Source organism: Aphelocoma coerulescens, chromosome 1A, assembly GCF_041296385.1.
Source record: "Aphelocoma coerulescens isolate FSJ_1873_10779 chromosome 1A, UR_Acoe_1.0, whole genome shotgun sequence".
Taxonomy (NCBI): domain Eukaryota; kingdom Metazoa; phylum Chordata; class Aves; order Passeriformes; family Corvidae; genus Aphelocoma; species Aphelocoma coerulescens.
In genome coordinates this window covers 13397969-13470057 of record NC_091014.1, presented here as the reverse complement: position 1 = coordinate 13470057, position 72089 = coordinate 13397969, and the positions used below count along the sequence as shown (strand labels likewise).

At 38.3% G+C, this 72089-nt stretch overlaps 1 protein-coding gene across 1 annotated transcript; it reads right to left on the bottom strand.

Moving 5' to 3' along the window:
• Nucleotides 1-32524: 32524 nt before the first annotated feature.
• Nucleotides 32525-70024, bottom strand: FAM185A (family with sequence similarity 185 member A). Its single transcript, XM_069036019.1, has 8 exons — nucleotides 69557-70024; nucleotides 63733-63842; nucleotides 59691-59783; nucleotides 55215-55353; nucleotides 49951-49992; nucleotides 44502-44597; nucleotides 42083-42217; nucleotides 32525-32772 (listed from the first exon to the last, which is right to left on the bottom strand). Exons 1-8 carry the CDS (start codon nucleotides 69930-69932, stop codon nucleotides 32657-32659), a joined length of 1107 nt encoding a protein of 368 aa, XP_068892120.1. The 5' UTR covers nucleotides 69933-70024; the 3' UTR covers nucleotides 32525-32656.
• Between the last annotated feature and the right edge of the window lie 2065 nt (nucleotides 70025-72089).

Here is a 72089-nt window from a genome sequence, read left to right as displayed (position 1 = left end):
GTGTCTGAATGCATATTTCACACTGGAACTTTCTCATCCTCATGCCTGAGATTTATTATCCAGTTTTAAGTCAAAAACCAGTTCAAGTGAAAAAGAAATTAGAAACAATCTGTGCAGGGGTATTATTATTAACTGCTTCAGTATAATTTGGTTTGGCTTGCATGGAGGAAAACACTAGATTTCTGCTATTTGTAGTATCAAATGTCTATGTTAAGCAAACAGTGTTTTTCCAGATAGAGATTAAAAGTCCTTTAGACTGCACTTAACATTATACACTCCATACTGAATTCCAGCAAAGGGGATGCTATTTCTGTCAGGATTGCTGAGTTTAATCTGATTACCTGCTACCTACACTCTCTCCTTTTGAGAATGGGAATTTCACTTTATTTTAGGCATCTAAGATAGTGCCTAGAAAATTAACTTAATATATCTATATAGCAATTAGAGAGTGGGAGCAGTCTCCAGAGGTGATTCAGACCCATCTTGGGATCTTTGTTGCTCTTTGCTATACAGAGATCCCAGGATTCATAATTTTTCTGTTGCTGTGCTGCTTGAGAGCCAACAAGCAAGAGGCCTGTCGCAGGGTTAGGTAAACTCTTGCTGGAATGACTTGGTCATGCCGTGCTAAAACAATTGGTGCTCCTTGACCAGCAGAAAGTATAGATTTCCCAATACCTCCCTTGGGCAGCTGCTTAGGTGATATTCACCATTAAGCTGCTCCCTTTCATATGTACTGAAGATTTTGGGCCGAGGAAACAACGGCAGGAGTATTTTGTCCCACGTTGCATATACCAATATGGTATGGAGTACAAAACTACAATCTGGACAACTGAATTTCATGTTCTGTCCTGAGAACTAGCACACATCTTTCCCCACTGATATTTTATCTTCTGGTAATCACTACCAGTAGAAAAGATGATTGATTGCCTTTGCCATAGTAGCCTACGCTGCACCTGCTTGTTTTGCAATCATTTGGGGTGGACAAATTCAACCTATCCATGCTGATGGTGAGGTCTGCAGTACTATCTGCAGATCCTCACTGATGTGTTACCTACATCAATCACATTCCCAAAGTCACTGTGTCCTTTTGTCCAACAGACATGTCTCAGCTGGAGGTGGTGTGGCAGCCTAGAATGCACCAACAGGATCTACATGCTCTGACCAGTTAGTGATTATGAGATGGTTCTTTCTGTGCAATCCCTCTCTGCAGCCTCCCCTGCAACCTCACAAGATTCTGCTCTTTTTTCTTCATCTGTTTCTTAGAGTATAGCTGTTCCTGGAGGAGCCTGATCCAGGGTAACACAGCTGCACTATATCAGACCCCACCTTGAACACAGCTAGCTGTCAGAGGGATGGGACTTGATGGGAGTTATATCACCATGCATTACCAGTAAAATATTTTGATGGTAGGGTTTTCATTCATTTTGCAGGCTGTTACAGCCACACTGTAGAAAAAACAAATATGCCACACTTGTCCTGAACTCAAAACACACCAGATTATTTGCATCCATAGTGCTAAAAGTGCCAGTGGGTGTCATCAGCCACACCATATTCTGTCTGTCTGTCTGTGAGATCTGCACAAACACTTTAAGAACACATTTGGCAGACATGAAGCCAGTTCCCTTCTAGTGCTGGCATCCCTCTGCACAAGGGAAAATGTGCAAAGAGGGCCACAATCTCCTAAGAAGGAGAGAAAAGACATTTAACATAAAAATATTTAAAACAATTGACAAAGAATCTGTTTAAAAGGCCACTTCAGCCTGAAAATAAAGAGCAAGCCAACCTGGGCATAAGTTAAAAGATGAGGCATTATGCCAGAAAAGAATAGACAGTCTGCCTTGATTATAACTTAAAGTCAGTTACTCCATTAAAAAAACTTCATGTGCAGAAGGAATCCAAACGTTAAATTTGCAGAAAGAAGAGCCGGAAACCCAAGGTGTGAATCTCCCCACTCAGTGTAAGATGGAAGTAAAGCAGGCTTGATTCTAGTTTCCACTGATAAGTAGTAGTGGGGACCACTCAGGTGTGCTACAAATGCTGGAGGCTGGAAGTGCAAGAACTGGGAGCATCTCCTGGTTCATTGTTACCATACTGAGGCGTGATGTGTGATCAGCTGCTGCTCAGTTTCTGGTTAGTTTTTCTGGGATGATCTCCTGTCTGCTAGTGGTGTCCACTGTCAGACAACAAAGCCTGTGCCTTACACAGCTGCTCCCCTTAGGAAAGGTAGCTAAGCACATCTGGCTTCTGCAGCAGCTGGAGAGGTGGGGCACAGCAAGAATCCCTCCCAGTATATTTATAATACAAGTTTCTTTCTTTGGATTCTTCTCTCCATAGGCCTTATTTGGTACCCAGGAGGACATGCCAGACTACTTTCTGTGGATGTTTTGCAAATGAATTCCTGAGGCTGTAGTCTGAGCTGCACAGGGCTGGTGTGGGATCATGTAATCATTACGGCTGGAAAAGACCTCTAAGATCACCAAGTTCAACCATCAACTGTTTTATTACACAACTTCAAAACTCTGGAAAACAGTGAGCTCTCTACATGCAAATATGGGGGGGACTACTTCATGGGGAGGAATGGTTCACATCTATGTTTTCTGTAGAAGCTAAAAAGAAATTGTCGTTTACAAAGCATTTATATGTCAAAAGAAACACTTTGTATGCCTAAGAGTGAACTGACATATTTTGAATTTAAGCAGTTAAAGAATTGTCTCAGAGGAATGATAAAAGCAATAAACTGAATTGACAGATCCATCTGTCCATTTGTAATTTCACTAAATATTGCACTGTTAGAGTATGCAGAGTTGTTGTGGTCCTGCATGCAGGATTCTGTAGAAGAGTTCAATATTATTGTGATTGCAGAGGACCTTTCCTTGTACCCCCTCTGAATTTAACACATATTTTACTGTGGACCTGGAAAGAAACAATGAAGATAGTTTATTACATTCAGAGCTTGCTTCAAACTGAATTTCAACATCTACCATAGGTGAATAAATCATAAGGCTGGGAAAACAAAGGTAGAATAGTAAGACAGTAATATTCATTGCTACTTCCATAAATGGTGTCAGCTATAGAAAATGTTGAACCTGACTCTTGCTTGGTTAGAGGACACATTTTTTTAACAGATCCTTTGGATTATGCTGTTCAAATTTCAGAATAATATGTATCTCATGGATCTGTTCTTCTTTTAGCAAGATTAATGCGTTTCTTGTTTTAGTGAGCAGCTAGGTATGACAAGATGTTATAGTATTGAAAAGATGTCAAACTTTCCCTGTATTGTTTTTGTTGGGCTTACTAAGACATAAATATTTAATTTCTTGTGTAAATTTGAGCTGATGTCTTCAGAAATACTGCCAATGGCTGCAATTTGATTCAAGATTTGCTAATCAGCAGAATGTTAACTCTTATAGACAGATGTATTTAAGTTAGAAACTGAAAATAAACCTGTATTTTTTGAGAGACTTTCTGGTGTTGGAACTGAGCTATCCTCTCAAATGACTTTAAAGAAGTAAGAATCAATTTAAGAGGAAAAGTTCTCCCCAAAGCAATTTTTTTACAACTATTATCTAATTATGCTTGTAAGTCTTTCTCACTTGCAGTCACTTTCAGAAAATCTTGGTTGTCTTGTCTTCCTTTTTCATTGGTAAATCTGAATTATGATCTTCCAGTTTATAAATGAGAGCATTTCATTTTTTTCAGTTTTAGAACAAATACAGTATATGGGAACAGCATTCTGCTACTGATTTTGCCCATCAAAAAAAAAACCCTTCTGGGCTTCTGCAAAAGAGATTGTTAACTAGATCACTGTCTCAGGTGTCTGCCATAATTCATGTCTCCAGGTACTTCTTCCTTTTCCTTTTCCTCCCAAGCATAATAATTATATGGAGAATTTCAGTGGTTTATGTGCCACTTGCTCGCTGGAAATTACTGTTAAATGGATTATAACTATTTGTTTGAAATTGTAACATTTTGGTCTTATATGGAGAACATATGGTGATTATTTTTTTATATGACAGCATAAGGATATGAATGTTTTATTTCACCTTTTCTTTTCAAAGGCTCAGGTTGAGAAATGCCAACAGATAATGTCTGTTGTCTTGCTTGACTCTCCAAAATTTTCAGACACATCTTTGAAAGCCCTTGCTGAATGTAAACTTTTGAAGGTCAGCATTGAAGGTTACTATAATGATCAAATAATTGTTAGTATAATGTATTTTTTTAATTCATTCAGACAATTTGGAATAAATCTTTCAGCTGATTTCAGTGGGTATTTGGATCATGCCCTTAATGTATGTCAGATATGCAACTTGAACCTTAAATATTTCAACAGGGAATAACCAAATTACTGATCTAAGTTTCAAGTTGATGAGTAAATGCTGCCCATACATCAGGCACATTCATGTAGCTGATTGCCAGAAGATTACAGAAGCTGGTCTTAAGATGTCTTCATCATTGAAGCATATCCTTGTACTGAATATGGCAGACTGCACAAGGTACTAGATCACATCAGATTTCTGTAACCATTGCCAAGGGATTGTAGTAAAGTTAATTATACTTTTAATAAGTTCTGTTAACACATCTTTCGTTTTTGAAAAGAAATTCTTGTAATGTAAGTGTAGCTATCTTAATATTTTGAAAAATATTTTATATATATTGTATATGTATATGTATATTTTTGTTCCTGTATCATGTTTTTAAAAATCAGTTAATTATTACTCCAGTTCAAGCAAAAAAAATAACTGTAGATGTATTATCACTTAATAGCCATGGCATATTGTAGTGCTGGAATGTGGCTATGAAGAAAAAGAATATGATAACTGAAGACAATTCCATTGTCACAATTCTCTTGAAACTTGGATATTATTTAATTTTGTAAATATTGAAGTAATACTTTATAACTGCCTCATACTAAGATATAAATAAAACTGCTAATTTTTTACAATTACCAAGAAAACATTATATTGTATGTAATGAGGAAGAATATATTTTATGTAAAAACTTGTTTTCCTCTTAAGGTGTGTTATGTATAAGTAGAAGCAAAGACAAATTAAAGTAATTTCAAAGCTGCACATTTGATCCCTGTTTCGTGGCACAGTGATGGAATCAAGGATGAGAGAGAACAGAAGGCAAAGCCTACAAACATTCCAGAATTAGCAGACCTATTAAATAATACAAAGAAGTTGGAATTGCTTTTGATCCTAAAGTTTCTGACACCATGAGAAGTTTCAGGGATTCTGCTTTAAAGTGTAGCAAAAGCACTTCTTGTGCCTGTTGATGTATAAAAATCTGGTAATATTGCCTGAAGGAGCACTGAAAAGTGCTGGAGCAATACCATGTTGGTAGTTTAGCTGAGTAGGTGGGACAGCTGCCTGCATTTTCTGGTTTAACATTTATCAGGCTGGGTTTTCCAGTCTGTCAGCCAAATCATGGGCTGTGAACGTGTTTGCACGTGTCTACTGCTTCTACTGCTAAAGAATGGCTGAATTATCCTAACAAAACTTTTTAAGCACTAGTATAGGTATTGTAGAGCTCTGAACTTACTTTATTGCTTTTCCAGACACTTTCAAATGTTTCAGCATTAGCAAAGTTACAGATTTTAACACATCTAGATTCTGTGGTGGGTTGACCCTGGGCTCCAGGTACCCACCAAAGCTGCTCTACCACCTCAGCTGGACAGGACAGAGAAAACACAGCCAAGGGTTTGTGTGTCAAAATAAGGACAGGGAGAGATCGGTCACCAGTTACCATCGCAGGCAAACCAGACCTGACTTGGAGGAAGAAATTAATTTATTTCCAGTCAGATCAGATTAGGGTAATAAGAAATAAAACCAACCTTAAACACCTTCACCCCACCCCACCTTTCTTCCTGGGCTCAGCTTCATCCCTGAATTCTCTGCCTCCTCCCCTCAGTGGTACAGGGGGATGAGGGAATGGGGATTGCAAATCTACCAATTCAGAATTCTTAGATTATAGGAAGTGACTACATGTGAAAACTGAGGAAAGAAAATTATCAGATCATGATTATAAGAATTAGGAGATGTGAGTAAAAACGTGTCTGAAAATGGATACAGGCAATGTAGTGGCTCACCCCCCTGGCATATTATTCTAGTTTAAGAATGTTACCCCCATGTTTGATAAAGCAGCATATGGCCTGTGTTCTCACACAGTTGATCAGCTGTGTATTTACGGCTTGATTATTTAAAAAGTTATAATGTGGTCATTTCAGCCCTCAAGCTCAGTGTGGTTACAGAATAAATACTTTTTAAATTCAGTTTACTTTATTGCCAGGCTCAGCATTCCTTATGGACTTTATGAAAGTTAGTTATTCTGAAGTTACATTTCTTAAATGTAGCTGTCCTCTTGAATGGAAAACAACTGCACTGTGAAATAACACCAAAACTGCCACAGTGGTTGAATTATTGCAGAGTGACTTTATGAATTCTAGCTTCTTCTGTAGCTTGTGGTCACACAATGAGGCCCTGTTCAGGTTATCAGTTTATTAGTAGTGCTGGGACTTTGGGATTTGCAGTGATTTTCTGTGCTGAAACAAACTGTACAAGCCAAAATATGATTCTGTCCTACAGAATTCTGGGATTAATTTTTTATTCAGCAGGGAACACAAAAGAAATACTGGGAATGCATTGAAAAGCTGATTTTACAGTAATGTTAAACATACCAGAGATATGAACTGTATTGAAACACCCAAGCTGTAGTCAGGTCTCCAAATCTCTCAACTTGGCTGAAAGCTTTTCTATCTACTTCATTTTTACAACCTCTGTGTATAAGTTAGCCATGTGCAAGATATGCAATTGATTGAGTGAGACACACTGAGGAAGGACTCACGTTAACTCTTCATGCAGGGTACAGAGCAGCTACTGCACACAAATGCTACCAATGACTTTTGCTGCTGCTGTGCTAGAAGACCATTTTTTCTTAAAATTATTTCAGTCCCTTAAATTAAAAGGTATATTAGTACAACTGTTACTCTGAAATGTTTAAACATGTTCTGTTTTTTTCTAGATTTATTTTCCAGCCTCTGACTGTTGGAAAGGTGATCATTTCTGAGTGCTGGAACTAATGGAAGTTCTCATAATCTCCAACAGACTTTTGTCCAGAAAGTTCAGTTTCTCAGCCATTCCAAGGAGCATCATCTTTCTAATTGAGCTATTAATTATTCTGACTCTTCTGGGGGTTTAAAGGTCTATTTTAAAAATACCATCATTAATTTTTGTTTAGCTACAATGTTTGCTGCTGAACGCAAATTGTGTATTGACTTGTATGGAGTAGGAAAAGTAGTGAGTATAAATATTGCCTATATTTCTCTTTTAGGGTCAGTGATGGATGTGTAAGGCCATTTGTACAAGGTTCTTCAGGAGCTAAGCTATGAGAGCTGAGTGTTAGCTCCAACAGAGGCACTGCTCTCCACTGTGGTCTAGAAAACAATTGTTTGTGAAAGAACTACTAATGAGGTATCTTCAATATGTCAAACTGCTGAAACTGGAAAGCAAAAAAAAAAACCACTGAGGGGAGTCAAGTTAAAAATTGGCAGGTCCTGCCTTGTGAACGCTGTTTCTTTTACTTTTGGGACAAACTCTTTGCACTGAACACAGAAATCTAAGAGAATCCTTGTCGAGAAAATTTCCATAGAGACTATTCATTCGGTCACTGTCCAAACACAGTTCTGACCAAGAACCTCATTATTTGGATCTAACACAGACTTTATGAAAAAAAAAAAAAAAAAAAAAAAAAAAAAAAAAGTTGAAAAAAAATAGAATGCCTGTATCTTTTTTGTAGGCCAGGGTGTATTAAAAAATTAAGCTGAATAAACAGGGTTGGGGAATCCAAGAAGACTTCACTTAATGTGCTCATTTAAAATATCACAAAATTACATCTGAATGAAATGTATGCTGCCTTGAATTTAGTCCCACAATGTTACAACAAAAATGTTTTCTTTCTCTTTGCCTGCCACAGCTAGTCTTTTAAAATGCTGTGCTGCTTCTTACTCTAGTTTTCACATAGCACAACCCATGACCTCGGCAACAAGCCAAGCTTTTTTTGCTTATACTGTGTTGCTAAGGCTTTCAGTTTTCTCTCTCCCACAAGACAGATAAATTAACTCAGAAATTGACCATTTTAATTTTTGCAATTCCTGACTCCTAGTACTAGGAAAAAACGAGTGGGTTTTGCTGTTGTATTTAAGTATGTAAATTAATGCACATATAAAATAAATGCATTAAATATTAAATACATTTCCTAGTCTTAAAACGTTACTTGATAAAAGAAAATCTAGTCTGCTCTGTAACAAGCTACTATTTGTATGCTTTGGCTTCATATTATACATTTTATTAGCATATAGAGGAAGTCATACTAGGATCTCTTTCAACTTAGACTTTCTAAGTATTAGTTTGAAAATGCAACAGAGAACACCATGTTTCATGTGCAATAATCAACACCCCATATGCTGTGTTGATTAAAGAAATCTTGTAAGGCTCATGTGCTTTCCAGCAGTCTGTGCAGTGGATCTCTCTTGCTTTTCCTGTCTTGCTGTTTAGTGCTTAAAACTCAGAAGGTGCAATTTAAATTTGCGATACACAAGAGAATTTTCCTCTCTGTTTTTTCAAACTACAGCAGAATCATTCTGCCCATCAAAGCAGAGCAGAATTTATTGCAATAAGGATGATATATACTTATAGGAAGGATAGGGGAGAAAAGATACAGTAGAGTGATATTTTCTTATATACTTGTGTCTCAGGCATGACTGACAATCAAAATGGAAGTTCTTCCCCAGTGTTGGTGCCTTTCTCTTCTATTGCTTTGTACTCTTCCTAACAATGCCCAAAAAGTAAATGCTCCTTTTGCAATCTGTCTTTCATTCAGGGAATTTGTTGCATTTGGGTGAAATATATTGAACAAATATTAAAGAAATTAATTTAAAAAATTCTAAATCAACCCCCCCCCCCCAAATGGTAATTAAAATATAGTGCTAATAAAAAATTCATTTAAAGTCTAATGTTTGGAGAAGTTTATATATTTATCCTGAGTCTACTATTCAACTGAAAATTGTAAATTGAATAAAACTAATTATTGCATATGTTCAGATTTTGCATAGATATTTTGATATTGCATAGAACATTGTGCATTTTGCATGAATAAAACATGCCTAGGGAAAATTGTGAACACTAGCTAGAATAAGGGAAATAATTCATGTCATGTTTAAGTTGCGTGTGTGATAAATGTCTTGCTAAATAAGACCATTCATTAACAAAATCAAATATGCAATGAAAAGGAAGTGAACTTCAAGCATATGAGAAACTGGTGACATAATGAAGTTTCTGTACTTTTCTCATTTGGCCTTTGACTATATTGCTCTTACTCTCAGAAAATACACAACATTAAATTAAAAACCCACACAAGTACATTTTAAACATTAATTTTTTCACTCTGTTATTTTAGCATTCATCCTTTTGCATTCCAGAAAATATTTCCTTCTTTATTCAAAAAAAATTTTTTTAAACAACTCAAGCTTTTTAAGTCTCAATAACATTTTTTGATAGTGGGAAGAACGTCTGGTTTTGTCATTCCTGAAGTACTAGAAATTAGTTTCTTAAAATTATAAAAACTTAAAAGAATCTTAGAAATCAAAAGAATTGCAACTTGAAGACTACATTTCTTTAAAAAAAAAAGCAACAATGCAATGACAAAGATGTTGAGTTCTTTGAAAAAAGTTTAAAATCTTTGAGAAAGTTCCCTTTTTTCCTAGCTATCCTTCCATCCCTCATTGTTTTGCCTCACATTTTACTCCTCTAAATTTCTTGCAATAAGGACTATAGGATTTTAAATTGAGTATGGTGCATGTGCCCATGAATGTGGATATAATGTTACAAAAAATTTTAGATATTGTAAAATTATTTACAATATATGCAAGGGGTCTGAGCTTCTATTACCAAGATGGCAACATGAGCACTTACGACCAAAATCTGTCTGTCTCATGAAAGCAGAACTGGAACTGCTTCCATGAGTTAGAGAAGCAGTTTTAGTCACAAATTTTATTCTCACAGTCTCCATGTTTTTGTTAAAATGTCTTGAATTTTCCTCAATGTCTACATGAAAAAGCTCTGGCAGCTTTGCTCCAAGAGTGAGTGTGAGAGCCTGCAGCTGCCCAGCTTCCCTCATTCCAACACAAGCTGCTGATGCATATGGCCTGGACCACCCATATTCCTGGGACATTAGAAAAGTAATTAAGTGTAAAAGTGTCAGGATATTTGAAGAAAATGTCTTCAATCAAGCAGGATTTAGACAGAAAAGCATAGCAAAGAATAATAAAAGAAACTTAGTTGACTCCTGAGTTACATAAAGCATCCAGCAACAAAACCAGTAGATGCCCTGACAAAGGCTCAGGAAAGCTTAATATCAGCAATGAGTTACATGCAGTGTAATAATGAGGAAGAAAAAAAATAGCCTGAAACATAAAAAATAGGTAAAATACTTTAAAAATGGGAAGAACCCTGAAACGCTTTTGAAATCCACAATAAAAAGGATGTACAAAGTACACAGAGAAATATTGTCTGCTTCTGCACTTTCTTCTGCAATGACTGTCATGCACAAAATTTTCTCTTGTAATAATCTAAGGCCCCATTCTCTCTTCTGGCTGAATTGCTGCTGTGTGTGTAGTTACTATTTAAAGTTGAGGATGCTTTGTAATCACTGGGCACTCCACAGTAGAGGTTATATGAATATATAAACACTTAGCTCCATTTTCATTTTTATGTGTTAATGATCTTCACATCCTGACTGGTCCTGAAGACCAGGCTGCAACATAAATGTTTACTAATACTTCAATAATAAGCTTCTAAATAGGGGAAAAAAACCCCACCCAAACAAAAGGGGCATTCTGACTTTCCATAATTATCTAGAGGAATTTTTTAGCACTCTTAGTGGGATTCTGAATCTGCAGTGAATCGAATCCATAGCCTGGCTTTGCTTTTTGGTCTGTTAGAAAATTAGGCCAGTAGGACTGAGGAATAGCCTTGTAAAGGTTAAGAAAAATATATCATTGTGTCTAACAGATATAACCAGCTACAGACTGCAAATGAATTAGTTGCATTTGATTTCCAAAGGAAAGGATATGACAAATCACACACCTTCCCAAGACAGAGAAAATAAAAAGTTAAAGTATATTAAAGTGGGCTCCAAATTCCAGTTTGCTTAGGAGAATGGAGAAAGAGAGAATTTAATCTGGAGACTTAGAAATTTAATGCTGCATAAAAATAGGAAATACTAAACCAGAGTCATTGTGATCAGTGCCAGATGGGCCAGCACCTGGAGTCCCAATGCAAATCAACTGGAATTAAAAGTGCTTAGCAAAGCTGAAAATCGGGCTTGATATTTTTACAGGACACTTTGTTACAATGTAATCCCTGTCATCTGGACTGTCTCAAGAAACATTGGCAATCTTGTAAACTATGATCTGGTCTAAGCACAAATGGTGTTAGGTATAGAAATTAAATGTTATGGCATGAATTATACAGGGAGATTTCTGCACTGCAAGAGAAAAATGTCCCTACAGCTCCTGAAAACAGATCTGACCCACCTTTATACTAGCTCAGATATTAGAAACAGTACAGCTATGTTTGCATAAGAACTTACCCATTTTCCAGGAGGTTTTTACTATGTGAATCTGAACTTTGTTCTGCCACATATGTGTTGTTAATGACAAAATGAATCTGCATGGGAGGAATTGCCTTCTTCTCTTCTAGTGTTCAATCCATGACACTGGTGCCTGACTGTGGCTAATCTGTGCAGAAATCTGTGCATTTTAGAGGATAAACTGAGTCAATTAATAGTAAATGGTTCAGATATAGATGGTGGAAGACACCTCTTAAGAGCTGTCTTCCAGGACTGGAGTCACTTTGGGGTCAATCTGTTTGGTTTGGAGTATGAACAGGAAGCAACATCTGTATATCTCTGGAACACAAAGATACATTACAGATGCTGACCTTGAAGGTTGCAAAGAGATATGTGAACAGAAATCTCAGAAGTTGGAAATACCCTAGCACATGGTTATTGTTAGTGAGAGTACATTCATTGCAGTCTGCAGTAGAAAGGCAGGGATTTTCAGCATGAGACTATAAATAATGAAGAGTTGTTCTTTAGTATGTCACAGCCTCAGGTGGCTTTTGTCTCTAGCAAGTGAAGACTCTCACCAACTGGTACAGTCAATACTCATTTTCTCACCTACAGAAACTATGGTGAAATAATAAATGATGTTCTGCAAATGTCTGTTTGCCTTATGTTATAAGTAACTGAAAAAGAACAAAAATGTAAAAATTACTTGAAAAAAACAGCTGTTACAGATGATTAAGAAGTTTCTTTTTAAGTTGTTTTCAAAATGGAAATGATAATATATATGTTATAGAAGAGATGCTGGCCAAAGTCTTCCCTTTCTCCGTAGCAATGGAAGATTCATCCAAGATACAGGAATGATTTATTTACACTGAAGGGGAAATATGTTTTTGGAGAGTGGTTGATCTGAGAGTGGGTCATCCTAGTCTGTGTGTTGCATGGTATTTGTTTTGCCAGCATCTGTTTCCAGGAGTTCCAGTATGATAGCTCCAACCATATCTTCCATAAATGTCAGGAGGTTTAGTATAGAAGATGGAATTTTCTAGAAATAGGTCAATATCCTGGATGGGGATCCCTGACCTTATATATCAGGAAGTCTAATAAAATTAGTGATAATTGACTCCTTTGTATCTATGTTAGATACAGAAAAATAATAGCTAAAAATTTCATATAGATTAAACTTCCTGTATAGAGCTGTTTGAAGAGGTTTCTTTTTGGAAACATGAAAGTTTTGTAGTTTTTCTATGTAATAGACAATTCCAAATTATATTTCTTATCTTCCAAGTCTTCACTCTTTCCCTTCTTAAATCTGTAATTTTAAATGAAATGCCTCAATGTAGGTGTTGATTTTCATTGATAAAAAATAGTTGTTCTGTGATTCAATGTCACTTTAGTCATATAAAATTATTATAAATTAATTTTGAAGTCATAGCAGCATTAGCTGTGGTGTAGCAAAAAAGTCTTTATTATATTCTTTACTATTTCATTAGAAAGTGCACTAAAGTGGTGCCACTTTTAAGTAAAGAAAAACACAAGAAGAAATTATTTCCTTGAGATCATACCTATCAGACCATCAGTCTCTGATGTAAGGAATTCAAGTTCTGGCATAAACCCATTTTAGGTTTATGCACATGGCTATTTTATTGTCTTTAACAGGAGTGCTCTGGTCAACGAAAATTTGAAATCTGTAGATTTTCACTAAGCTGTTGAAAGTAATTCTCACTACATAACTGCGTCTGCTGAGAAAAATGCAAATTCTTCATGTTTTCATAAGTAGCCAGGATTGGAAATCTCTTTTGTTGTTCCATTTTTTGTTTCTATTCAGCTTGTGAGATTTCAGGAATCTGCAAAATTTGAACTCCAGCCACACTCTTCCAGCATTATCATTACAGTGTCCACATCTGGATTCCAGACACTATCTACGTGTGCTTATTTTTTTAGGATGATACTTTCTCTCTGCCTGCAATTAGGCAGTGCTGTTCACTGCATAATTTTAAATAATTTATTAACCATATAGAATAAAGTGATAACTTTGTTTTCCAGTAAAGTTTATTTTATTGATATGAAGTACAGAGATATTCTGCTGTGATTATCAAAAAGAATTTTACAAGATCAACAATTAATTCTCCTTTAGACTAGAGCATTTAGTATCAGAACATTGTTCAGTTTCCTGGTGTACAAGCAGTAAAATCACAAAGCATCTTTAGATCCTTTTGCACTCCTGAAATGGGAATTGACCAAAGTTTTCACCTCCTTATTGTCTTGAATATGGGCGTTGTTCATACACTTTTGAGTGTGACTGCACCATTTCAAATGTTGCCTTGTGCCATAGCTGTAGCCATAAAGCCCTTAATGGTAAGGCAGTACTTTTAAGATATTTGGTCTTAGCAAACAGTATGAGAAATAAACACTAGTAGGTAACTTTACAGCAGTAGAAAGAACCATCCATCTTGTTAGGAATTTATATCCAAATGAGAGCACTCTTTTTTTGTAACTGAGAATCGTCCCTAACTATATATAACAGAAATGATTAAATCATGTATTTTTAATGGTATCAATTTTGTGCCCATAAACAGTTGCAGATCATAAAGCTGCAGGTACAGCCAATACCATCACATAATCCCAGTCTTCAGTTTCTACATTTTTTCCACTATAAATGTTCAACATCCATCATTTTATAGCCATATATTGTAAAAATGAGTCAGTTGTTGTACCACAAGGGCTGCATCTGGATTGAATCTTGTTGTCCAATATACACGTCAGGCAGCTTGCTTCTTTAGGAATAATTCTGACTCGTCTTTCATGAATGTTCTGTGTAAAGTTCCATGTTTTTAATAATGACCAAGTATGTACATCTTGTGTACCTCATGGAAAGTCATGTGGTGCCAGTGTTGCTGCTCTCAGAGGAGAATATTCATTTCTGCATTGTGCCATGCTTATGGCTACAAGCTGTTTCAGGCGTCTCATTACACAGAGGAAGTTCAAAAAAGACTGTTAAAAAGAAGTGTTTCTGCTTTCCTTGTGTGCCAAATGAATTTGAACTTTTTGAGGAAGAAAGCAGCAGCAGGGAGCACATGTAGGAGTTGCAGAAGCCCTGTTTTCATGGATCTGGGAAAGGCAGGAGAAAGAAGAGATATGGAGTAATTTGAAACAAAATGACAAGTCCTTTTTTGTAAACTGAATCTAAGGATATGATTTTATGGAAAAATTGCAGAGTAATCTCATTGTAATCCTGTTGCCTGTTCCCAGGCCTTATAACAGTATGTAAACACTTATGAGACCCCACATGTTGAAAATAGGATCCTTGTTCATTCATAACTCAGACAATGCTCACTTATTGAGCAGCAATTTAGTATTTGATCTTTGATGTTTTTGTGTGTCCTCAGGCCTTATTTATACAGAATGAAAGATGTGCAATTAAGTTAGAAAATTACATTTTCTTCATATGGCATTTGATTTTTTTATAGTGTCTAAATGTTTTGCAAACATCATTTACCTTCAGAACCTCTTCTGTTATTTTCTCTATAGACATAGAACCAGGGATACAGAGATGAAGAGAGCAAACAGCTCCAACTCTTTTGATGGCAAATATAATTTGAGTGCTATTTGCAAAACTATGTAGGGGTTGACTTAAGAGTAAATTCAGAACCTAACTTTGAAGGATATTTTAATTATATATGTAGACAAGCTATGCTAGTAAAAACAAGATAAACATATCTAACAGGCATTGAAATCTTGGCTTTGGCTTGTGTTACATACCCTAGCTGAGAATGTAGTGATTAAGCCATCACATCTGAGGCCTAATTCTGGAAGGAGTGGAGTTTCTCTTGCACATGGATAAAAAACATTTAGTTGCTGGGTGTAGAATGTTTCTGTATTACAGGTGAAAAACAGCCCATAAATCTAAGATTGGAATAGGAAGGGTAGAGAAGCCAATTAATATAAATTCTGAGTTTTCCACTCTAACCAATCCTAGGTTCAAACATTGACACTCTAATATTTTTAAATAAAACAAGGACCCAAAGTCCAAGAAGCACTGCCTTGATATAGCTGTACCACGAGACAAAAAGAAAAAGGAAACCAGAGTGAGGATACAGACTAAAACATTAGAAGTACAATCTATGAAACAAATTTCAGATTTGATAAGTTTCTTTCAGTCTGTTTAGGTAAGACTTATGAAAATCGCACAGAAACACATAATCTTTTGTCATAACAAAAAGAATATTTTCCAGTGATCAGCCCTGTGTTATTGTGCAAGTTCCTGTTTTACATAAGGAAAAATTATCTGTGTGTTAGTGGCAATAGTTCCTGCAGAGGTAATTTTCTCAGAATGATAAATGTATAAAATTTGTGCATAATAAATACATGCATTTTAGTGTCTCTGTGTGTGTACACATTTCATTTATCCATGTGGTCCTTAATCTGTTTACCTCAGGACTAATTCTTAGAAAAGCTTCATGTAATCAGTGGTTTTTATTCAATCTACTATGTGAATTTCCTTCTTTTCCCTGTAGAGGTAGACTTGGTATTCCAGTAAATGACAAATTACTCTGGCCTTAGGCCAAGGTTAGCAGGCCTGGAAGCTAACTCCGTGACAAATTTAAGGCATCTCCCCATGTTTTGAGGCTGGACACGACAGAATAGGAGAGATTCTGACTGATGCTAAAGCTCTGGTAGAGCTGCAGACTGTCCTGTGATCCTCATGTCATGGGGCTGTCAGCTGAAGAAACACAATTTTAGGCATCTCTTTTCAAGATGTTTCCAGAGAAGGCTTCAATAGAAGGCCTAACTTCCCCTTGTTTTTGTAGGCCTAGAAGTGATGGTTTTCAGGCTTGCAAAAGATTCAGGATGAAAGGTAAAAAAAAGTTTCAGAGTGCAAAGGAGAGAAGTGTATTTTAAAAATCTATGTGACCTTTCACAGGAGTTCCATTGTTATTTTCCAAGACTATCTGATTACAGGGCTTATGAAAAAGCTAATATCTTGAGTTATAAAGGTGCTGGAATTGAAGTCAGTAGGATCTGTAGATGTTTATTCACTCTAAAAACTAGGATAGTAATTGAAGTCTACCAGTATCACAGTTAACTGGCCTGAACTCCACAGAGCAAATCAGAACCCAGAACTCTCAAGTGACAGTCCTGAAGTGCTTACCCATTCCCATCCAAGAAAATAATGTGGTTTATACAGACACAGTTTTCTGTTCAGAAGAAAAAGAAAAAGAAAATGAAAAAGAAAAAAGAGAAAGAGAAAGAAAAAGAGAAAGAGAAAGAAAAAGAGAAAGAAAAAGAAAAAGAGAGAGAGAAAGAAAAAGAGAAAGAGAAAGAGAAAGAGAAAGAGAAAGAGAAAGAGAAAGAGAAAGAGAAAGAGAAAGAGAAAGAAAAAGAAAAAGAGAAAGAAAAAGAGAAAGAAAAAGAAAAAGAAAAAGAAAAAGAAAAAGAAAAAGAAAAAGAAAAAGAAAAAGAAAAAGAAAAAGAAAAAGAAAAAGAAAAAGAAAAAGAGAAAGAAAAAGAGAAAGAAAGAGAAAGAGAAAGAGAAAGAGAGAAAGAGAAAGAGAAAGAGAAAGAGAAAGAGAAAGAGAAAGAAAAAGAAAAAGAAAAAGAGAAAGAGAAAGAGAAAGAAAAAGAAAAAGAAAAAGAGAAAGAGAAAGAGAAAGAAAAAGAAAAAGAAAAAGAAAAAGAAAAAGAAAAAGAGAAAAAGAAAAAGAAAAAGAGAAAAAGAGAAAAAGAGAAAAAGAGAAAAAGAGAAAAAGAGAAAAAGAGAAAAAGAAAAAGGTTTTATGCACAAAAAATGGGCATTTGCAGCCAGTAGTAGAATGAATGTATTTGGGCCTGGTTCTCTAAGCAAAAAAGTTTTGTTTCTGGGTTGTGCTCAATTTAAACAACCCAAATTCAACATGTTTTTATATATATAGTGGGACTTACATAAATGTTAGTTGAATGAATCCACAGTATAATACATTAGCAATGGAAAATAGCCCCTTAATGCATCTCTTCTTTTTCTAGCGACATTCCCAGTCAACAGCTGAATGTCTTCACTACTAATGAAGGGTACCTAGAGAACTGAAGTGTCTGCAGTGGATCAAAGGACTGGTGTACACGTATTGTAATTGATTCCACAAGGACACAGAATACCTGGAACACTGCCATGTCTCCTGCTGCCCTCAGCTGACAGATGAAGCTGTGAAAACAATGGCATTGCACTGCCACAAACTAAAATCTGTCAACAAAGTGAGTTGCCCAAAGGTAGGTATAAGAAATAGGGTGATAGTTCTGGGATTGGTATTGCAAAGTATTACTTACTATTTCATCCAGAAATTTGAGCTGCTGGCATCATTCAGCTGCTTTTCTGTGAGTTTTGAGACTTGGCTCTTGAGAGTATTTGGCATTCTTCTAATGACTGCAGTTACAGTACAACAGTGTCCATGCTGTATCAGGTAAAAGTTTGTCTCTCCAAGGGTTGATGTGTAAAGAAGGGTGAAGAGAGAAGAGCTTTTAGTGGTACTTCCTGCAAATACTCTCTCAGGTTTTGGTGTTTTGGGTGCTTCCAAAGGATTGTGTCTTTGTTTAAATTACTCTTGATTAAATTATTCTTGATTTTTTTTCATGCTTGTTTTTTTCCAGTGCTTTTTATGAACCCAGGTAAAGCATAAACTGAAGCATTAGAACTTAATACCTGTGTCTTTACATGGCAGGGCAGTGGCTACTTTGAAATAGCAGAGGTGCCTAAAAGCTGGAGCACTCAGTGTTGAAATTAAATTATTTAGATTAATGTTCATCTGTAGTGAAACTTAGTTCCTCTTTACCATGAGCTTCTATTACAGCATTTTTGCTTCTTGTATTTTCTGTATCATTTCTTTTTGACTAAAGCCTTGCATTTCAATTATGTTTTTGTTGTATCTGAATGTGTGTTCCCTTTTGAAATTATTGCTCTTATGAAAGCCTATATCCTTTCCCTCTACCTTCTATCTTAATAGCTCCAGCTTTCGTGCATTTAATTATTTATGTGGTTTTAATTATTTTTTTTAACAGCAAAACCAAATACTTGCTTCATTTTGAAAATAAGCTTGCAAATGTAATTCTTAAAATGCTGATTTCATTTTTTGTTTAAATTTCATGGGAGAAATTGTAATGTAGCTTCCATCACTATCACATGGCAATGAACAAGTTTAGTACTACTTTTGGAAATGTTAATCTTGAACTATCCTTTAAAATTTTGCCACTCATTGAAACAGTTACCCCCCTTTTTTTCCCCACTGAAGTGCTCATGTCCTGTTTCTTTCCACAATAAGTCTGCAGCCATCACTTGTCCCTGCCTTCCTCCTCACCAACACTCATCTCCATAACCCTTGACTATTCTTTCAGTCCTCCATACATCCCCTCTTTCCCTGCAGTGGCTGAACACAGCCTCCTGCACAACTAATTTGAGATTATTTTGCTGACTAATTAGCCAGCCCTAAATTTAGATATTCTCTGGTCAAGTTGTTTGCCTTCCAAATGTACATAAGTTTCTCAGCCTCTAGGCCAAAACTCACTGGCTGTGTTTCAGATCTGACAGGCCACTCTCCATCTTACACTAGCCCTTGGTTTACATCTTACAGATACCTACAGAACATGATTAATTATAATACACATGAGCCCTAATCTCCTGCATCCTTTGGTTTTAGATAGATATTAAACTATTTTTTCCACAGTGACAGTGGTAATAGAAGTTGTGCATGGAGATCTTCCCAAAGTAGTTGAAGTTAGGTAGTGGTGTAACCAGTCCTGTCTGCCATGCTCCCCACAACACGTTATATACCAACACAGGAAAACAAAACAAACACCATAAAATGTCAGTAAATACGTTTAGGCTGGCAGTTGGGAGATTTTTGGGTTATCACAGCAGTGAATTGTGAAAAAATTCTTATCACAGCAGTGAATTGTGAAGCTTTCTGGGAAGGGAGATGGGAAAAACTATTAAGGAATGTTGGTACAGCTCTTGGTGAGGGAATGGACTGGGTCATATTTTGCAGTTCCTGCAAATGGGAACAATGAGTCAAGTCAGTGACCTAATAATCCCTTTCCAACACTTTGTTCCTAGATGGTATCTTTTACTTAAACAGTTATAAAGCCAATCTGTTAAATGCTAATACCCTACTATTTTCAGAAAAGAACATCTTCCACATAAACCTACCCATAAGTTTACAAGTCTTTTTTTGACTTGGATCCAGCTTGCAGCTCCATAAAATGAGATGGGTACACCTGTGGATGTTAAAGCTAATGGGTCTTACAAATCCTTTGGCAATCTGTAGTGTAAATTGAGGGTATCCAGCTGCTAAGTAAAGAAATATTTTCCACTCAGAAACTGTTTAAAAATGGTCAGGAGATTAAAGTCAAAATGAACCTGTTCCAAAGGATATATGTTAAAGTGTCGTGCAACATTCGATATATTATATTCAAGAAAAAGAATTTTAAAAACCATAGGAAGAAAACATGGGAAAAATTAATATAGAAATACAAGTACATTAAGAATATTTTGAATGTGCTATGCAGGTTACTCTAAAATTATAAGTTTATCACTTTAATCCTACATTCTGGGGCAAATCAAATGTCTTTCAAGAAACTCCAGTGACTTCAGTGGAAGTGCTGTGAGTGCATGTCATGGTTATGTATATCTAGGGCAGGTAAAAGTCATTTTGCAAATGCTGATTCTATAAAATATTCAGCAGTGCTGTTCTGAGCCTTATTCAGGGAATGAGCCTGATTCAAGGTATTCTTATTTCATAGGAAAAAAATGAAGTTGCTGTGGGAAATATTCTACACATGAAAAGATACAGCAATAACTGAAAATAAATCTCTGCTTAAATGAACTGGCTTTTTAAATAGCTAAGGTCCGAAGACACAATAGAATGAACAATGAATTCGGTCATTCAGTCCTCTAAAGGGAATAGGATCAAGAGTATGACAAATGTAGATTTTTCTAAATGCATCTGATACCCATTACTGACTTCAGAGTCAGCAACTTCTTTTTTTTTAATAAGAATATTAATCTACTTAATATTATTTTAATCTATTCATTAATCTATTGCAGACCTTAATATTGAGCATATGAATAGATCTGGAATAAGCAAAGCACATCTACATTCCTCTGTATACCAGGAGGACTATCATAAGATAGTGTGCTAACTTTTTGTTCCACAACCCCAGGTTCCAGCTTTATCTTGCCTCCTTGTCGCTTTTAGGTTCTCATGAGACTGGCTGTTCAGAACATGTGAAACTTTCATCTCTCTTTCCACCCTGCCACTCCAGTGATTTTAATAAAATATCTTTACAAGGTTTTTACTATGTTCCCTCCTTTTTTTCAGTCCTGAATGAACAAGGTAATTAAAGTATGTGCATAATGTGTTCTTGACTATTCCCACTGAGGTCAGTGGAGCAATTAGTACCTTGCATGGTTGCTTATGTATCTTGAAGACTCTGTGTGTCATGTTTTTCTCAAATACAACTTCCAGCATTAATGGCAATGAGTTCCTGAAAAATGGACTTGTGAGGTGAAACTAAGCAGCTGTGCTTCAGAGCTAAAAAAACCAACCGCACATTAAAAAAGTCTTGTGAGACACTCATTTGTAACAGAGAACTGAGTTTAAAAACTGATACAAGTGGATCCTAATAATTTAGTGAGAGCAGTGCAATAGCATGAATGCTGAAGGCTTATGTCTGCTACATGGACATATAAGGCTGGGAAAGTTAAACCATTCTCAGTAGGTGAAAAAACCCACAATACTTAAGACTAGACTGGATACACAGTTAACTAATTTCTAATATTAGAAAGTGACAGTTTCTGTGGAGGCTTTTGTACAGATTCAGAATTCTGCAGTGCCAGAACCCTTACTTCAATTTTAAAACATAGTTTTCCTACAAATCAGAGACTAAAGTTGTGCTCTGTGGGGTTTTTTTTCATCTATTCAATAATGCTCTAATGTCTGCACGTCTTGTTGCTTCATTTACAGATGATTGATACGTGTATCCAACACTTGGCTGCAGCCTGCCATTGTCCTCTTGGACATCTCAGGTTATACTCATCTTACTGACTATACCTGAAATAACTTTGGAAAGACTGTAAGCAACTGCAAATTCTCACGACATTTTGTACTGTAGAAAAATTACAAGGAGGGTATTTCCTAATTTTAATTCCAAGGTGGTTGTAAACCCTAAAACTTTTTTCTTCACTGGCATCATGGTGCCATGCTAGGTATCTGGCTTGAGCCATCTAGCTTCTTTATCTAGGCGGTGTCCACATTGGTGCCTTAGGATTCTTGTGGTCTGATGGAGTTATCTACATATTCTAGTGTCAGTCAGAAGTGAGGAGAAATACAGACTTCACATCTCTTTATGGCAGACAATGTCCTCTTATGGCAGTTTCTAGAGACATAGGACACTACCTCAAGGACACATGGGAACACGAATGAGAAAACCAGGCTGGGCCTAATGCTCTCAGCCATCACACTGTGTACTTGAGCTCACTCCAAGGGTTTGTGGGGGCCTGGTTCCCAATGACTGAATGTCAGTATATGGCAGAAGTAGATGTGAGCCTGTGCTCAAAACACAGCACGGTTACAGCGAGTGACTCAAGCTATGGTGCTGTGACCACTTTCCCAGGGAACCTGTTGCAGTGACTGACCAGCCTCTCAGTAAAGAACCTTTTCTTAAAGTTCAATCTGAAGTTGCCCTGACACAGCTTAGGCCTTATCACTGGCAAGCACCTCCCCCTCAGCCTTCCCTTCTCCAAGCTGAACAAGTCAAGTGACCTAAACCACTCATTTTAAGTTTTGTTCTCAAGATAGTTCACCATCTTGGTCACCATTTGGATGCTCTCTAACAGCTTAATCTCTTTTTTATATTGTGGTGCCCAGAACTGCCCCCAGCACTCGAGGAGAGGCTGCCCCAGTGCAGAGCAGAGCCGGACAATCCCCTCCCTTGCCTGGCTTGCGATGCTGCACCTGATGCCCGCCAGGACAGGGTTGGCCCTCCTGGCTGCCAGGGCACTGCTGACTCAGGTTCAACTTTCCATTGACCCAAACTCCCAGATCCCTTTCTGCAGGGCTGTTCTCCAGCCTTTCATCCCCCAGTGTATATGTATAACCAGGGCTACCCTATAACAGGTGGAGAATTGAGTATTTGCTCTTGTTCACTTTCATACAGCTGGTGATTGCCCAGCTTTTCAGTCTATCCAATCTCTGTAGCTCCTTTCCACCCTGCAGGGAGTCTCATTTAGTATCATTGGCACACTTTACATTCAATTCCTGCATCCAGATCATTTATAAAAACATTACAAATTGAGCACTGGTGTCTGGTCACTGACCTGATATAACCTCATTTACCGTAACCCTTTGAGCCCAACCTGTGAGCCAGTTGCTCACCCAGTGTATTGTAGACAGTGTAAGATGAGTGCTGGACAGTTTATCCAGGATACTACTGGAGACAGTATCAAAAGCTCTGCTAAAATCCAAACCCACCACATCTACTGGCTTCCTGGTCAGGTAGGTGGATGACCTTGTCATAAAAGGAAATAAAGTTGGTTAAGCAGGACTCCCCCCTTGTGAACCCATGCTGGCTGTGCCCAGTGACTGCATTGTCTCTCTAATGTTTTTCAGTTACTCTCAGAATAACCTTCTCTATAATTTTACCAGGCACTGAAGTGAGACTAGAGGGCTGGTAATTGCCAGAGCCTTCCTTCTTACCCTTCTTAAAAATTGGGAAAGCTGAGTTGAGAGTTGAGTTTTCACCTGTGAGTCTCAAAAGATGTGGATTCAATATCTACCACCCTTCCATGGGGCTTAAGAGCATCACAGACCAGGCCCTGTACAGCTAGAACAGCACAGTGGCCAGACATGCCACAGGGCCTGAAACTGGAAAGGAACTGAAGTTTAGATATGGTTGATAGATCTGAGTATATAACTTAATAAAACTTTATGAGAGTAAGAAATATATAATACCATCCTATATAGATAGCCTATACTAGGCTAACCTTACTCTAACAGGACCACTGTAAGTGCTGTACTTCCTGCCAAGCCAATCCAGGGTTTAATAGTCACTTTAGAGACCACGAGACTAATGCATATGCTTAATAACTCAAAAGGTATTTCCAGTGTGCTTCACACTTTGCCAACCCTCCTCTACTATTTCCCTTTTTTACCACAAACAATTCTGGTGTCTTTGGTCTTAATTTCTTCACTTCTCTCAGACGTAGTTTTCTCAATGTCATCTCAGAACTTCCTCCTTAAAATCCCTACTTCTAATTCAACACTTGTAAGATACAGAAAGTGCTTTGAAGGATTGGTATGCAACAGTAGTAACTGGAAAAAAAATTAATTCAGATTCATTTAATCTCTTCATAATTTTCTGATTTATGGTTTTTCTCATATTAAGCCTCAAGAGATTTTCTTTTATCCTCAGATTGCTGTGGTTGACTTGTTTATTCTGTGACTTCACATCTCTGTTTAGAGCAGCAACAGTGTGTTGGTCCTTTCTGGCTCTGGTTACTGATCCGTCTTCCTGTAGAGGTGAGATGTAATGGGAACAGAAATTTGTGCCAATTCCAATTTGTGCTGGGTGAGCCATGATTAAGGTGCTGACATGACTTCTCAGAAACCCATTTGCATTATTGTAGCCTGGGATGACCCAGGATTATGCCTCTGCCTCAGAGTCCCACATGCAATGGGTTCTCCAAAGGTCTTGATTAAACTCTTCTGACTCAGCCAAGGAATTTCCCAACCAGTTATTTTTACTTTAAAGGAAACCCTGGAGAGTTATACATCTTTGCAAAACAAAAAAGCAACCATGAGACACACATCTCCACCCAGAGTTATCTTTGCCCTTTTTGTGATGTTTAGAACTAAGTAAACTTTGCCAATTTTATTTTCTTGAGTCTCATTTACTGGACAGTGGATGGTTCTTTTCCTTGCCACCCTCAGTCTCTAACCCTTTACACCATATGTTCAGTGACAGGAAACTCCTACCCTGTGCTGAGTCTGGGACAACACCTATTAGGTGGATTGATTATGCAGAATAATTCAGCCACCAAAATTTTTTGCTTGTTCCTTCCAACAGGTCCAAAGACACCTCATGCTAGACCTTGCCAGGCCACAGAATAGACTGGCTGCATCCAGATGGAATGATATTCATAAGATAAAAGTGAGTTCACAGCTAGATCCAGATATGTTCCACACCCTGCACATTCCCCAGTTTAGGAAAATCTTTTCTTTTAAGTTGCAGTTCAAGGCCAATATGGCAAAGATGATAAAAAATTTTATCTTCTGCCAGTAACTACATTAAAAGCACAATAAAATATGGCATGGTTCTAGAGTTAATTATCTTACAGTAGCTTTTCAACAACATCAAAAGTAATGACAGTATTGTCACTGTCACATATTTCTATAAAACTATGTGTTTCTTTCACAACCTGTATGTTTTTAGTAATGAATGATAAGCAACAGATTTCCAGAAAGAAAACCAATGGGCCCTCATTTTCTGTTCTCAGACTAACTCTTAAAACCATATTCAGGTTCTTAGATTTTCACTGAAGGTAAAGGCTGGCTTCAAGTGTAATTTATGTTCTGCAGGTGTGAAATCTACATTGCAGAGATATTTCATTCCCTGTTTAAGGAGATGGAAAAGTCATCTATGTAAAAATCACATCCATCTGGAGAATTAAATATGCTAGTGGCTTAGCTTCTAAATAAACCATAGAAATTTAAACTTTTTAGTTCAAAGTTGCCCTAAAATATCTATAAATCATGTATACTTCATTGTTCCAAAGGGATTCCCCATTATTTATTGTTAAACACTAGCCAGTCCTAGCAGACTGGTTAGTAATAGACTTTTAATTCTTAATAGACTAAACTTTGCAAATATTGAGTCATATCTCTTGTATCATGCCACATTATTTTTCAGGGTTTTTTTATTTTTACTGTTTTGATAGATTAAAATAGAAAACATGTGGAGCCACAAAGTTCTTCAAGTCTCAGTCCAATGAGGCTTCATAGGAAACAGCTATCGGCATATAAATTGTTCATTCTTTCCAGTATCAGGTAGATGTTGAGTTTGTATTTGCCAACATACTGCCCTGCTTCCAGGTTTAATAAATGTTAGAAGGAAAAAAAAGGTCTCTGGCCTGGTATCCTGCTGCATATTTCTGTATCCAGAGGCTAATGACCTTTCAGTTAATCCAGTTTCTAAATGGCAGAAAGAATCATGGATAATCTAATGTGCAAGTCCATAGTACTGGTACAACTGACTTCTTCTGCTAGAGGAAAAGAAAGCTAACTCACTGCTTGCTAAAATATAATTTTAGAAATGCTGTGTCAGTTTGATTCATTTAAGACTGATCCTACAGGAAAGAACACACCGGCATCTTCAGAGAAACACTTCTGGTTCCCTATAAGGCATTCTGTGTTAACATTTCTAGATGCAAAATGAGAAAGGAAATGTGTCATTGACAGAGAAGCCGGCTAGTCTTGTGCTTTCCCCAAACTACATCTCATCTGTAACTGTTTGGTTCCCCCAAAAGATATTCTTTGAGAGCCAAATTAAGTACTTCCTTCTTTCTTGTCTGCACTAATACAAAACTGGTTACATTTCTCCTAAACTCATGACTACGCTGTTAACGAGTAACTCATCAACAATTCCTATTACAATTTTTGTCTTTTAAACAAAAATTATATTAGGTCTTAATAGCTACAATACATTTGACATTTGGAGAACACTTTTTGATTTTTGTTTGGTTTTGTTGTGTCTTCTGATGGATGCTGTTGGTTAGAAAGAAGATTGCAAGAACTCTTTTTTTCCTGAAAAAGCGGAATTTCTTGGGTATTATCCAAATATTCAGGTCTCAAGGCAGGAAAGATCCAACAAACAGGGAATTGGAAATGAAGATGTCCTCCACCTGATTTGATAAAAGACCAACAATAATTACTCCTAAGTTTTCTGTTTAATAAGCAACAAAACATATAGAACTGTCTTCTCACTGACTGTAAATCTCTTTTTGGAAGTGATGCAGAGGCTCCTGGAGTGCCATGTTTCAGCCACTGACTGCACATGAACTGGATACCATAAAATGATAAAACTACTGCAGCTGACACAGACCTCAGAATACTTCAGATCTTATGTAGTCTAACCACCTTTTGTAACCTGGAGCATGCCTGCAGGATGCTTCCTGCTTTTCGCATTTAGCTGCCTGCCTCCACTTGCTTAATTTCTCCTGTACTTGCACTATAAACAGTTCTCCCATTTTTAAGTTTTTGGTTTCCATTACTTTTTACTGTTGATTTGTTTCTGTAACCTCATGTCAAGAAGCTTTTTTCAAAACCTCTGCTTTTTATTATGATGGACCCAGTCAAACAGGAACAGGCTCCTCAGGGAAGTCAGCACCAGCCTGACAGAGTTCAAGAAGCGTTTGGACAATGCTCTCAGGCACACGGTGTGACTCCTGGGGGTGGTGCTGTGCAGGGCTGGGAGTCAGACTTGATGATCTTGGTGGGTCCCTTCCAACTCAGCATATTCTGTGATTCTGAAAAACTGTTGAATTTTGGAATGGCTCAGGATTCAGACCATGTTGCAGAACTGTATTTCCCAGTTACCTCCCCTCAGTAAAATGGATTCAAACTTTGGGTAAGGATTCAATTACGTATTCCAGTGCTGCTCAAGCTGTGTGTTTGGGCCAGTACTTTTGTCTGACTTATACCAAGAGATAGTTGTTTTGCCAAAGATAACTGTAATTATTGGCTGAAATACTTTTATTCATCAATGTGCTCATTTAAGACAGTAAAGAAATAAATACATAAATAAATATAATTAACAGGCTCTGTCATAGAGCAGTATATCTTAAATAAACAATCTTTTTACCATGTGTTGATGATTAATGAATGGCTGTTTCTGGCAAACCACTCAACTGTAGCTCCAGGCATGGGACATCGTAAGTTTCCAAAAAAATAGTAACAGCTCCCCTTATACATGCTTCAGACAGCCGCTATACATCGCAGTTTCCATGAAAAACAGGAATTTGGACTTGGATGAGTTGATTTTTTATAGGTCAGAGCTTATAGCTCATATAAATTGTGCACACATTCCTCAATGGCACAGGCCTCCCTAATGCAAAAACAGATGCAGCCTTGTGTTCCTGTGCTTCATAGAGTATGTCAGTGTTGGACTTTTTATAAAAAAAATATCCTGCAGTGGTTGAAAACAAGCCCTCTTAGCTTCACTAATTCTGTCCCTTTTCCACTCCTGCCCACTTCCTTTTCCCTGCTGTAGTGGTGCAAGCATTACAGCTGGGCATATCTGCCTCTTGTAACCATCTCCAGTGTTCCCACTTTGGGAAAAAACCACAGAAAACACTGCAGCAGCATTACTGGCAGATAACAAAGCGCTTCAATTTGGATTTTTTTCTAGTATTGTCTGGATGCTATAGATTGTATTTTTCCAGAGCTTAGGAACTGGCCAGCAGGGAGAAAGACTGCCTTGCTGTGGCTGTGACACACCAGATCAGGTTGAAAATCCTGGAGAGGATGGGAGATGCAGAGACTTGGCATTTCTCCAAGGAGCACTGGAGTATGCTCAGCACAGAGGGGGTTCTGGAGCGCAGAGCCAGAGCTGGGGGAGGCTGGGCAGAAGGGTGCTCTGCTCAACAGGACCAGGCTGGCAGCCAGGTCACACAAGGCATGGAAAGAAAGAGACATTCACAAGACTGAAAGTGGTGGGTTGAGCTTCTTCAGTTTGGGAAGGTAATGAAAGTTGTGGGACTGACACTGCCAGGAAAGAAGGGAAAGGAGAGATTTGCTCTTCTTTTTAGTGTCTCACTCAGGAGGCCAGATTTTCTTTAATTTTGATCTAGTTTTTGGGTTTATGTTCTAATGCTGCAAAAAGGCAGTGGCCACAAAATGTTGAGAGAGATCTAGGTGTCATGGGTGGGTTTGAGCATCATAGACAACTCTCTTCTGGTTCAGCTGTCACAGAAGCTGCAAAACATGGCCTTGGGGCAGGTCCAGGGCCAGTGCAGGTAAGCGCAGGTAACGGTAAGGCTCTTGTAGCTCTGCCCACTGTGCACTCAATTCTATTTCTGAAACAATACACATTAAAAGAGGTGAGTGACAGAAGATAAGTACAGGAGAGAGGCTGGCCAAAAAGCAAGCAGAGGGTGAAGGAGGAAAGGGTAAAAATACTTGGAGGTGCCACAGACACTGGTTCAAACAGAAAAAGAGATGGACCTGCACAGTTACTATAGCCTTCCTATAGAACTATGAAAAAACACTCTGGAGATGCCGTGATACCTTTGGAGGTAGATGGTTTATTTATCTTGTTTGGTGTTATGTTTTCTTCCAAAGACAATATTATTATTCCAGTGGCATCACCCACTCAGATCTGTGTTCAGGCAGATGCTGACACACTAGAGCAAGTGTGGATGAAGCCCACCAAGACCATTAAAGGGCTGGAGCATGTGCTGTGTGAAGAATCTCCAGAGCATTGCTTTGGTAAGTCACGGGAGAAGGCTCGAGATGGAGGAGACCTTATTGCTGTCTCTAACCCCTATCAGAGCACACAGAAGAGAAGGCACAGCCAGACCATTCTCAAAGGTGCACTGATAGGACAAGTGGCATACGTAAAATTCTGATTACATTCTGATTAAAAGGAAACTTTAATTTTTTTAACCAGGAAGCTGGTCAAACTCTTGAAGAGGCTCACAGAGACTGTGCAACCTTCATCCCTAAACATGTTCAGAACTCATCTGGGCAAAGCCATGACTCACCTGGTCTAGCTGGATACATTTAAAGCAACACCAGGATGAAACGCTCTCCAGAGGCTTTTTCCAACCTAATTTATTCTGCGACTCTATGACCTAAACAATTATCTTCTAGTTTACTTTCCACAACACCCTTATAGTATTGATAGCTTTAGTTAAAACAAGGAACTTTTCCTCATTAAACTGCTTCTAGTGTTCTTTGTAGAAACAGCCTCCAAAAATTTTTATTTTGTCATTATTATTTTTGAACCTTTGTTACAGACAAGCTGTCTTGAAATACACAGCTGAACTGGAGAAACAGGAACATAATGATGCTGATCCTCCTTCCTGGCTTGGATATGACTGAGATGGTAACATAAGCACCTTCACGAAAAAACACAGATCAGAGCCTGAAAAAACAAATTCTTCAAAATGAAAAATGAAGAAATTGTGCAACATCTCTACATTTCAAGGGTTTTTTTCTAGAGCATGAAAAGACCACTGTGTTATTTTTTCTTAAAACTAATCAAACTTTAATAAAAGGCCATTTGCTGCATTAGTAAGGAAGCACTGCAAATCTTTCTCACAGGGGTATGAATGCCTTCAAGCAAGACAGCTGCACTCAGACAGCACTGCTAACTCTCAGATGTTGATTCAAGCTGTCTTCATCTTTCAATAATGAAAGTTTTTGTAGTCCTGTGCAGAGTAAGCAATGAATAAATCTGCATGTGTTTGAGGTTCTTCTTTGCCATGAAGGTCCTCTCCAGGACACAAACACTCCGACTCCCCAGAGAACTTCACACTTGATGTGGCTGGTACTCAGCAAATACAGCCTTCTTGAGTAACTGAGAGCAGTGAGTAGGTATAGACTACAGATTCTTTAATACACAACTACACCCAACCATTTAAGCACAGTTCTCCACTTCTCAACAGTCACTTGTGCACCCAGAGCCCTCCTTCTCATAAAGGCCTCCTGGGCTGAGTCCAGCTCTCTAAAGGAGCTGATGTTAGTGTCTGCAGATCTGAACTGTGGGCTGGCTGGCAGCTGAGAGACCAGGAGAACCAAATTAAAGGGAGCACAGATGAAAAAAGTGTTAAAAGTATAAATTTGCTCCAGTTACAAGAATACGTCTTCTCACCAAATGGACAAAAGAGATACATGAGCACATAAGGGATTTACCATTCAGATTCTAATTGCTGATATCTTTGTCTAGAGAAAAATAGTTTCACCTCATTATAGCAGAACAAGACATTTTTCAATGCCTTTGGGGAAACTCTCAAGGATTTGTCCTCCTTCAGCTCATTCTTGACCTTTATATTAACATTCTAGTTGGTATTAGCTTGGAATTACATTAGCTTGGAATGAATATAATCAGTAGCTTTAGCGGTAGCACAATTTTTCTGCTGGCTTATTTAAACTTCTTTAAGTGAGTAACTAAAAATCCTGATGTTTAATTCCTGCTAGATTTAGAAAATCAATGAATTGAAAGCCAGAGTTTGCTTTCTTTTGGATATGGAACAAACAACATGTTTTCTTAGTATGTTCTCCCTTAAACTGCTGATGCAGCAGTCCCAAAAACCACAACCTTAATCTCAGGCTGACAGCCTTTGTATTCCAGATGAATAATGGGACCATTAAATGGATTTGATCTTGTGAAGTATCTGCTAGACTGTTTTTATGTTTTCATGTGGTGTGAATTTTGAGGTGCTTTTTCCACTTTGGCTGTAGCAGGGCATAGAAATCATTTGTTTCAAATATTTTTCTGGATATCCAAACCCATTATAATTTATTAATTTTGTAACCTTAAAAAGTATAATAACTCATATTTAGTAATATTGTAATGCCTTTAGTAATACTATTAGAAATGTTTTATATATTAGTGTTTATATTAAAAATACATTAATTTGTCATATGCATCAGTGCCCACCTCATCCCAACAAATAGTACACACAACAGTAAACAGAATGTGGAGTTTTTAACCACCCTGAATTACAGCAGAAATGCTGCCCTTGACTCTTGAAGTCCATTAGCCAGGGGCAATTATACCTCCCAGGGAATCCTGTGGCAAAGGAGAAGTTCATTTCATAATGTACCATTATGACCTAAAGTACAAACACATATATACAAAACTTAAAGCCTGAGCTGACTGTCTGAATTTTCTCCTGCTCCTTGCCATCCACTCAGTTGGCAGGGATTCTTACATTTCAGCTTAAAACACAAATTTCACTACTTCTTTTTATAAGGTGCCATACAGAGGTATGGAAAGGCTTTTAAAAGCTCCATTGACTTTACTGTCTGTTTGCATTACAGTAACATGGAATTCTCCACAAAAATCAGTCCTGCCCTTGTGCAGGGCCTACCTGCTCCCCTCACCTCCTTCCTCTGTCTTCCTGCCTCCAAGAGCTGCCTGGCAGCTTTGCAGGACAGGGCTCTAAGTCACTGCAAACATAGCAAACAAAGAGAGTCCAGTTCTCAGTTACCAGGCCAATACTTCCATTCTATGGCAGCTTTTCCTTCAGGGGAATGTTCATGTGGACTTGGCCCTGAAGTCCAATTGGAGGAGTGTTCCAGTGAACACTCAGTAATGAAATTACTCAGATCCATTGCACTTTTACTTATTTTAAAAGCTTTTCTTTGCAGATGAGCAGTGGTAGACATAGCTGGAGTTCTTATTTCTATTCACAAACCAGCAGTTCACGATGACATGGAGCAAGTTCTGCCATTTCACAGAAGTATTTTTACAATAGAGTACCCATTGCCCAGGCAGAAACTGCTCAGGGTTCAAACACCAAATGAGAAGACCACATAAGAACTACAGTTCTGAAAGTGATTTTATGCTATCCATGATACAATTTGGTTGAAGAAAACTCTGTATTTTGCATAAACCAGCAGAATTCCCCCAGTATTGAGACATTTAATTTGAAAGTATAACAGAGCTTGCAAAGCATGTCATCTTGGAAGTGTTGCAAATGCTTTTTTTTATTTCTAAATGACAACTCCAAACTTTTGTTTGAAAGCTACCAGCTTTTAAACTGATATGGTAAGTGGGTAAAGTTATATAAATTCTGATATATGTAAGATCATCTTGTTCCTAAAAGGCACTAAAAGTAAACCAGACTGTTTAGCACCAGCACTGTCACAGGCAAATCTTAGGTTAAAATGCTCTTATTTTTAATATTGTTTCTCTTTTATATTAAGAATATACATCCAAAAAGTTTCATAATTTTACAGAAATATTCTTTTGTGGTTTCTTGATTTAACTTCTTTGGCCTATTTCACCTTTAAGAACTCTTCAGCTTGACAGACTGGATCCAGCTTTGGCTTTTAAGACACACTTTACCATTTTGTGTGTCAGCCTTAATCCATTTGTCTGTTTCATCCCTTTGATTCATGTGACCTGGAAAAGAGAGTTCTGTTAGTTTAATTTGACACACAGTAAACATATCATCTTCACATTGTCTTTTTTTCCCAAGCTCCCTGGAAGCACTTACAGCATTTTTATTTGGTAGAATTTGTGTACTTTTAGCAGAGACTTCTGACATTACCTTCTTGATACAGTTTTTTTGCATTCATCTAATTTCCCATAATAAATCCTTACAATAGAGTAGTGTTTTTATTATATAGTACTGCACTTTTTATTCTAAGCGAAGAAATATGTTATGGTGGGTTGGTCCTGGCTGGATGTCAGGTACCCACCAAAGCCACTCTACCACTCTCCTCCTCAGATGAAAAGGGTAGAGAGAGTATAACAAGAGCTTCAGGGGTCAGGATAAGGACAGGAAGAGATCAGGCATCAGTTACCATCACAGGCAAAACAGACTCGACTTGGGGAAAAAATTAATTTAATTTATTCCCAATCAAATCAGAGAGGGTAATAAGAAATAAAGCCAAATCTTAAAAACATATCCCCCTCACCCCTCCCTTCATTCCAGGCTTAATTTCACTGTTGATTTCTCTACTTTCTCCCCACCAGAGGCACAGGGGGACAAAGAACAGGGGTTGTGGTCAGTTCACACATTATCTCTGCCACTCCTTCCTCTGCAGAAGGAGAACTCCTCACGCTCTTCACCTGCTCTCACATGGGGTCCGCCACCAGCTGCAGCTGGATCTCTGCACCCCTGCAGCTCTCCAGGGGCTGCACCAGGGGCTGCAGGGCAATCTCTACTCTGGCATCTGGAGCACCTCCTGCCCTGACCTGGGTATTGGCAGGGCTGTTTCTCTCACATATTCTCACTCCTCTCTCCAGCTGCTGGTGTGCAGCAGGATTTTTCCCCGTTAACTGTGTCATTCACCGTCACTGATGGGCTCAGCACCGGACAGTGGTGGGTCCATCCTGGAGCAGGCTGGCGCTGACTCTGTAGGACATAAGGGAAGCTTCTGGCAGCTTCTCACAGAAGCCACCCCTAGAGCACCCCCACTACCAAAACCTGGCCACACAAACCCTACATGCACTGGTTTTCTGTGGGGTAGGGCTAATTTTTTTTATAGTAGCTAGTATGGACCATGTTTTAGGTTTGTGCTAAAAATGGTGTTGGCAATATATAAAATCTGTTATCTGTGAGTGGCCCTTTTACAGCATCAAGGCCTTTTATGCTTCTAACACTGCCCTGCCAGCGAGGAGGCTGGGGGCACACAATAAGCTGTGAGGGGACACAGCTGGGACAGCTGACCCCGAGTGACCAAAGGGATATTCTGAACTGTATGGCACCATGTTCAGCATTGGAGCCGGCAGAAGGAGGAGCAGGGGACATTCAGAGTGATGGCATTTCTCTGACCCAACCCAGGACCTGCTACATGAGATACAGCCCTGGTTTCCTGGGGACAGCTGAACACCTGCCTGCCCTGGGAAGTAGTGAAAGGATCCCTTGTTTTGCTTTGCTTGTGAGCACAGCTTTTGCTTTATCCATCAAGCTGTCTTTATCTCAAAGTCTCTATCCCAACCCATGAATTTTCTCACTTTTACTCTTCTGCTTCTCCCCCCCCATCCCAGTGGTGGGGAGTGAGTGAGGGGCTGCTTGGTGCTCATTTGTCAGTTCTGCTTAAACCATGACTCTACATGAGATACTGATCAGGCTAAGTAATTTCAAATATTTTAATTATTATTGTAAACACTGAAAAGAGACATAGTAAGACCTGATTTTCCAGATGACAGACATGTTGCTACTATTACTGTTTCCTTATGATAGTGGCCTAAAAAACCCCACAACCCTGAGGTATCTGTCTTCTTACATATTTCACATAAACTCAGTATTCACAGTCATGCTCTGAAAAGCTCACTGTATAACAAAGAAGAGAGTTCAACTTAATTTTAAAATGAGACTAAGAAACTGAGGCCAAGAGAGAATAAGTGACCTTCCAAATTGATACAAAAGCTTTGTGTCCATATTGGGAATTAAACTGGGATCTTTTAAGTCCCAAATCAGTGCCTTTATCACAAGATCAACCTTCACTTTCGTTTATCTTTACAAAATATCATTTATTATTACTTTAGTGTTCATTTAACTGTGTGAATTCTAAGTTTAGAACTAATTTGAGCCTGGAATAGCAAGAGGGATGGCAGGGAAGCAGATTCTGAACCAAATTTGCAAACATGCTCTGCAACACAGCTGAAGTTAAATTTTGGCCACAGCAAAAACAGTGGCAAAACTCCAACTGACATCACTGCACTGGTTTCCACAACTCAGGCCTATGTGCCAGAACTTTTCAATAGCCTTTCAGTGCTCTAGCAGTTCTAAGAGGAATTTATTTAAGTTTATGGGCCAAATCCACAGCAATTCCCAATAGGCTGAAGTATGGTTTGGAAATACAGAGGAGTCCAACAGTGTCAGAGTCACTCCAGTGTCCCCTGCTACCAGACTACAACATGCCTTCAGGTGTCTCCATGGGGATATCCCAGCACAATTTCTGCACTCCTGATAGCTCCAGACAGCAGCAGTCTCAGTCACACTCAGTGTCAGTATCATTGCTATTGTAAGCAGAATCCACAGACCTACTCAAGATCTAATTGCAGCCTTAAATCTGTGATGATCATCACTAAGCTGGACAAATGTGTTGTACATGAAATCCATTAAAATTTGAAAATTCAGTTCCTCAAAGCTGTCCTGAATTGCTGATTTTCAATAGTATTGTATCAGAGAATACAGAACAAAAATTAAAACAGAATCTGTTTTTTAAGCACAGATAGTCCTTAAAACATTGTATCAGCCCAATTTTTAAACAGGAAACAGTCTCCAGGTGATAAAAAATTGAACCAAAAAAGTATAAAGGAAAATTTCAGTTGATCCTTTTACAGAGCTGTAGAACACTAAAAATACAGCTTTTTCTTCTAGGGAGAGAGGACACAATAAATGCAGGGCAGAGATCTATTTCCAGAAAGCGCATATTGGAGTGCTTGGTCCCAGTTCCTCTCTCATGTTTTTGTGACTATGGCTTGTACTTCTGTACAAGAAACAAGCACTGAAGCACAGAATCAGCGCTGTATATGAAGTTTCATGTACTACTTACACCTTGGTTGAAAAGTTATAGAAGAGTTTACAGAACACAGAAACAAATTTACAAGAGCCATTTTAAAGCTCATTTGTTGTCTGAGCTCTGTTTCTCATTTTGCTTTTGCTATGTGAATGTACAGAAATGTTTTGTTCCTTATGCTTCTTCTGGAAATTTGTCCATGAGGCAAATATTAAGGTTATTAAGCCCATCAGTAGTAGCAGGTTCAAAGATATTTAAGACCTTTAAATAGCTTTGTGTATGAGGCACTAATCAAGCAACAAGGTTTAGCTGGAGACCTTTTGATGACTGCTTGGGTATTAACTGTACTCACTGCTTGTACTTTGAATACTGTGAGAACATAAGCAGATTTTGAGGAAGACTTTGCTAGCTCGATTAAATCACAAAAACAAACAGCCTCCTGGACTGAGAATGAAGCAGGGGAAAAATGAATTTTAAAACCTACCAGTCAAGACAGCAGCATGAGTTCAGGAGAAGACAGATGTACCATTATGCTGTGTGGCCCAACTTTTCAATTTAATGCCCAGGAAAAAGGTTGGAGTCTTTTTCCCCTCCCCAGCATGTGGTATCTAAAGGAAGGTAACACCTCTGTAAAACTTTACAGTCAAGTACTGACTGTTTATTTACTTGTCTTCCTAGAGACTGGAGAACTTGAGAGTTCGATTTTCATACCATAAAACACAAGAAGAGGATCATATTTTAAGTGTTGTTCATTGGTAGTGTTAGGACTGTGGTATATATCAAAAGGCTGTGAACAGCTTGAGTTAAATGCAAGCTGAAACCAATAAAAATCTCTAGGATAGCATCTCCTCTAACGTGTTTAATAAAAGTTGGATGAACTTTCTTTTTGACTCAAAGGAATGTAATCTTTTCCAGATACAACCTGGGTCTTTGTTTATTTTTTTTTTAAGATACTGCTTAAGGATCAAGGCTTCACAGAGGGCAGTATGTAGAAGGACATTGTAAAACAAAGCTCTTCCCACTCAATTCTAGTGGCCAAAAGTCAATAAAAACTGCTTCTAAGAAAAAAGGAAAGTTCTGAAGTGCCTTGAGAACAGACAAAACGAGGGGGGGGGAACATGACAGCAGATAGTGTTACTCCTGGGATCAGAACTGCAATGCTGACTGCAACAAACCCAAGACAGCTGCACAATGGGAGAAGTTCTACACTTGCGCAGCTGGTAAGCTTCAGATAAAACCTGAAGTTTCAGCAGACTGACATAATACAAGCTCTTTCAGTTATTTCCCTTTTAAAGGCAAGCTGCTTGCCTCATGTTATTCACTGCCCTTTCAGCTGTGTTTGTATTCAACCCTTGAACTCCAGGCAGCTAAAAACACAGACACTATCTTGGAGTAAACAAAATAGAGTTTCTCATAATGAAGACTCTTAAACACATCCATCCATAAAGCTTTGAGCATGGTATAGGAGACTCATGCAGTCAGCCCCCTCCTGCACACTGCATTTAAAGCAATCCTAAAGGGAAGGCTACAGCATTCCATAGGCTGCTCTCCCTAGTACTACTTTGAGGGACCACTAAGTGAGCAGTGAGAAGTAAGTTTTTCCTGGTACTAGGAAACATCTGTCTAGATCCCCCTTGGTCCAGCGGGGAACATCAGGCAGATGTGAAAGTTGTAATATTTCAGTGCATGCCTGAGTGAATGATTGTTGCAAGGAGAAAGGTGCTTCTTACCACAATCTACTGGGAGAACCAGGCAGGATGAGAAGATTTGAAGCATGTTAGTAAGAGAAACCTGAGAAGTCAGAGATAGGATGGTAGTGTCAATGTCCGTCTTTTCAAAGGAATCTGGTAATTATGGACAGGCTGACTCTCTGGAGGCACAGGAAGAGGAAGGCTATCTAAGAAGTTCTGAAGTATTAGAAGAATAATTGGATAGTGGATCAACCCATAAGGTAGAGACAATGTGTACTTGAAAATCTTCACAGGAGAAAAGGAGTTAGACAAGACAATGGGGATTTCCTCTCCATGTCCAGTACAGACATCTGAGGGAAGGCATAAATTAACATGGGAGAGTCCTATTCCCTGCATGGTCACCAGAGGCATAGCTCAGAGGAACATTGCTCTCAGGTGGCTTAGCAAAGCTCTTGTGCTGTAGACAAGATGGGATTAGTACCAAAACCTAAAAGACCTGTTAATTGCTGCAATTGCTGTCATGCTAATGACAACTGGGAGCAAGTATGTCTCGACCTGGGAGAAGACAATAATTCCCAAAGCATTTGCTCTTTGTATGAGGACAGAAAAATACAAAGAGGTTTGCCAGTTGAGAAGGTAAGAAGAGGGAGACACAATAACAATGACCAACATCCACAGCCTCTGAGGAGCACCTGAGACACGGTGGGACTTTTACCATGGAAACTCACACACCTGCTGCAAACCAGATGAAGTGACTGCAAAGCTAAAAGTTCACTCAGCACCAAGAAGATGGCATCAGGTGAAAGGTTGACACTGGATGTGAACATGGCACTAGAACTGGGGCAGGGATGGAGAAACATCCAAAATAAGGCAAGTCCCTGGCACCACTCACAGATGAGATTTACATGGTTTATTTTCCAGACAATTAGGCTTGGAAGTCGATACCATTAACTACAAGGATTCAAATAAAGTCTCTGAATGACTGCAAGAGTTTTTCCAGCAAGTTTACAGCTGTCAACACACAAGTTGGCAGCCAAAGTGGCTGAAGCGTGTCCAATGGCTGCATTTCATTTAGTCCCCATCCACCCACATGGCTGATAACCTCCCTTTGTTACTTTGGAGTGGGTGGGAACAGATGGTCACATCAACTGGAGACAAGAGAAAACAGAGCTGAAACAACCTCCTGAAGGAAGCACTGAATTTGGTCTGACACACTCACATCACCTGGTCTTCACAGTCTGCAGTACCAACACTCCTACTGCCTCCCCAGACCAGGGCTACAAGGAAGTTTTCCTTGCTATTTCACTAAGTTTTCTTTACCATAGTATCAAATCATAGTTTCTAGTCCTATTGCCAGTGGACAGAACAATTTATTTCCTTTTATCTCTGTAGCAACTTATGTACTAGAAAAATGTATCTTCTCTTCCCTTTGTCTTCTCTTTTGAGACAAAACCAGAACTTTTCAGTCTTCTCTCATTAATCATGATTTTAGGACTCCACTCATATGTTCTCCTTTATAGATTCTACAGTTTTGAAGTACATTACTCAAAACTGGACACATTCCAGCAAAGTATTACTAATGCCATGTAAAGCCAAAGGATTATTTTGAGTTTTAGGGATCATGCTAATACACTGTTTGTTTTCAATGGTGTAACACTACCGTTCCCTGGTCTTATTTAAATATTGCTCCTCTTCAGACTACACAGGTAATTGTGCCTACCTTCATACTTTGAACCTGATTTATTGGAAAATGGCCTAAAAAGCACCTAAATCAAAATTATATGACCTTTAACCTTGACCTTCAATATGTTTGTAACCCCTTTGACATAACAGTCTCCTAAATTCCTTTTCTGCTTAAATATTTAACACTTTTTAGCTTGCTACTCTTCCTCTTACCACATAGAGTACCTATAGCTAATTACCTCCACAGGCATCTTAAACCAGCTGATTTAAGAACACAGACAGACGTGGAGAGAAGAAAAAGGCAGACATTGAGCAGTAAGGGCTTCCCTACTTGCCAGGGAAAAGAAAGAACACCTTGACAAGATTACAATCAGAAATCACTGGAATTACTCAATTTACTGACAGCAGACAGCCAAACACTTCCACTGATGGAAGCTGGATCAGTGCTTAGCAGGAACTCTGTTTTTGTAACATTTCATTATACCATACATACTACTTCTAAGAGTACCTACTGATGCCAATGGAAACAGATGCCTTGCCCTTGCAAATTACTTCAAAGAACAAACTCCCTGTCACTGCTCTCTAGTTCCCTCCCTTTCTCAGCAAGTGTCCCAGTTTTGCAGGGAAGTCCCTTCTTTTTCTAAAAGAGCAAAACAAATTTTCACACTCTCATCCCTCTGTCTCTAGAGCACTCAGCCCAGATTTCCACCTTCTTGCTTTCACTAAATCCCACTCTATTCCTTGGCTATCTGGCAAAACCCTGGATGTGAGTGCTTGAGGGCTTGCAGTGTACTGGCTCCCCTCTCAGTGTGGAAGGGGGGGCCATGCAGCCAGGTGATGATATACATGATAACTGCTCTAAAGCAGTAGGGAAGGCTTTCCTAGAGCAGGTGACAGACTAAGTGCATGTTTACCCAAGTCACAGAACTCTGCCCTGTCTTCCCACTGGACAGCCTTCTCTCTAAAACCTTCAAATATTCCCAGAGGCAAGCAAAACTTCCTAAAAGCAGACAGTTGTTGTGTTATCCACATGAGAATTGGATTTTCTGAAAAATCATCTTTTTTTAAACTAATCTTTGAACTCAAAAGCATAAAAACCCCAAACTGCCATGCTCTTCTGATACAGCTTTTATCCACTTGGCAGAGCCCCTCTTCACCGTCTATTTTACATTTCTTCAGTCGCAGCAGGAAGACAGCTATGAACCTTGTACCTGAAACTTCAACAGTAAATAATGTTCTCAGGAAACAGAAATTGCATTAAATTCTTTTCAATTATTCCAGAATCTACTTGTACATGAAAATTACCAAATATCAACTTTAAGAGGAAGCGATTGTTGAGAGTGAGGGGGCAAGTGCTTTGCCTGCAGAAAGAATACACCGTAAGGTAAAGAGAAATAGAAGCAGGAAGTATTTCCCTTTTTGGTAACACCTTAACTTCTTTAAACAACTGATAATCATTGGCCTAATGCTGTTGCCTTTGCATAATTCTTGATCATTTCTGTGCCTTTGGGACGTGTATATTTCAGAGTTAACTAATTAGGGTTGCTTTTGGCCTCAAGTGCCAAGATCATTTCCATACAGAACAGTGGGTTGAAAAATTGTATCTGCTTCAGTGATGACTGTCCTACATAAACACTGACTGAGTTGTGAAACCAGAGAAGTCATTCAGCTGTGTGTATTTGAAACACCAGCTCTTATCTTTAATGTTGCCAAAGCAGCAAGATGATTGACTGGCCAGCGGTGCTCATTCACTGAGAAGAAGTCTTGTTTTACTGCTGAGGTGATTCATTCCACATAGTCTTGCTAGAATCTGGGGTCCTTCCACAGTTTTCTAGCCTGAGAACTTCTAATTATGGTTTTTAAAGAAACTGTATTTAATAACCACTAGTAAATTTAAGTGCTAGTTACTGTTCCTAGGCAGGAAGAGATATATAAGCAGGCTACATACTAAAATTATGTAATTACACTTCTAATGTTTCCTGACTTTGAGATTACCATCTTACATGGGGGAGGAAAAGAGTTTTTGTGCATATTTTCTTAGGTTTAAAACCAGAGCAAAACTCAAAGCCTTATCCAATCTGCTGTCACATCAGGTCACGCTGACATAACACGTTCAAACATAATGTGTCTGAGGGCTCCAGCTTTCAGTTAATGTTTTCTCTAGAGCAAACTGTGTAATTGGTAAAAGCAACTTAACTTCTAGATAGCCACATCTGGAGTGGGGGAGAGAAATACACACCCTACACAGTGAACTGTACAACTGTTTTCTAAAGCTGGAAACAGCAAGACCTGGGATTATAAGTTCAATTTTAAATGCCTTACAAAAATGCTTCCAGTAATTGCAGGTACCTTTCCACGTACCCTCTATTCCTCCAGCTCCAGCTTCTTCTGCTCTTCTCATCTCCCACCCACCATTTCTCAGCCTATTCTGCACTACTGTACATTTATAAATATGCCATATACCCCTTTTACTTCCCCCTTTGACTCAGAAACAGACAGAATTTTTTAATTATATTTTTAATATAATAGATTGCCTAGGAAAGTCTGTGTGACTTTCTAAGCCAACAAAGCAATGAGTCAAATTCTGCTCTGGATTATCTCCCACAGATTCACTGGACTAATGCTAAGGAGGAATTTGGCTCTAAGACTTTTGTTAGAAGAAGTGATTACATTCACAAGTCACTGACCAAATAAAATTTTAAAGTCATCCAGTAACATGGGGAGTACAACGGCACAAGCAAACATCTGAACATGAAGCAGATTAAACAAGCAGACGCCAAGGGCAATAAACTAATAAAGAAATGTAGATGCCTTTGACTTAGGCCAGACAGACATTTATTGGAAGCCAAGATTAGTAAGCCTTACCACTTAGAGTTACATGATCGTCTTTGGAGGCACTCTGTGTTTCTTTTAACTGGATCTCTGAGCTCACATCCACTTTTCTTCCAGACAGCTCTAAATAGGCTTTGAGAGACGCAGGTACCTTGACTGTGATTGAACCTGGTATAAATTTAAGTGAAAGCTAGTTAGTTTAACACTGAGATCAAAGCATGAAACAGGCCATTATTTCACTAACTTGAATCAAATCATCATTTGGTTGTGCTTGGTTGGGATTTTTTTAAAAGTCTTCAGACACAGTAACCTCTTTTTTTTGGTTACTGAAAGGATAAATGAAGGTATCTTCATTTATCATAAACAGGGCACGGCATGTCTCATGTAGAAAAGGGTATCACAGCATTTCCTTTGCACACATGAAAATAAATAATGGCATACACTTCCAGCAATGTATTTTGGTAGAGGATCTTATTACAGGAATGATCAAGGAAGCAAACATAATAGAACTCACAACTATTATGACTTCAGATTTATCTTCTAGTTACATATTGACATTCCTGAGAAAGGACAGGGCATCACAGCTGACAAATAATCCAGTCACTGCATGGCACACAATGAAAGAATTGCTCCTCTGGAAGGATAAGACACCGCTCACGTACTGTGAATGCTGGCAACTGTCTTTGCTTTACTGCTCAGGGCAAGCTGTTCACATCCTCCAACAGATGCAGTCTCAAAACTGACAAACTAGTTTAGACTATGCATCACTAAAATGTAAACTAGTAGCAAAATTGCAGCATTGGTGGCCTGAATAATTCTGCTTTGACATTGAACCCAGAAATTCTGACTTCTGCTTCTCCTAAATCTGTGCTTCTCTGCATTAGACCAAAGGCAGACACTGGGCCCCCAAGCTGCTTACATTAGTAATCTTTATAAATAACTCAGTCACAGTTTGGAAGCTCTGTCCTGCGCATTAGATCAAAAACCTGAAAAATTCAGAATACACTTATATGTGCTTCTCAGTTTTTGCTCAATTTCAACATTCACATTAGAAAAACATAAAACAATTTCTTGACATGCATCCCAAAAGCTTAAGAAAACACAGTAAGAATAACAGCTAAGCAGCACCAGAAAGCAACCCTAGCTAAGCAACTTAGACTCAGCAGAATCACTTGCCTGTGACAGTTTTGATGAACAAGTAACTTCCAGTATAATTTAGGCCTGCATTTTTTTATTAGAATAAGAAAGGGAAAAGGTCTTCATCTTTGGGTCGTCTTTGGAGAGTTGCTCAGTGATGACTCATAAAAACCAACACACATGCAGCTCATTTATCACAAATTGGACATTTTCTACACTGCAGCTGTCAGCAGTTATTCTGAATTTACAGGGTAAACAGAAACAGAACTTCAACTTTGTCTGTACTAAGCTGTGCTGCCAGAAGAGATGTCAGAAAATATTTTGCAAATAACATTAATTAGCTTTTATTAAATACATTCCTCTTTGCTACTATCTCAAAGAGACATTAACTTAGCAATAAGTGATAAAAAGGAAAACCAAGAAATAATTTAAAAATAAATTTCTTTGCACTAATGAAACCAAAATAGATTGTACAGAAAGATGAACAAATGATTTTAGTGCATTGACACCATCAGTCACATTTTGAGTAACTGTTAGATTTTAACAGGGCACAGGCATTGTCTCACAGGAGACACAAGTGTACCAAATACCATGTTCATTTAAATCCACCTGAAGTGCCTGACATGACATTAAAGTCAAGTATAAAAATGCTGTAGTGCGTTTTGGCTTGTTCTGGATTTTTTTTGTCTGCATTTTGTTGTGTTTTTTCAGGGTTGTTTTTTTCAAAACTAGGACTAACAAGATGTACTCAGGGCTCTGCAATGTGCAGTATCATATCTTCTGAATGGCAAAACTATGAATTCAACTTTAGGCTTTTAATTAAGAAGGTTTTAGTGAGTAAGCAGGTGAGAAAATGAAGGAAATATGGTAGGGTAAGGCTCTCCCATCTTTGTTTTTCTGCCTTCAAATTTTCATAGTAGGACATTTCAGTGAGAAGGCAAGAAAAATAAATGTGTGTCAGTTATCACTGCACAGACAGCAGCATGGAGAAAACTGTGCTCAAAGCAAAGGAACACTGTAACCCTAGTCAACTCTGCAGAATTCTGCTGGGTATATTGCCAGGAAGAAAAAAAAGAAAAACATTGATAAACATAAACATTTTTTAATCCATATTAAGTATCCTTGTCCCTTACAGAGCTTATTGTATTTTAAGTATTTACAGACATCTTCCAATAATGAGGCAAAATGAAAATATAAATAACCAACATCAACAAACTACTTTTTACAGACAGATAAAAAAACCAAAACAACCCCATATCCCCTTTTCTTTTACATCAAAATCTGCCACAAAAAATATTTGATTTAGTTTGCTAACCTTTCTGGGATTTCAGATCCACTTTTCTTAATTGACTGACATAAACATCTATCGTCCCATGATATGTAGAAGCTTTTAGACTTCCATCTGATGAATCTAAAACACAAAAGAAAATAAAAGAACTTGTGTATCATTCACTCTTTTAAAAGACAGATTTGCCATGAACTTTCTTTATACCTCAAACTCATTTTTGTCAATTCTTCTGTGTTCAGAAGTATAATAATTTACTGATTTTACTTAGAAAAACAAGTTTCTGAAGAAAATGTATCTCCCCAGTCCAGAATCGGGGCACACAATCCTACAGCTGTAGCTCTGCAGTTGTTCTACATCTACAAGGCCTCAACTGCACCACACATCCTTCTACAAGAATGTCTTTATCTTTTCTGAAGATCAAGCACCAAACTTGAACACTGAGATCTATTTTTGTTTCCAAAAGAATTCATTTCCTCAGACTCTGTGCAGGGAGAACTTTACCCCGGAAAGCTATCCCATACAAAAACCAAGCAGTTGTTCACTGAAACATCTTGTTACACAAGTAACTGAGTACAGGCTTTGTAAACTCTGATTTACTACATCTGAATTATCAACAAATGTTTAATATAGCAGGAAAACAGCATTTGTTCTGTGCCCTGGAAAAGGGAGGCCTAAATTTTCTTTTATACCTTATTAGCTGAAATTTATGATCATAAAACTTTGTGAAGAAGTGTTTTTACAAATAGAAAGTCTTGAAGAACCTTTAATTGTACACTTGAGTAGTCTTTAATTATTTGCAATGTATTCCATTTTAAAATACATAGACTTTCAAAATATCCCAAATAGTTTACTTTCAAGCTACTGAACAGACTTATACCTAATAAAAATTGCAAAGAAATTATGAAGAAACTCTAGAGGAGCATAAAAAAATTACATTTGTACATGAGCAAAAGGCAGTTACTGAAAGGTATTTTTAGAGACAATGCTAGAAATTAAAGTATTGGCAAGAAATCCTGAGGTAGAGACTGGTTTCTGCGTATGCATAGAAAAAACCCAACAGTCAAACTGTCATAAGTAGCTAAAATAATAAAATCAAACCTTAATGAAACTTCCCATTTTAAGAAGTAAATGTATAATGAGAGAATGAACTAGATTAATCATAACAAGGATGTCTCATATTAATGTTTTATGCTTGCCATACAAGTTTTAGCTCTAAGTAAACTCATCCAGAGGTTTTCTGATCGCAGATCTCAAGCACAGATGCCAAATATCAGTGCACTGCTTACAACAGCAAAAACATGGAAAAGGATCATTATTCTATAGCTAAAGCTGATTTCTTTGGAGGGGAAAGTAATTTTAAAAAAAAGCAGCTAATCCATATTTAGTCAGTTGAGAAACTGAGAAGGGCTTTGACTACAAAGAAAACATTAATAACTAGAACTGGATGTGAATGCTTCAGCCATCTCAAGACTTTGTATTAAAGAAGGTCTGTTCAAAATCTGAAAAAAAAAAAAAAATTAACTCTTCATTAATAATGAAGAGTTTTGCTTGTGTAAGTGAAAATGAAACCTCAGTTTTAACTGATGACTTTTTAAAAGGTTGTTCATAATAGTAAAAAATTTAAACTCATTAGAACTAGAAAATTTGACATACATCAACCGTTTTTATGAACATTTTAAATAGTGATCACTTGAGGTTTTCATGCAAAAGCTGTTTTTGCAGATATTCCTCATCAAATTTAGTAACAGCCAATTACAAATTCTTCACATAATCCTGACAGAGATTTTGTTGGCAACAGATACAGGAAACATCCAGCCTTTGACTCTTCTGCTTCAAACAGAACATATAATAAGTTCCTTTATCTGTTGCAGGAAGAAAGAAGAGTCTCCTGTGACAGAACAGCAGCTCTCTCCAGGGAGAACAACTAGAAACAGTCCACACACCACCAGCTGATGGTGCTTTAGAGGGACAACATTTATCCAGTGAAGCCTTTCTCTTCCCACTCCTCAAATGCAAAAGCAGCTCCTGTGAGATTCTTCCCAGTGGGAAGATAACTTTTGTGAATCTGCAAGACTGAACAGTGTTCTTTCCTAGATCTTCAATTAATATATATTAAAATAAAAAGAATTCTCATTTTGTGAGAGACTGGATTCTCTTTGCAGAAGGCATCAACATGAATGAAGGACGCAGGAGGAGAGCAGTAGGGACAGGCTCACCAGGGCACAGATTTACCAGGGAAGACAAAAACAACCTCAAGGGGAATAGAACACTTTTCCACTGAAGAACACTGTTTTGGGAGGACAGCTTGCCAGATTTTGACTCCCAGAGTACCTCACTAATACAAAGTTTCCTATGGCTGAAGAAACTACAGCAGTTTCAAAACCACCAAGAAGCTTGGCAGCACTAATCAAACACCAAACCTGGCACTACAGTACTGTACAATAAACAACTCTTATGCTTTGACCTATGGAAGTAACATGAAATATATTTTATGGAAACAACTGAATATGATTTGTGTCATGAATGTTACAGATATGATATTAAATACAAGTCTGTAGATACAATTAAGAATACCAAGAAACATGGAATTGTTCATCACTTCTGCAAAGTCCATAAAGATGCTGTTTTAAGTTTGTGTCTCTAGCTCTTAACAAATAAAGGGGAAAAAAATGAAAACGGATTAAAAACAACCCCAAAGTTGAGGGGATAGAACAAAAAAGTGCCCAAATCTAAATAAATAAATAAATATTTCAACAATGAAAAATTATCTTATACTAAGAAGCACAGGCTGATAGGACAAAATGCATAACAAATAATAATGGAGACAATATATATTTTATGGTTATGACAGAACAAACCTAAGGCAATTTATTTTCAAATACATACCCAGTGTTAGCTGATATGAATGCAAATAACTGAAGGTAAAAATAAGGAAAAAAAGTACAGTTTGAATTCAGAGTTTGCTAAGGACTGACAGGGGAAAAGTTTTCTCCAGGTTTTTCAAGGGGAAAAACAAGGACAAAGCCTTTTACTGGAAATGGAACAGATGGTCACTCTTGAGCAGCTTCAGCTATTTAAGAATTTACTGGTACCAGAGAAAAAAGATGAAAAAAAAGGGCACAGTGAAGCAAGATGTCCTTGGCAAAGTCTTTGTTAAGTTTTATAAAAAATAAACAGAGCTTGAAGAATAAGACCTAAGACATATAACTTGAAAGACTGCATAATTAAAGATCAGTGAAAGGCCTACAAAGCTAACATTTAGTATTCTCCCTTCACTTTATCAGCCAAGCACTAAAGAAAGGATTAAACACAAGTGATCTTTCCTTAAATCTAAGCAAAAACATACTTTTCCTAATAGCACCTAAAGACTGACCGTGTTCATGGTAAAATCAGTAACAAAATCCATCTCAAGAGGAACACAAAATATTTATCATTATTTGATTCGACTGGAGAAAGCATAAAATTCCAACATATCCAAAGTGTGATGAAGATTTAATTCCTGCTAAACTAGCTATCTAGTATTGCTTATTGATAGAAAACAGGCAAATATTCTTGTTTTAGTTCATTGTTCCAAAACATAAGAAACTGAAATATATTCACTGAATAGACTTCACTATTATTTATTGTTTAGAGTTCACTAAATTGCACACACTACTGAAAAATCCTTAGCAGTCCTGACCATACTCACCAGGGGGACCTAGCAAAACAAATGATGCAACACACAAAGCAAAGACATCTCTCTGAAAACAACTCCTTTCCTGACCAAGTTACCCAGACGATCCTTTTACCTCTTAATGATCTATTTCCTACCCCAATTTTAAGTTTTATCCATTGGTTGTAAAGGCCATAGTTTCTTTCTGATAAATTATTCTGTTGCAAAAAAACCCCAAACAACTAAACCACCTGGCTTGTCTAGTTTGCAGAAAAGGAAGCTGGGGGGTGACCTCATAGCTCCTTGCAGCTTCCTGCAGAGGGGAAGGGCACAAGGAGGTGCTGAGTTTTTCTCCCTGGTGTCCAGTGAAAGGATGCATGGGACTGGTTTTTTTAAGGAAGCATTTTCTTACAGAGAAAGTGGTCAAACACTGGACCAGGCTTCCCAAAGAGGTGGTCGTGCCCCAAGCCTGTTAGTGTATAAGAGCCCCTAAACAAGACACTTCACCTCTTGGCCAAGCAGTTGGACTGGATGATCACTGTAGGTGTCCCTTCCAGGTGAAATAAGGGATAAGGCATTGAGCAAACTGGTCAAACAGGAGGTGTTCTCACACTTTTAGAGTTGAACATCTGGATCTTAAAAGTCTTTAACCTTTAGAAAAATCCATAAAAATACCAGGGATGTTTAATGCTCCTTAGGAAAAGATGAACTCTAACTAGTGCTGTCAGAATTGAAATCTGAAAAATAATGTTTCTTCAACTGTGTCTTAATGTTTAAGCTGAACCTGGTTCATTAAGGAAAATAATCATCATCTGTTGATGGAAAAAGCTAACTCCTATATTAAGAAACCTTTATTTAACCACTCTTCATACCCTATGAGTTTATTTAAGAGAAGGAAAAACAGCCTAGCAAGTAAAATTTAATTCTGTGGTTTAATGAGTAACTCCTAAGAATGTGTCTAGCATTAGTTTTCCAGGAATGTTAATACAGAGCTCTTAGAAACATAAGAAGAGTTGTTAACAGTCCCTGAACAATTCTTAGAGATTGTCCCTGAAAGATGCTTAGTGAGTGACTACAGTTAACACCATTAGCAGAAATCTTCAAGATTTGGGCCTGAGGAAATCTTTCTACATTCAACTGACCACTGAGCCTTGTCTATGATTCTGTTACTTCAATTTTCTGCCATAGCAATAATTAGAATTTGAACTTCTCACTTTAGTGTTTGTGTGCTGTAAAATGCACTGATATAAGGTATACTATAATTGATAGCTCTGAGTTATCCTGTTGTATAAATGCCCAGGTTCCCAAAAAAAAGGTTTATGAGCCATTTTCATTTCTGAAGGAAAAACTATAAGGATAATAGCTTGAAAAAACGGAAATTATCACAAGCCTTCCCATCATCCCTCCAAATAAGTAATACATCAATTATTAGCTTCCTGATATAAAAATTAAACATAGCTAATCACTGATAGCAATAAATTTAAGATAGAGAACTACATTAAGGACACAACTGCATTTGATGTACACTTAGTGTTTTGTCATGTCCTTTTATCCCATCTTTATCTAAAAGGTGACACATAGACTCAGCCTAACTTGTGCAAGGCCCAGAGATTATTGGGTACCAAGTAAGAGCACATGCCTTGCCCAACCACAAAAGGATGAGTTTGGAAAGGGTCTCGTTCAGCCACAGTTATCAGTGCTACTCCTGAAAAGGAGGCAAAAACATCTGTGTGAAATCACCTCCTTTTTACTTCCCCTGTGAATATTTAGCTCTTAGAAAGGAAAAGGGAAGAACAAGAGAGATAGGGAGAAGGCAGAACCTACCTACTGTGATACTTCCTGTTTTGGTCTGAAGGTTGGTGTTACCTATAATGAAAAGGGAAAAAATGTTAAAAACCATATTATTGAAACATTTTTTGTTTATTTTTAATGTTGTTGCTTTACAAACAAAAGTCTTAACACTTGAGAGTAATAATGAAGTGACTCCAGACAAGAAAAACACTGAGTAAAGTCAAAGACACCACCTGGATTTGAGGGAGAAAAAAATGCAGAGGCATGTGGAAGGCTAATGCACAATATTGTCTTATTTTATTGGGGCATTTTTTTTAAATTGCTCTGATGCTGCAACAGCACTGTGGATGATTTAAGTTCAATTGGATGTATAACATAAACAGTTTCTGTTTTCCTCTTATATACACCTATACCCCATCTCTGCTGGAGGGAATCTTGTGTGTTATCTTCATAGGCTACTTCCTGGACCCACTGAACATTTCCTAGTCCCTCCAAACTTATGTGCATGACAACCCCTTGTCAACATTTCCATTGACTTCAGTCTGAGTACGTTGGGCAAACTAGAGAACATCAAACAAAAGTGTGTAAGGCACAAGATGTAGAATGGTCTTCTATTGAACTTGCATCACTTTAAACAGGCACTGGTGTTCCAGCCTTAAAATTTCAAAATATTTATTCTTCCCTTTCACCTATAACATCAAGAGAATCTGGAAGGAGGAGAGATGTACCTCATAACAGAAGAGCCATCTATACTGCTAACAGTCTCTAACTAAATTGTAGAAACTTCTACAGTTCCATGTGTAAATGTCTCACAGAAAATGCTTTAAATTAGAAAGTAAACCCCTGTATCATCCCTGCCGTTCTCTCATCCTCCCAAGAGAAAGACACATGAAGAATAAGGCTGATCACAGTAACTGAGTCCAGTTTAGTAATACACAGTAGTCATAACTTTCAAGTCTTTCAGAAGAGGTTTTAAAAATTGCAAATGGATCAAGCTCTACCCTATCTTGTGTAATTACACAGTAGTAAACAACCATTAGGGCAGAATGCATTCCACTGTATATGACCTGTATTTTTCTTAGTGGTTCATGGGCTGAAAGCTAGAAAAGCAGCCTATTATCAACAGCTTAAATTCATCTTTTCAAGCACATACCGTACAAAATACTTAGGGGTTCTGAAAATCAGAGCAGAAACAAAAGCATATTTCAATGACCTTGATGAAAGATGTTTGGCTTCACTCCTTGCTGTTTTTAAAAGGCATGTTACAATTATCCCACCCTTTTCCCCATTTTATCATGACTAGCACTTAGTTTGGTACAACCTACAAAAATACCTAGGGTTTTGTCAGCCAGCAACTCCCATGGAGCCAAAGGTAGATTATATTCTGTCAGCATATAGCCCCTGGGCCTGTTCTGTCTTTTCTGGGGGTTTTTTCTTTTCCATTTTGATGAGTAGATCCTTGAAAAATATTCAACATATAGAAATCAAATTCCCTTTAACCACATACTTATATGGCAGAACCACCAATGCTGTGCAACGTCAAGACAATATACTGGTGTGGAAAGCTCACTTCAAACATCTAGCTAGAACAAAAGCTGCTTTTGAAGCAGACAGGGATGTCCTGCTGTGTTGTGTCCTGCACTGGCTACAGACTGCACAGAACTGCACTTTTGGTCATGTAACTGTTCACTGAAGGCCAACACTTCATTTAGGATTTTTAAGTTAGGCAAGTATTTCTTGGGCACATCAAGGGCAAAGAGGGAAAGACCTGACTAGAGGTAATTACCAGTCTGATTATTACAACCGACTCCAGCATTGTAATGCAATACTATGATATTCAAAATATAATAATTGTAACAGAATATTGATAACAGTGCCTTAGTATTTTGGGGTTTTGTTGCTTCTGAAGAAAGAGTCATCTTTTCTATCATCTAAAAGCTTTGCCTCTTCATGAACATCGTAAAATTTCAAATTACAATATTGTAATCAGGATCAGTAGTATAGGACCAGGGCAAAAGATGGCTTTTGGGATATAAAGGCAACAATTTATGCTGTGTTATTTATATTCTTTTTTTTTTTTGGAGGCTCTTAACAGGGCAGGATTCTTTTGATACACAAAAAGGAAAATAAACCATTATGCAGCTTTTTACCACTTAAGAAATTAATTTTATTTTCATTTCTTTGTAGACATGTCTGTACTTTAGTCTGATGAGAAATTAAAATGCGAAGTTACAATTCCACTCTACATAAGTGAAATCCAGAAATGTAGCTGACATGTATGGAACACACTCTGGTATATCATGGGGTATACTTTCTGGAGGGATTATAGAATGCCAAGCTCAAGCATTGGACTGTACTATCTTTGGAAGATGGCAGATACTCTTTGTGTTATTCAAGTCATTGACAAGGCAGTTGTATGTTTATCCTTTCCTGTATACACATTAGTGATATATGTATTAGCAAATACATAAAGTAACCTCAATAACCATGTTTTCCAGCATGATTCTCTCAGATAATTAAATTGTTACTAGACTATGACAGAATAATAAAAGGTCAAGTGCAAATATAAAGTCCTGCACAGGCTTTACTGATGTAAAGCAGTAAAAGCTGAGTGCTGTTTGCAAAGAAGCTTTGCAGGCAAGGACCTGGGCATCTTGATGGACACCATCTCCAGTGGGAGTCAGTAAAGAAAGTCAACTGCACACTGAGCTGTATGATTAGGAGTACAGACAGCATGTAAAGCCCTCCTGTGAGATTGCATTTAGAATATTGTGTCCAATTTTGTGGTTTCAAGCCAAAAAAGACACTGGTGTACTTAACTAAGGACAGAGAAGGGCATTGAGAAGATTAGGGGCCCAGACCAAGCTCCAGACGCTCTGAGAGCATCTGTTTGTTTTGCTTTAAAAGGAGAAGGCTGAGAAGGAGCCTTCTTGTGGTCTTCAACTACCTAATGGAAGGGCATAGAAAAAAAAGACATTCTTCTCATGGTGATGCAGCAAGAAGGAAGAAGTAACAATAATGGATACAAGTAATACTGGAAATTATTATTTCTTCTAAAAAAAATGTTTTTTTCCCCACCAGAAGAATAATTCAGGACTGGATCACAATGTCAAGAAAGGTCATGCAATCTCTGGACTTGAAAATATTCAAAGCTCAACCAGACAAGGCCATGAGCAAGCTTGCTCTGCGCCCACTTTAAACATTTTATTGGGAAGGAATTTGATATCTAGTCTAAATTTGAACTAAAGTTATAAAAGAAATTGATAATTAATGCAACTCCACCCAAGACTTTGGGACAGCTGCAAAGAGAGGTTTCCTGTTCCTCCCATGTGCCCATTTGTAGAGAAGGTTGACTGTAAGAAATTTCTCAGGATCAGATTTCTTTTTCAAGTGTCAACTCAAAAGCTTAAGAGCACCTGACATCTCTGATGCCTGTTACAGATACTGATGAAAATGACCCAAAATCAACTCCTTCAAAACAATGCATTACTCATTTGCCACAGGAGCATTAAGCATGAAAATGAGCAATTGTGAAAGTTTGAGCACTACCAGTGTCGTGAGTGTACAGCCTGAGTTTCAACCACACAATGTGTCTCAGACAGGTTTGTAAAGTCTGTGCTGCACTAGCTTCAATTTTCCCAGAGGAAAAGCAATGAAATCTAGCTTAGTTTTGTGCATGATGTGCTGATTTGATGCCAGCTATAGCATCAGCTGTACGGAAATGATGACTTTAGCTGCCCAAGGACAATCTGTCCAGGTGTTTACAGACAAAACTATCAAAATTGAACTACCCCATGAGTAAAAACCAGAAGTGAAAGTAACCATTTTTTTCAATCAGAAATTCACAGTAGGAATTATCTTGTTACTTTAAAAGCCTGTGCTCTTGCTATTAAAACATGTTTGAGGAACACGGTATTTTACAGAAATTTTTTTTTTTCTCAAAAAAATAGACTAGAATTACCAAGCAAATGTTAATGTGCAATTTTTTTTAAAACAAACAGCTAAAATAACATTAGGTGTTCCAAACCCATTTAGCAGAGAGGTCATAAAAATAATCCTGAAGAAATATAAGAAATGTCTGCATAATTTGGATACAGTCTATTTGTTTTCACATTGTTCTTCAGCTTAATGACAACAGGCATTACTGAAGGAAGTAAGTCATTAACTACAGCAGTTATGATTTCATTTTTGTACCAAGAATATAAAAATAAACTCTTGGATGTGCACAGAGACATGAACCTGCTCACAAATTGATCACTCCACAGTATCATTATATTGTATAACATTAGAAAAAATGAAACAGCACATCAGATGAAGTACCAGACATAATACAAATCTACATGTTAGAAAAATACAAAAACAAGAGGGAAAAGCAGCTTATTTCTGTCTTTGCATGCTAAAATTAACTTTAACTAACAGGTTTAGAAACCATTCTTACACTTAACATAAATGGACAGAGGAATTGCTCCTTCAAGGAAGAAAAAAGGCATTCTCTAGCAACAGGACAACATAAAATTACTAAGAAATTGCACCAAATTTTTTCTAAGGGATATAGCTGAAAATCTGGAACTCTGACTGAGATGAGTAATCTTCTTTGTACATCCTCCAGTTTGTTTTACTCAATGTTAAATCACCACAAATTCATTACAGCACAGTTTGAATTCACTGGGAGTTTTGTTAAGTCAGAAAACCACACCAGACCTGAACCTCAACTGCTGTTTAAATAAAAGACTCTGTAGTTCATTAGTTTTAGTTCTAGGGGAAGGACACTAAAGGGTGGATGGATTAGAGACTGCTAAGAAGTTCTAAGAACTTCTTTTAACAACAGGAACTTTCATCACTCTTAATATAAGGCGCCAGCAAACACACTGGCTATTTCTAATAAAAACCTCTAATTACAACTGTCTCCTACGATAGTTCTTAGTAGATTATATGAGTTGCTTCTCCTGTGAAGAAAATAAAGGATGGGGAGAGGGGAAGAGAAGCCTCCTGACAACGTTTAGTATCATTTTCATTGCTGAATTTTAAAATATTTTGATGTTCTTAGTATGTGTGACATTTCTTTCCTGTAATATACACTTATTGCTATTAATAACTCTGCTTATGAAATTGTTTTCAAAATACAATCTGCTAGGTGGCAAAAAAACAATTAAGTGTCTAACAGAGATAGAACTGTTTTGCTCATATTCTGTGCACAGCTGATTTAGTGATAGTCTACTGCATTAGTCCATTTGTTACTGTGAACATTACTGAACACCTTCAAAGCAGCTAAATTTGTGACAGATTTTCCTTCTTACCATGAACACTTCCCAGCATAATATCACCAGATTCTGAAGAGAGAGATGCTGATTCTGCATAGAGATACTTAGTTTTCAGCAGCCCATCCTCAGTAGATATGTTGATGGTTGTCCCCTGCAGCTTCTCTATATTTACACTCTAGGAGAAATAAACATAATGGAAAGTTTGTCATCACAGCTTGAAAAAGCAGAGGGAAGTAACACTATTAAGACACAAAACAAATGGAAAGCTCTTGTTGGTGCAGGACAAATGGAATCAGATTCTTGGTTAAAAGCTACACAGGACAAAACAAAAAAACCTCTTCATCCAAGAGCTCTGACCTAAGAACTAATGATTCTTCCCAACATTCCTATGAGTTATTACATCCATTGTTCAAGTGAAGAACCAAGTAGTCACAAACAGATGAAAAAAAACTTGATTTAATATTCAAAAATTAAACACTCCATTTTGAAAAGTAAAAAAAATTATTAATTTTAATAATGAAGACTGAATCTTCAGCCAGCATTATGACACTTAGAGCATTGGTGATCAGTTTTCTGCTGCCACAAACTGAAACATCCACAGTCTTTGTTACATAAAGCTATTTATGAAGATTTTTAACTCGCTAACTTTGCAGACATATCTTTGGTGAAGGTTTGCAAAAAAGCCCCACCCAGCTGCCCTTTTTCCTCAGCATAATTTTCCTATTACCTTGGTTACTCAGGCTTCTATTCTTGGACTTCAGTCTCAAGACATACAAAGCCTTGAAAAAACAGGGATAAGATCTCCATTTCTACTTCTTTTCAATAGAAACAGAGAGAAAGGATAGAATATGAAAAGTTGCACTATGAATTTGGGAAATAAAAGGTGACAGATGAGATTATCTATGTAAAAGTGATGAGCCACGTGATATAACTTCAATCTATTTGAAAAAACCACAATTCACATGCTTGTGCAACAATCATATGAAACTGAACTCTATTCTTTCTCAGTTAAATTTGATTTATGATAGAAACATGCAATAGTTCATACTTGAACCCCTGCTCAATTTGGTTTTATTTTGTTTATGCAGACTTCCAGTGAATTGCACAAAATCCTTACTCATTACAGGAAATGATATATGGCTTTCTAGATCAATCTGTGCCTTACTCAAATTATCTTTAATCCTCCTTGTCATTTTAGCATTGCTATCTTGTGCAAAAAGAGTTGATATAAAAAAATAAATCTGTCTACCCTCCCAGTCTAATATTATATAAAGAATAAGCTGTGGATGAAGCAAGGGGTATTCTGACAAATAGCCACTAGTGTTGCACAAACTCAATGCTGCATTGTGTCCCAAAAATTAAGCTGAAGAGACTGGACTATATGACAGCCAAATTATACTGTGGCCTTACCCACCCATTCATACTGAACTACTAAATTGTTAAGATTACAGAATGGACTACTGGCTTAAGATTTTTCCCATGATGCTACAATACAGATTAGGTCTCCAATAATTTTACAAGTTATATTAAACCTCAAGAAAATAAAAATGTTATGCTAGAATTAGAGATACACGACAATCAATATCTACAATCACTGCAGGTTGTAGAACCATGCTACAGATAAAAACAAAACCCAACAGTATTAAGGCCCAATTTGTCACTACTGAAAGGGACAGCAATTGAGCTTTTCCTCTTCTAATGCTTGCAACAAAACCCTAATAACCAGAGATCTTAAACATAAATTTACATTGCATCTGTCCTAAATGCTTTCCACAAAGTACTCCCCCACTCCTTTACCTCACCCTGCATGGCAAAGTGCAAACCTGCTGTGACACATGGTCACAGCAACTAGTAAAGGCAAAGCCACTCTCATTTTAGGCTCTATGATCTAACCTGTTCTAAAGAGTTAAATAACTTGCAAAGACCATTTCCCATTTGAGCAAATGGGGAGGAATAAAATAAAACCATCTGCTTAGTTTGGGTACAAACTGGTTGTCTTGTGGCATTCCTAACCAGGAAAAGTTCAAAAAGCTACCTCTCTTACTATAAAATGCAAGTTTTAACTCTGTTTACAATAAAGCATTTTATTTTTACATAAAATAATGTATCTAAATAGTCTCACACACCAACACATTTACCAACCTTAACTACCTTTCTTAAAATTACACAGCAATAAAAAAGGTTGTCTCAGCTCCAGATAAAAAGAAGTTACTATAAACAATAAAAGAAAAACTAGCAATACAAAGAACACTTGTTTCAGAACAACCCAAATCAGGGTAGGGGCATGGAGGAGGGGGAAGTCAGACTGCTCAAATATAAGAATAAAAAAGTATTTTAGATGCAGAAAGCATGGAAAAAATAGGATTGCTTTTCAATTAGAATAAATATGTTTTCAATCCCAAGTTCTTTAACTCTTGTGGATTTTTGGCAGAACATAGATGTCTGGCTCTACTAAGCAAGTGCTATAGAAAAGTCCCCATGGCACAGATTAGCTAATAACTCCCCAGTCAAACAAATTTCCTTATTTTTGTCCATTGAACCACCAGATCTTCTGGAAAAAATTGCTTCCCTTGGGCATAGAGCCTTGAGGGTTGCAGTTACTGAAACTGACCACATGCTCAAGTTCCATTGGTTTCATCTGCATAAATCAGACTGAGAATGCTTTTGCACCTGAACACATTTTCAAGCTAAAAACTAATATCTTGCTATGTTTAAATAAGACATATACAGCTCCTTCCCTGCATATTCCTGCTCTTGGCCTTCCTTTTTGTGCTATCATTGTTCAAATGTTTTACTAGTGTCTTCTCCCATTACCTCCCTTAAAAAACATTCTTCATTTCTCAAGTGCTTAGTGCTTTTTACCACATCCTCTCCCTCCCCACCTCCAGGAGGGGGCTGGAAACGCTGACGGAGCCATAATTACATAATGATGGCTGCAACTGATGGAAGAAACACATACAAACACACAGAGGAGACATAAGGCTGACTGATTATTAACAGAAGTGGTCAACTGAGAAAAGAAATCTGTCCTTCCTAACTACACTGCAAAGTTTGTTAGTGAGAAGTTCAATAAAATAAGCCAAAATATTGTTCTGTAGCTGTGAATTTGTGCTAAAATGACTCACTTCCCTCAAGTTACTACAGCTTTACAACTCTAAGATTAACTTCTTGCAATATTACACACTATATACAAATATTTATGATCACAAAGAAGCACTTCAACTTAATCTGTATGAAGATTGTTTTATTGTTTCAAAAGGATGACGTTTCTGAAAAGAGTTAATTTTCTAAAAAGAATTTAAAGGCTCAAAGCAAAACAATTTTCTGAGCTATATTTTCCCATACAGATACAATTATTATACTTATTACATAAAAGGCAGTCTAACACCCACTACAAAGAAACACAGATAAATTAATGCTGACAGTTTTTGGAAAATCCAATGGTAACTTGCTTATTTCACAGCAGGACATTAAGAACAGCTCACAGCTGGCTCTAAGTAAGTGAATATATGATATGGGAACCCAAGCTACAAGGTATGCAGTAGTGCCAAGCAGCACTTCACAGAGGTGATTCTGGATGCCTGGAACATAACAGTTTTGTCTCAAGTCTATCCTTGGCAATGGAGTTACCCCCACTCTCCTTCTGATTCTTCCCAGTGCTGTTGGTGTAAAGGGTATCTATGGATTCTGACAGAGCACACATCCAAGCTACTTCCAGGCTTGGCATGGCTCCACACGTTCATACAGCAATGCCTCAGATCTAAAGAATCCTAAAGCAACGAGTTGCATGGAGATTATGATACCTAAATATTCAAGCTGAGCCTAAAAACAAGACTGGGTGTGACAGCTGCAGGGATTTTAGCTCTACATTATTTTAAATAAAGGAGAATTGCCTACTTATGCCAAGAAACAAAACCGAGTGCAGTTGTTTGTTAGTCTCATACTGCCATCTACTGAAAAAAAAGCAAGCTAGTTCTCTACAAAATTGTTTTCCTGTTCATGATTCTTCCCACTGTATCTCATAGCAAGATTACATGTGATTATATTTCCTCAGCTGCAAGGAAACCGGCAAAACCTTCTACTCTTCCATTCTTACAACTGTGTAACACTAGAAGTGTACAGCATGTACAAATATCAAGCCACTATCCACGGGACACTAAATTAAACTCTTGGGCCTTGTGCAGAATCCAAGTGCCTAGGTATCAGCCAAGGAGAAAGTTTAAGAATGTTGTGAGGGGTCTATATAATTAGAGCTGATGGGTTATATCAGTAGAACAACCTCTGTGCTGATGGAATGATCACATGCTTATTCCTGCTTTCTGTGGAGCCTGTTTTTTAATCCAAATCAAGCATAGGATAATATAATTTAACAGACAAACCTAAGAAACAGTGAAATGACAAACAACCAGTGAGGGTTACTTACATATTCTTTAGCACATTCTTCAAATTTAGTCATTTTACAGCAAACAAGCAGAATAAGCCACTGAAAAGAAAGTTTTACTTCCTACATACCCCTTTTTCTGTTGCACAAATATCTGTATTTCCATGAAGTGTTCCAAGACCAATTACTTTGCCACCATTTGTCCGTATATCAATTTTATGGCTCTGGAAAAAGTTTAAAAATCATACAGTTAGGATAACTTGTTTTCTAGTTATGGTTATCTTGTTTTTCAAGTTGTACCACATTAACCACTGCAAACCTTAGTCCTGCAAGCAGAACCAGGTTCTACAGAGTTTCACTGCACATAAATTCTAATTAAAATTGTTTCGCATAAGGTAAATCTCAAGTTTTTAACAAATAAGCCAGGTTTCAATTAAAAACTGCTCTATAGCCCTTATACCTTTCTGGTGTTGCTGCATACAACCAGCAAGAGAAAAAAATACAGAAATACACATAAACCAATCTCAAAAAGCAAAAAAAATAACACCAGGTATTGAGAATAAAATGCAATCATTTGTAAAAGGGAAAAAAAAAATCTTTAAAAAATCAGATTTAAATAATCTAATTGTATTCATAAGCTGCAACTTCAACAAATCTGACTTCAAGAAGTCTACAGATCTCCCCAGCAAAGTTCTTTTGCTTAAAGTCACTAGCATAAACATGGAAATAACAGAATTTTTTTAAGTATTCAGCAATTTTTATACTTAATGCTGAATAAGCTTATACACACACACACCCCCCCTTTCCTTCAGTTTCCCACACCACCATCTCCATTTTCATATATATTAGTTTCTATTGAAAAGGATATTATTCCCATGGATTGTATTTAATTTAGGATACCATCCATCAAATTTGACCATCAAAAATACCAGAAATAGTCAAGAAACTTAGATTATAAACACCTTTCTGGATAAGGAACAAATTTCATTATCTAGGTCTAATCAGATGGCAAGAAGGTTAAAGACTTGGAAAAAAAAAATATATATATCAAGTTTCCAATATGGAAAACATGGACATACACTTCTCCAACACATTCCTGATGAAACACCAAGAACCAGAAGTTTCATGGGGTTTCATAAAGACAGGAAGAATTCTAGAGCAGGGTTTCTTTGCCTTTATGTTCAAGTCTTGCTTCCCCCTCTTCTTTTAAAGGTGTTCTCACAGTAAAATGCAACACCCCTTGACACTACAGTAGTGCTTCAGACTTTTTAAAGGCTGGAAGTAACTCAGCTGTTCAGTTACACTTCTAAACAAATGGAATAGATTGTTCTCTCCTTATACAGTAATAATATGAACTAAATGTTTCAATCTGGCATCACAGTTCCATTGAGGCAGTTATACCAGGCTTGTTATCAGAAAAATGGTTAAACAGCAAATCCTCCAAATATATAACTTGAGAAGAATATAGGAACTTGCAAGATTGGAAGATCTAGTGTACAGCAAGGGCTCACCAATATGGCCACTGATAGTTCAGTAAAATAAAACCACAAGATACACACTAATTCCCCCATCCCAAATTATTAGAATATCTTCTTAGAAAAAACAACAAGGCTTTCAGAGGTAGGTATCTCTAGAGACACTTAACAGACACAAGTATTTGCTGAGAGAAGAAACCCACTTTTAATGGTCAAGTAGCTTTTTCACTAAGAGGGAATATTCTACCAGCTGAAAGAAAAAAGCACTAATTTGTCACAGGGCTTCTCTGAGCAAGGGAAAAAGGTTTGAGTAAAGAAGAGGCAAAAGGCTGTCAAGGCCTTAACAGATGTCAAAGGAAAACCAGAAAAAATTGTTCAGAAGTAGAGAAGGACACTAGTGCAGGACAAATCAGGCTCAGATGTGGTGTGTGGTGAGGAAGCATAGCAGGTCTGCTGCCTGTGTGAACGAGATGCCTGGAAATTCTTGTTATCACCAGCACAGTCAGAGTGAAAAGTAATTGAGGAATATGGAAACATAATTAAAGGGTCTCCCCTGTCCCATTATCACTGACAAACTGAAACAAGAAGCAGGAAGAAAAAATTTTAAAAAATAAGCACTGCTTTCTCAATAAAGAATTTGTGAATGATTCATACTCTGAAGAAGACCTAGATGCCATAACTGTGGTTTGGAATTACTGCTGCTATCATTTGACCTGGAGGCTTAGAAGAGTTAGGGCGAACTGGACTTTAGCCAATTCAAAAACAACCACCACCCAAAAAAAAAAAACCCCAAAACCTCAATAAACCAACCCTTAACAAATCTCACTGCCTGGGTAATGTCTACTACACAAAAACTGCCAGACAAAATCCATTAACAAGCCTCACAGGGACTCATTCTTTCTGCTCAATTACTAGCATGCATGATTAAGGAAAGTAGATGTCAAATCTCTAAGTCTTTTTGAAAAGACACTGAAGATTGTATTAAAAAAGAAAAAACCCAGCAAATTTTTTGAATTACAAATTACACAAACAACTTCTTGTGAGTTAAGAAAATTAGCAGTTGTCAAGCTGTTTGCTGGTGCTCTTGAATAACCCCCACATGACCAGATTTTTTTCATTTAAAGTCACTCATTGATCAATGATCTTTTTCTCTCTCCTATAAAGAAAAGGTTTCCTGCTTTGGTGGTTAATGAGGTTTGTTAATGACAGCGAAGGAACATTAGAACAGCTTTAATCCATCCAGGGGAGGGCACTATCACTTCAATTTGCTCAGTAAAGCACATTCCCTAAAGGGGAATCAGCTCTTATGCTTCACTACAGCATCTGGTCTATAAGAATTTTAGTAATTTTGGGAAAACCCTGAAGGCTAATACTACTGCTTCTCACTAATAATTCTGTTTCTCTGATATCAGAGAAGCTATATTAGAATTCCTGAAGCTATATTAGAAAAAATTAGTTGAGTCACCTTACTAGAACTACAGAACTTAAAAACAAGATTAAACTGAAACCCAAATCTCAATTTTTAAAATTCAAGATCTTTCACATCTTGGATTGTATTTGAGTCAAGATTCCCAGAAGATCAGTTAGCGGTCTTTCCTCAAAATCATCTTTTTCCACAACACCACCAAAAATTCTTGATGCGATGGCACGCCGTGACTACTGTCATTATTGCTGGCCAAAACCACCTTCTTTTCTCATATTATGCAGTTTCTCATGTACTATGGTTTTCATTACTATATAATAGTGTAACTTTTAAACAAAACTTTAGACAGGCAACACACAGTACTGTTAACTTTTTGTTAGATTTTAGGTACCTTTATAACAGTAATAGGGTGAATTACACAGAATCTGCAAGGTTCAAGTTGTCTGTAGTTCCCTAGATGTAGAGAAAACCTGGCTCTATTGTATATTAAATTCTTCCCTAAGCTCAGTTTTCCCTATGCCCATTATAAAATCATCTCTTACCACAATAGAGAAAAATGTTGAACTTTTATTTCATATCTCAAAAAATTTGAAAAGCCCTTCTTTTGAATTTATACCAATTCCCAGAGGTGCAATCCCAAACATCAAGTGAATTGGATATCAAATAGCACCTAAGTCAGATAAACTGTGATTAATTTTACAACAGCTTATGTCAGCAAACTTGGAGCCTTAAGACTGAAAAAACAAGGTCATGCCTAAGATATATACAGTATATATCAGATATATTTCAGTCAGGTATTTTGGACATGTAATACGTAACTTCTGATTGAAAATTAACTTAAAGGGTTTGTCAATAGCTCTGATACATCAATTATAAAAAAACCTCCCACCCCCCCAAAAAAACCCAGCAGCATGCTGCAAAGTCTCGACTGAGCAGGCATAACTGCTAACCTACTAGACAGGAAAACCCAGTCTATTTTTTTTTTCCTTTGAGAGGCAGGGAAGACAGGGATCAGGCTTACTGCTGTCAGTGTTCCTGCTGGCTTTGGCTATCACAGATACGTGGACTTCTGACTCCACGTTATTTACTGCTATTGACTTTGTGCCATAATTGTATGTAATAATTAAAGGTGAGGTGCTATATACATCGTAATACTATGAGCTTTGCAATGAGAAATACCAGAGTACTTCTCAGCTCCAGAATGGGTATTTAAGTTTTGACACTATATCCCACCACACAATCCCCTTTCAAACAGTGGGGGAGGGTTCTTTGTACCTTTATTGACTGCAAGACACTAGTCCCCTTCTCTGTTTCTATTTTGCAGTTGTCACATTCTATTTTCTGAATCTTCACGCAGCCAGTCCCTGATGTTTTGATATCCAAATCTAGAATTAAAAGAGTTTTATTAGCAACAGAATGAGAAAAGTCAGATATGTTTAACATAGTATTTGATCACATTATACAGTAACCATATGTAGTAAGGAAAAAGAGCAGCTTCTTTGTTATTTAAGAATCTGCTTGCTAAGTCTGGCCACACACTTTGACCTGCTTGGATAATAACTACCAACCACGGACACTGAAAGTTTAGTAAGCAAGCCTGTGTATGAGCCATCTAGCTCCAGGAAAGAACATTAAGAGGCAGAAGAATGACTGTAACCTCTGGCAAAAAATCAGGAGGGTGTGATCCTTTAGTAAAGTCTCATCTTCTTGCTTTTTTAACTTCATCTCCTATCCACCCTAGCCAACAACTCCATTAAAAATTCTACTTTGACACTTGGGCAGCCTGACACATTTTGGGGTAGAAGGTCAGCCGGTGTCTGAGGTCACATGTAGAGTAATAAGGTTCAACAGCACAAATACATTGCCTTGCTGCAGCACTACCATCACAACCCCAAAACAGACACAGAAGCGTTGGTGTGCGTCATTCTCCCCAGACTTCTGGAAAGCCTGGCATTCCCCTGGCATGAAGAAGCATGTTTGCCTCTAGTCTGAGCCACCTCACCTTGCTACTGTTCATAGACTCCTACAAAGAAAAATCACTAGGTCTTGTAGATAACATGCAGGAGCAGCAGAAGTATTTTTCTGCCAGTTGTCTCACCCTTGGGTTTAAGGAATGGGAGGAAGTTTGAGAAAGCACAGTCTGGGGATTCTGTCTATATTAATAATCATTTATAGTAATCATTTATATTAATGACCACCATAGTGACTGGCAAAATGTAAAGGCAGGAGAGGAAAAAAGTGATTTTGTTCTAAGGATAAAAGGCAGAAAGAAGAAAAACTGAACAGCAATCAGAAGTGTTTGCTGCAAGACACAACTGAAGGACTAAGAGATAGTGAGCCCCATTATTCCCTAAAGGAAAGCAGATTATCTGGGAAAGAAACCTTCATTTAAGCACACGTGAAAGTCTTTCCTTCACCTGCACTTCCTGCTAAAGTTACCAGAAAGATGAACATAATCACCATAATGTGCAAAACAAGTTTTGCCACAAGGAGATTCCCAAGTCAGACCAGTGATCCAGCAGAGCCTGAAGATCAATACTGTCACACTGCTGCCCAGGACAGGTGCTTCCTGGAACCATGACAACAGTAAGCTTGCAGACCATGAAGATGAGACACTGAGAGCTCCAATTAACAACAAATGGAAGTTTTTTCACCTGACAAATAGGAGAATCCAAGAGACAGAACTAAAACACAACATCTTTGCAGCAAGGGTGCTACCTCATGGTTATAGTAAGCCAAGAGGTTAAAATTAGAGAAGGATGTAGACTGTGTTCACAGGTAAAAATTCCTTAAGAAAAAAAGGCTACAAGAGGTAGACTGGAAAGCAATGTTGGTTTTGAACAAGCTGTCTTGCTCCAGACTAATCAATTCACCCACTGGACAACTGCACAGTGCTTGGGAGGATCTACAACCAAGACTATTTTGCTTTCTGAGAAGAGAGTACTAAAAGACTATTTGCTTGTGCAAATCTTTTAATTCAATCAGCCTGAAACCCTCCTGCTCTTGTTACTTCTGTCAAAAGGGATGAGGAGAAGGCTTGAGAGTATTCACTTTAGCCGTGATACAAACTCACTAAGACTTCTACAAGAATAAGGTTAATAAAAAAATTTCTGATCCTTTAGAACATATTATGGCCATCATTTGAAAGGTGGGTTAGTTGTGTAATCCTAGCTATCAAAGATGGGTGCTAAAAGAGGACCCATCACCAAAGAAACACCAGGGACTTCTGGAATTACACTTTATGCATCAATCTTCTGCGGAGTCACAGGGCTTTGCTAGCCTTGACATAGCAAAAATTAGTGGACAAGGAATTGAGCCCCTCTGTCTCTTCCCCTCTGAGTTCCCAAACCAAGGATAAACATCTCCATGAAGAAGCAGGCAGAAAGCTGGATAATACTGCCAATGAAATTTTAACAAGGAGGAACAAGATACAATCTGTTTTGGTGCCAAAATTCCAAAAATAGCCAGTTTGATTCCTCCCTAGCAAAGACAAGGACTGAAGCCAACTTTAGCCACAAAACCCACAAAGAATGCATGAATATCTTTGTGGTATAAAAGACTCATATCAGAAATAAAGGTATATAGTAAAAAAGAAACATTTTGGTATCAGAATGTAGACAGAGGTACCCCAGGGTATTTCAGCATAAGTTACCTTAAGCTATAAGACTTGGAATAGACTGGATAATTATTTATTTTCAGATGACTCAGCAGCCCTAGACTACTAGAATTATCTCAAATGACTGTTATGCAAGACCTCAGTTCACTTTACTTCTGAGTACTCATGCAGTCAATGTACAGTAACCAGAAATCAAAGAGCAGGTTTCAGGTTTAATTAACACATGCGAAAATAAACAAGCTTGATTAGACAGAAATTCCTTGAAATCTGCCATTGATGAAGGTTAAATATATCAGAGAGGATTATCAGATCATGTATGATATTGAAATACTATACAGAGCTCAAAACTAGACACTAAGACAAACAGAAGATCTTTTGGTACTTGCCATACCAAGCTGCTTACAGGTTGCCTTTGGTTTAAAATGCATACTTAAGCTCAGCATCTTCCACACATGCTCTTCAGGTGCTAAGGAGTTTTAGATAACTTGCAGCTTCCTGGATGAGCTCCAACCTAAATTGCGAAAGCTGTTATGAAATGCCTTAACTTCCAAAGTGAAGAAAACAAGAACACTGAAAAGACATTCACATCAGCCTCTCAACTTCTTACAGCTAAGTGACTGGTAGAGCTCAGGCAAAACGGTCTAAGCAGAGCAGAGGTAACATCCTCCTCACACATCCAAGGAAAGCCAGAGAAAAGCCAAAGTGTTTGCAAAGCAACAACAACTCCTTTCTGGTTTGAGATGTGTTTTTACAAGGGATAAGATCTTTTGCTTATGCAATGATATTTAATGGATAATTCTTTTCTAAATAAACAAACACAGCAACTCAAGCACAAACTAATACTCAGAAGATCAAAAGAACAAACCAGAGCTGAAAGGACACTTAGAAGTAGAACCTCAGTGGCAAGCAAAAATTCTACTTCACCAAGTAAAAACTTTTAAAAAACCCAGAAAAAACTACACAACTTTACATTTTTGTAAATGTATCTCTAGATACCCCGAGATAACAGCATGAAGAGACAATACTAACATCATGCTAGTTATGGGGTGACAAAGAGCAATTTGTGGAAGGCTATTGTAATCCACAGATTGTCCAGGGAACCTAAATTGCATGAACTTACCGCAAACCCAAGTGGAACAGCTTAGAAACCTGCAAAAAAAGAAAATCTGTTTCAAGAAGAAAGCCCCTAAGACTGTCTGCAGTTTTGGCTGACATTCAGAATATAGGAAGAATCTCAAAGACAGGACAAAAGCTAAATTATTTTTTTCCACCAATCAGGATTTGTTATTGAGACTTTTAAGAAGGCTCCCCACATTGAAATCCTTTATGAAGACTGAGATTCTCCACATCTTAATACAATTAATTCTGCCCCTTGAGAATAACCAAGTCTGGAGTGACTTGTAACAGTCACTCAGAGATGCTGGAGAAACTGAAATATTAAATGACTACAGTATCCAGACACACCTCGTACCAGAGAATTGAAGGGTAATAAAGGGGACACTGGGTCTGTTTGATTCTCAGTAATTATGGCATGGACTCTGTGAATGTGCTACAGACAAGTCAAGGTAATCTTGGTGCTTGCCAAGCAAGACAGGAAAAGAAATAAAAAGCAAAGCTGTAAGATTGTAACTTCTCACGTAAGAGTCAAGACTACAAGACTCTTGGAGAAGACAAGTCTTGCTACAGCTCAGTGACAAAGACAATGAAAATAGAGGTAACAGTTGATCTGTTTAAGAGACCTAACTTAGATTTTCAAATGTCTTTAACAATATCCTTAGTTCCGTATTGTCTTTCAACTATAAGCTATGCACCACCTTCAACAGTACAAGAAGCTGGAAGTCAGCACAAATAGCAAGGTTGAAAACTTTTATCAATGACACCAAATTATTCAGACTAGTTAAAAACTCACTGACAAATTACAGGAAGACCTTGGAATGCCACATACTCAAATGATAAAATAGCAGGAAATTCAACTATGGGACTCTGCCAAGAGTTTACCAGGAAGTTTTCAGTCTGAAACTGTTTCCATGTGTAAAGGGACAGCAGAAGAGATTCACTGAGGGGCTGAGTTGTATGAGGCTCTGAAAATCCTATGATGAAAACAGTTGACAGCTAAGAGAGTGCTTAGATTAAATATCATTTACATTTGTTCTCTTCTTACTCTTCCCTGAGCATCTGTTTATGACCAGAGACAGGGCAGTGGGCAGCTGGACTCACGGTAGGATCAGTATGGCAATTCTGACAGAGCAAATCAGAGACGCCCCTAATTTTAGTTACAGAATAGTTGTGCATATATTAGTTGCTAGGAAACAAAACAGACCCTAAGTTTTGATAAACATATTAAGAAATACCCTTTCAGTTATAAGCAGTGTTTTTAAAAGAAGTAAATTATAGGGATGAGTAAGACTGGAAAACGTGAGAATGATGTTATGTCAAACCCATAGGACTTCTCCATTTTGAATTACATGCAGTTCAGGTCCTTCTAAAAGAAAACAAGAAAATAAAAAGCATGTTGCAGAATTTATCCTAAGATAGAGGGTGGGGGAAAAAGCAAGGTAAGATAAAAGGTGCAGAATACCTTTGCTGTATGTAACACCATATTCTACAGAAGTCATAGATTACATGTATGAAGAGTAAGTAGGGTGGGATCATCCATCATTTCTCGTATCACAGCTGCAGCAGGGCATCAAATGAAATATAGCATCAGTCTTGAATAATTTTAAGCAAAACAAGAGACCAGGTGCATTGTACATCAAAAAGTTTTTCAGCATGGTGAAACATTCTGCACTGTATAGGAAATTGCCCAAATCCATAGGAAAATTCAAAAACACATTAATGACTGAACAGAAATCTCTGAGTTTGTACTTCCTAAACTTAGGGCCACTGTCAGAATTTCAGTTCAGCAGAGATGTTTATTGTTTTCAGCCACTACAGATGCTCTCCCAAATTGTGTTCCATACAAGAAGCCCTGCACAGATTTTAGCCTTGTGCACAAAAAGATAATGCAACGTTTGCAGCGGACAAGGAAGCCCTTCCTGGTATTTCATCTGTATCGTTACCTTCCAGGCTTTTTTGATCCTGTGGGTAGCCACTTAGCATAACAAACACTGATGAGGAGCTGGTGGATCCAACAACCCTGCAGGGAACAGCCCTTGGAGAGCAGGCGTGCACAGCTCATGCTAAGGATGCTGTCTGGAGCCGGGTCTTTTCTGCAGCAGCAGCTGCCAGAGCACAAATGACAGGGCGCGTTCTGAGTGCCACTCACCAGCTGAGGTTTTAGCACTAACTACTGCTGGCAAAAAGGTCAGCAACAAATCACGGATCCAAACACCCAAGAAGTCAAGAAACAAAGAAACAAAACGCGATGTTTCGAATTAGCGAGGGCACAACGCCGTTCCACAACACCGGCTTCCAGCCGAAGCACCAGCGCCAGCCCAGCCCCCGGTGAGCTCCCCCCGGTCCGTGCACCTGCCCCGCACCCACCGAACTTCACCGGCGTCCGGACGTCCACGGCGGCCTTGCTGTCCACGCCGTCCGCCACGATCGCCACCTGCCCCAGAGCCTCGTCGTGCTCCACCCGCACTGGGTCCCGCTCCCGCCCGCGGCGCCCGGGGCTGCCGCCGCTCACGGCCACCAGGACCCGGTCCGCGCCCGGGCAGCGCTGCGGGTCCAGCGGGCGGACGCTCACCTGGCACGGCAGCCGCACACGCAGCCGCCCCCGCGGACTCACCGAGAGCGCCCACTCCCGCGGCGGGGGCGGACCGGGGCCGCTGCGACCGCGGCGGGGGACAGGCGGCGCCCACCGCCCGCCCGCCGCCTGCACAGCCAGGGCCGCCCAGCGCGGCAGCAGAGCCCTCATTGCCGCCGGCGGGGCGGGAGCGCCCGGGACGGACGGGTGCCGCGTCAGGAGCGCCCGGGACGGACGGGACGAGGCCACTCCGGGCGAGCGGCCGTAACCCCCGGCCAGTCACGTGGCGCGGCTGCACGCGGGGAGAGACACCGGCACGGCCGGTAAACAGGCGGTGGCTCCGCCGCGGAGGCTCCTGGGAGCCGTAGTTCTGTGGCGCGCGGAAGGAACTACAGCCGTGCCCGCGGGCCTATCGGAGAGCGGGGGCCGCGGGGCATTGCCGAGAGTCCGCTCCTATTGGGCGGCGGGCGGGACGCCGGAACCAATCAGGAGTGGAGGGCAGCTGGGGCGGGCGGAGGCGGTGCGCGGGTTGCCATAGCGACGGGGACGCCGCTCGTGCGGGCCGGGCCCTGCGGCGGCCGGGAGGGACTCGAGGGGGCCGGGAGGGACTCGAGGGGGCCGGGGCCGGGGCCGGGGCCGGGGCCGGGGCCGGGGCCGACAGAGGCAAAGCCGCGGCTCTGATGTGCAGGCGGGAAGCGAGTCCAGCGGCGCCGCCACAGCCCTGTTTGAAGAGTCCCTGAGGGCCGGGAGTGCAACCCCGCGCGGGGCCCAGGGCGGTGCCGCGTCGCGCGTGAGGAGACGAGGTACCCGGGCAGCCTGCGTTGCACTTAAGCCTACGGCGAGTCTGCGTGTGTTGCAATGTCCTTGGTCAGCTGGTGTAGAAGCAGTTTGGTAGACGTGTTGGAAAAACAGTTATTTGTTGTTGGGTTTTTTTAAATAATAGTGCAAAGCACCCGAATTGCCCTCTGTCAGTAAGTTTTTGTCAATATGCTATGTGTTGTACTCCTTTTTAGCAGTTCTAAAGCCAACCAAATAAATATTTTTCTGAGCTCTGCACAAGTACGCCATGAGACAATTGTCCTTACAGGGTTTACAAACAAGGGGGGAACCACTTAATTCAGTTTAAAAGACTTTTCTGGACTTCATAGCCGACATTATCATTGTATAACAATTTTTAAAAATGGGTGGGGCATGTGGGCAATAGATGATGTTCAGTCAGGGGCTGGGTTCTTGTCATAGTTGTAGTTTACTGTCAGTAATGAGAGAGAAACATCCACAGAAAGCCACATTGTCTTAGCGACATTGCAACACAAGAAATAATGAAATCTGGGCCTGTTACTTAATTACTGTCTCACTTTTGCACTCCATGTGTTTCTTTTTTATAAATAACCATGCAAGCATGATACTTAGTCATCAAACATTTTTCATCTCATTAGCCCGTTTCCATTTCTGTCTGGCTTTGACTATTTATGAATCCGAAACAACATCTCAGTGTCCAAGAGGAAAAAAGATTGTACTAGTTTTTTGGTTTCACTGTGGAAAGTTTAATGTACACCAATAAAGCCCTTTAAGTTAAATTATTTCTTTGGTTTACATTACTCAGTCTCAAAAAATCCTTAGGTGAAACACAAAAAGGGCCAGCCTGCTTTGTGATAATCTAGTATAGAAAAATAGAATTCTAGAAAGTCAAAAAAGTATCAAGAAATATCTTGGAACATTATGGAGGCTGCAAATTATTTTTTTCAAGTCTTCAGAAATAGTTGATTTTGGGAAAAGACCTACAAAATTCTCACCCTGGAGATCAATACCAAATTTGGATGTCAGATTGTTTGCCAGGGAAAGTTACAGATGTATAACGAGTGTGTTGCAATGTGCTATGACTCCACTAGATGACAGCCAGTTCAGCAAATAACTCCGTGATCCCACTGTTCCAAGGGAATCCGGTCGCTGGTAAGGTGGGGCTCACTGCTGCCCCCCTTTCTCCCTGGGTCAGTGCTGCTGTTCCTTATCCTTGACTACCACCTCCTCGAAAACGACAGTGCTGCTTTCCCACAGCCCCCTTTTCCTTCAGGATCTTAGTACTTGATGCTCCTCATGTAGGCAGAAGTTTATCAGTGCCTACAATCCACAGTAAACTGTGCTCTGCATCACCTTTAATATTGTCGGGTTTTGCATAGTCGAGAAGTTATTTCCAGAAAGCAGCCTCAGTTACGTTTATATTTCATTGTTGCTGTTGGGCTTTCTCATTAGATACACTCTAAGCTTACTCACATTGTTCAAAATACTGAACAAAACAGATAAAAAGTAATTGCTAGGAAGAAGTTCTTT

Coding starts and splice junctions, on each gene's coding strand:
- FAM185A (XM_069036019.1), bottom strand. CDS start 69,932: ATGAGGGCTCTGCTGCCGCGCTGGGCGGCCCTGGCTGTGCAGGCGGCG. Junction 49,993..55,214: donor TATGCTGGGAAGTGTTCATG/GTAAGAAGGAAA, acceptor TTTTCATTATAG/GTAACACCAACCTTCAGACC. Junction 44,598..49,950: donor AACAGGAAGTATCACAGTAG/GTAGGTTCTGCC, acceptor TTTGTGTTTTAG/ATTCATCAGATGGAAGTCTA.